Genomic DNA, 66,061 nt, shown 5'->3' on the forward strand with positions numbered 1-66,061 from the left:
ATGAAAGACAAGATGTGGAGAATTCTTGAATCATGAGTCACATGTTGGTGTTGCGTGTCCATGAAAGACAAGATGTGGAGAATTAGATAGAATAATACTGTCAAAATGGTACAAGCCATGATCTTCTTGTGGGTTTTGTGAACGAAATTGAATTTCGGCAGTTAACTGCCGAGGTTTTCCTCGGTAGTTAACTGCAGCCGGTTTTCTTTAGAATTCGGCAGTTAACTGCCGAGGGGTATTTGGGTAATTTACTGGTGTGTCTCAGCCAATACATATGTGTCAACAGCAATTTTCTTCTTTCTTTCCATTAAAATAACTACGTAGTTTCTAATTATTTTTATCTAAAGGTGTTCGTGGTGCGGTTTGGTTCGGTTTTGAGGTTAAAAGTTATCCAAACCACAACATAAATAAGTATGCGGTTTAGTTTGATTCGGTTGACTTTTAAAATAAAATCCGAACCAAACCAATGTTGTTTGGATTGGATCGGTTGATGCGATTTTTTTAGATAATAATTTTTTTTTGTTTTCAACATTAAAATCAAATTAAAAAGCTAAAATGCAACATATTTTCAGCAATGTTTTTAATTTCATCCAACATTACAATTTTATTTTCATCCAATAATGTTCCCAACTACGTAGACCAAATTTAAACACGGACAAAAAGTAATTCTTATTTTGTAAAAAATACAAAAGACTACAATTTTTATCATTCTCTAAGAGTTTAAGTAGTACATAAATACATTTTTGAAAGAAAAACAAAGAAGAAACCTAACAAGAGAAAAAATATGACATTTTATTAAAGTTTTCATTGAGTTTCTATGAGTATTGGTCCAAACGATATATGTTTAATTAGTGATTTTCTTATATTGCAGGATAAACCCAAAAAAGTAAGCATCATTGAACGCATTATGAAAAAATTAATTACTTCATCCGTCTCAAAATAATTATCATTTAATTTTTTTTTCTGTTACAAACTTTAAAAATCAACATAATTAATCACAACCATAATTAATCAACATAATTTAAATTGTTTCTAGTCACACCCATAATAACTCTCGTTACACCCATAAATGACAAAGAACACGTTTGTTATAGTTTTTTTTTTTTAAGAAAAATTACTTTTTTTAAAAAATAACAACTTTTAAGAGTATTTGCATTCGTTTCTTACAACTTTTTTTAAAAAAATTCAAATAAGAAACTGGTAAGAGCAGTTTCTAAAAAAAATACATTTTTTTTTAGTAGAGTGCAAAAATATCAATTAAAAGATTGAACTAATTTTTAAATTATTTCCTTAAAAAAAATGTTTTTATTAACGTAAACAACGCAAAATAGATTTTGATTTATCATTAGATTATTTTACAATAAAATCAATTTTATTCTAATTCGCAGCGGTCAAATCCAGAAATCAGCTTGAATAAAGTTTAATTCCCAATTCACCCAAAAAAATTTGCAGTTCTCTCCTCGTCCAAGTGAAAACCCTTCCTTCATTATTATCTCCTCTTCCAAAACAGTTCTTGACAACCAAGGTTAGAAAATTGTGTTCTTGATTTGTGTTTTTTCCCCTCATTTCAATTCATGCCATTGTTGTTTGTTTCTGCGTTTTCCAATTCAGCGTGATCATCAATTTAGATTACATTAGTTTTTTTGTGAAAGCAAGTTATCTGCATTGTTATTGTACAATGTAGGGGTTTTTGAGAAAGTTTCAAAATCTATGATTTTGACCCATTAGTTTGTTTGTGATTTTTAACAAGTTAATGTTAATTAGGATTTTGAACTTTTGATATGTGAGTAAGGAATGGTTTTTAAGTTTGGAGCGTTACAACCCATTTGGGGTTGGCCTAGTGGTTGGCCTGGGATCTTGGAGTGTGCTCCTCTCAAGGTCTCAAGTTCGATTCCCTCAGGTGCCAATTTCGGTGGGCAAGTTCATACAAAGCTTTGCTCTGGATTAGAACGGGACCCCGCAAGTGGGCGGTGGGATTGGTCCCCTCGGATTAGTCGGTCCTTAGATCGGATACCGAGTTTTCAAAAAAAAAAAAATTTTGGATCGTTATAAAATTAGTTTGTGAATGTTAATTAGGAAGGACTGTTGCTTCTGTGATCATAGTAGCTCTCTTATCTGCATCTTTTGCACAAGACCTCGATTGATATCTTATTTATTTGCATACCACTGGTTGCTGTAACTGTGTGCGTTGTTGACTTGTCGTTCAAACTAAATGTTGATTTTTTTGTCTGTCTGTCTCAGATCAAGTTTGCAACTGGTTGTGACTGACTGGTGCTGGAAGGAAACATGGAGTCTGGTTTAACTATCACTGCTGGCAGCACACAAAGCGGAAAGCGTCGTAAGAATAAAGCAACACGCGAAGAAGAAGAAGACGACTTATTCTACAACTTAACTGAATCGCTTATAACTCACATCCTATCTTTTCTCCCAACCAAAGATGCCGTTCGCACTTGTGTCTTATCTAAACCATGGAAACTCCGATGGACTTCCCTCACCAAACTCTGCTTATATGATGGTCATGATGATTCTTCCCCTTCTCCAAATTTTATAAGCTTTGTTACTAGAGCACTGCTTCTTACTCGCACTTTAACCATGGAAACCATTTCCCTTTCCCTCTCAGGTCAATACGACCCATCCCTTCTCGATGCATGGTTTTGTATCATGTTATTAGACCGAACACTAAAAAATCTCCGAATCCATTCACATTTTGAACTCCCCTTCTCTGCTTTTGCATCTAATTCACTTTTCAAAAACATTGTGCTACTAGAAGAATTGGAGTTGCAGGCTGAGTCGATTTCCCTCATTAAAGTTCCCTCAAATCCTGATATTCATTTTGGAAACCTAAAACATCTCAAGCTGTGTAGCATCAACTTTAACACCGACATCCCCACATCCCGCAACCATATTGACCTTAGATTCCCACACCTAATAAATTTTGAGGCTAAAAACTGCTCGTGGTTTCTTGATTCTAGAACGGTCTTTGTTCATGCGCCTCTACTGCAAAGCATTCTCATTAAAAATGGCATGCACATGTCGTATGAAGAGGACAACTCTGCTATCAATTTTGTAAGTTCTTTGCATCTGCAAGAATTCACTTATTGGGGTAATTGTATACCACAAGGCATTTTAACACCGTCCCCATGTTGTGCTTATGCTAAAGTCATTATAGAGAAGGGTCCAGCTTATGTGCCAGATCACTCAATTTTCGGCCTTCTCAGCTAACTCAGTCATGCAAAACGTATCAGATTTGACGTAGTCGGGGTAAGTGTATGTTTATCTTCATGTCGTGTAATACTTTCACTACCTAAGGGTTACACGTCGGTAATTTGATGTATTCGTAAAATACTTGTCCCAAATTTCTTTCATGTGTTTCATAAGTTTGTTATAATCAAAGTTTATTCCTCTATTGCAATATGAACTAGTTTCTGTGTTACCCAGGATTTGGCACCACCACCACAACTATGTGTATTTTCAATGTTGACGAAATTAGAGGTTGGCTTGGTTAGATTTGATGTTCTCTTAGCTTTACTTCAAAAATCACCGGCTCTCCGGACACTAGTTCTCAAGGTTGGTAATTAGTTTTTTATCCACTTTTCTTTATGCTCTTTTAGCGTCTTATTTATACTTTGTTTGATGGTTTATCATCAGGATATATATGGATATGCGGAAGAGCATTTGAATTCTGCTGTTGTGCCAAAGTGTTTTGCATCTCTCCATGCTGTGACTATTTTAGACGTTGATGGAGACGAGCATGAGCTGCTTTTAGCTAAATTTTTTTATATGATGTTACAGAGGATGCATATCTACAGTGATGGTCAAAGCCAAGACCCTGACAAAGCTAAGGTTTTTGAAGAATTTTCGAATAAACTGTACTCATTTGGTAGCCTCTATTTTGTTTTTGTTTATTTTCATGTGCGCTCAGGGAGGGATATAGCGTTATGGTTTTAATGTGGCTAAAATATTAATGTTACAAAAATTTGCTTATTAAATTTAAAAATTATGTAGTATTTCACCCAAAATATCAATTTTAATAGTTTTATTTGGATTAATTTTATTAAATCAAGTTTATCTATAACTCTAACAATTGATAATTGAAACAAAATGCGTTATCAATTTCCTCTGACATTTTATTTTTATAGACATCCTTCCTGTGTGTACAATTGTTCAAGGACAATTGTTTGTCAGAAGAGAAGTTCAAGGAAACATAGACCTCATGTAGGAAAATTTAACAGAAGTGGTACTGAAGTTGGTGTTCTACCTGGATTTTCTCCCAATCTTGTTGATACTCTTATTTTTGGAAATGTTTGTGATGATGGCTCAAAAGCTAAAACTAGGAAAGTTAATGAATTTTCTGTTGATGTTCCTTATGAAAATTTTGTTCATGATTGTTTGAGAGCTGATCAAAATATTGATGCTGATGGTTCTTCAAGTCTTCCTCCAAAACATAGCACTCTTGTTCCTTCCATATCTCTTGAGGATTGTCAGGATGAGTTGGAAGAGTACAATTGTATTAGAATAGTCGATAAATGTAAGCATCTAGAGAAAGATTTGAAAGACACAGATGGGAGAAAAGAATCAAGGATTGCTAGTGACAAAGTCTGTTTACTTGAGACCCAAGTTGATCAATAATGAAGACCATGTATTATTGAAGTGGCATTTGGTTAATGCTTTGAAAATTGACAATGTGAGGTTGACGTTAGATTCAACTGTTGATAATTTTATTTGGCGTCCTTATGTTAGATATGCTGATAAGTGTGGAGTGTTTTATCCAAAGGATGTTGGTGGATTAACAAATGTTGTCATATGTTATATGCTTGAGAGTTTCTGAGCTAATTGGATTTGAGTCTATAGAGCAATATCTACCACATAGAGTTGCTATGCAGTTTGGAATGGATCAAGATGTTCCTGGTTATGTGTCTAGATTCAATGAGACTACTGCCATTGCTTTGGAAAATTATTGCAGACCTTTTTCTGATACAAGTTTGTATTATTATCCATCTAGAATTTTTAAGGCTGGTTTTACCACTTGTTATGCAATGTGGTGGAAGAAATCAGTATTGGGTCCTCAAGGTTTCGTTAAGAATGATGTGCCCCAAAACAGAATTGCAAGTTCATCAAAATATAGACCTCATGCTGAGATTCCTAAACTTGTTGGCTGCACTATTACTATTGGAAAATCTAGTAATGGTGGTTCAAAATCTAGCAAGGGTGGTATTATTGTTGATAATATTGTTCCTTCTGTTCAAGTTGGTGTGAAAGTTGGGGGAAATATTGATGCTGATGGGGGAGATATTGTTGACGATGATGTTCCTTTTGTTCAAGATGGTATGAAAGTTGCGAAATATCGATCCTGATAGGAGAAATATTGTTGATGGTGCTGATGGGGGAAATATTGTTGATGATGCTAATCGGGGAAATATTATTCATGATGATGTTCCTTCTGGTTCAATTCCAAAACTATTGAAAACTATATCCTCTGAAAACTCTGATGAAGATGGTTTGATAACTGAGAAAGATGTTGATTCTGATGTTCAATCAATTTTACCTCCAAAAGATAACACTCTGACTCCTTTGATATCTGTTGAGGATTGTAAGCATATGTTGGAAACTATTGTAAGCTGTAGCTATGCTATCAGAAACGAAGTCTCTTTGTCTAGTTCTGAATTTGGTGATTTTATACCATCAAATGTGGATGGTGAAATAACTGGATGTGGTGATGAAGATGAGTCCAAGAGTTCATTTTATGATAGAAATGATGTAAATGACATCAATGGGGAAAATATTGAGCCTTTTACACTAGACATGGAATTTGATCTTGAAAACAGGATCGAGAAGCTTGAAAAAGTGGTTTCTAAACTTAAAGAAGCAAGATTTGGCCAAAAGGTTGAGAATGTTTGATCCAACAAAGTTTTTTTTTTTTTCTTTTTTTGGAATAGAACCAACTTCATATTCCCAATTATATGCAATGGTTTACAATTATTTGATTGTTAATAGTTCCCTTTTCTTGAGCAACCTATGATAGTAGCTTTCAATTGTAGTAAGCTTAGAGTTATATAGTAGATTAAGGAAATATCAAAGGGAATGAAGCAAATTTTGGATTTGTATTAGCTTATAGTTAAAGCTGGTTCTGAATAAGCATTTGGTATTTTGTTCATTCATCAGATGCTGTTTTTGTTTAAAAGCAATGAACCACTTGTCTGTATGATTACTCCTTACTTTATCTCAATGTTAGTGGCACCAAGGCATGGAGGATCTTGTGTCAGCCACCATAGGCTTCATTGGCTATTATATCCAGCATGTTTCTGCCATAGACCACAATTCCATGCTTGTATGCCAGATTTTTGGCTAGCTGCCGTAACCTGCCTTCCACTTATGATAAGGCTGCTCTATCTGAGGTTTACATGGAGTTGTCAATTGTAGATCGCGGAAAATTTCAGTTTGTTCAAATTCCGCTGCGCAACGATTGTATAGCGGCTATAGCCGCTGTTTCACAGCATTTTTTTACTAGATAGGGTATTATGGAACAAGAGCGGTTTGTTAAATTTTTGCTATTTAACAAGAGCGGTTCTGAATAATCAACTGTTCTATTATTAGAATTTTGCTCTCCACCCAGCAACTTTTACTCGCACCCTGCACTGCTTCCAAATATACCCTTGCGTTAGTTAAGTCACGCAGCGTGACTTAACTAACGCATGTTGTAAGCCATGCATGACTTAAGTCACGCAAGTTGTAAGCAATGCGTGACTTAAGTCATGCACCACTGGCCTATGCGCGAGTTAACTCACGCACGTTGGCCGGTGGTCAGAACTGAAGAACAAACGTTTTTTTGGTCTGTGGTCAATGTTTCAACATTCAATCCACACGTTTTCTACCAAATTTTACACGTTTTTTGACCACATTAATGGTATTTACCACCTATACTACCATTCCCACCTATAAATACCCCTCCATACTTCCCTAATTCCTCACACCATACTACTTTCTCCCCCTCATCACTCTCTCCCTCTATTTCTCTTCTTTCTTTTTTTTCTTTTCAATATTCTCTTTGGGGTAAAAGGTGATCAATTTTCGTCGGGCTAAAATAGTGAGTAGCCGACTTGGGGAAATGATCGACCCTTGGGATAATTTTAAACCTGTTTTTTTAACCGCAGAAACTTTTTACCGTGGGTAAAAAGAACTTCGTGTGGTAAAAAATAAACAGTTTTAAATTTAGCCCAAGGGTTGATGATGTATTTTCCCCAAGAAGGCTGCTCACTATTTTACCCCACGAAGATTGATTACTTTTTACCCCAAGGAGAAAATAAGTAGATTTAGTGAATAAGTAGATTACTTTTTATCATATGAATTATTAATAAAATGAGAGATTATTTATGCCTCAATTTTGTTCCTTTGTTTTATATTTGTTGTATTTACCTTTATTTATATTTGTATTAATTTAAAGAATAATATCGAATTAATAATTTAGAATAAAATTAAGAAAATAATTTAGATTAATGTAAACAAAATAATTTCAAAATAAAGTTAATAAAATAATTTTGAATCAATAGTATATATATATAAAGTAAGGTTTTTTATGCCACATGTCGCTTCCACATTTATTCTCAATATTTTTATATTTTTTCTATATTTTATTTGACATAAAAATCTCAACAAACTTTTGATCTTATCCACTAAATATTTTATTTAATTTTATATTTAATTCCTAATATTTTGTGTAGCCAAAATATCTCAACAAACTATATATAATACTTTCAATACTATCCATTAAATCTTGCTTTATTTTTTTCTTTCTTTTTTTTAGGAAAAGAAGTTTCAATTAGTTTTTTTCATTGAGAAAAAAAAGGCTTCGATTTGTTTTTTTTAACTATAAATAAAGGAGAATTTTTTAATCACGTAAACACATATTTTGAGCAGAAACTGAAACTCAAACCTTCTTTTGATCTATGCCTTTTCTTTCTTCAGGTTTGACGAACACCTATACTATTGTTTCTTTTACTTATGCTTAGATTTTTATTTTTATATATAATATGAGAGGGAACTAACACCTACGAGTGAGTTTACCGATTGTTTTTTTTTTCTTTCAGGTCCTTGAACTATTGTTGCTAGCATCCATTACAAACACTTACGAGTTTCCTTGAACTAACACCTATACTATTGTTTCTGTTTCAAGTCCTTGAACTAACACTTATACTATTTTTTTTCCTTTTCGTTTCAACAGTAATGTTTTAGTATTATTAATCACCTATACTATTTTTTCAGATCCTTTTCGTTTTAATATTATTAATCAGTAGCGTTTTGATTTTAATAATAATATTTTAGGACCTGAAATATTTTTATTTAATTTTATATTTAATTCCTAATATTATATGTAGCATGTCTCAACAAACTATATATAATACCTTCAATACTATCCATTAAATATTTCTTTTTTTTTTTTTAGGAAAAGAAGTTTCAATTATTTACTATCTCTTTTAGCACCATATTATTCAATTAGTTTTTTTCATTGAGAAAAAAAAAGCTTCGGTTTTTTTTTTAACTATAAATAAAGGAAATTTTTTTAATCACGTAATCACATATTTTGAGCAGAAACTGAAACTGAAACTCAAACCTTCTTTTGATCTAAGCTTTTTCTTTCTTCAGGTTTGACAAACACCTATACTATTGTTTCTTTTACTTTTACTTATGCTTAGATTTTTATTTTTATATATAATATAAGAGGGAACTAACACCTACGATTGAGTTTACTGATTGTTTTTTTTTCCAGGCCCTTGAACTACTGTTGTTGGCATCCATTACAAACACTTACGAGTTTCCTTGAACTAACACCTATACTATTGTTTCTGTTTCAAGTCCTTGAGCTAACACCTATACTATTTTTTTTCTCTTTTCGATTCAACAGTATCGTTTTAATATTATTAATCACCTATACTATTATCACATATACTATTTTTCCAGGTCCTAAAATATTATTATTTCACCAGTAGCGTTTTAATATTATTAATCACCTATACTATCATTTTATGATAACACCTATACTATTATTTCAGGTCCTTATTTCTAAATAATTATTATATACATATATCAACCACTTTTTAATCCTGCTTTTTAATATAACATGTTTTCATCTTTTTGTTATTTTTATTTTTTGATCTTTGTAGACGAATTTTTAAACAACATTTTAAAAATTTCTAATCATGTTTTCGCACACTTGCAATACCTTCATTCAAATTTGATTCCTATTTAACCAATAAATTTCATCAATTTGGTTTCTAATTTTCTATTTCAGAAATTATGGCTGCAAAATTTTGACCTTATTGAGTAGCAAAACAATCAATAATAAGTACAGAGTATGGAGATTCAAGATTAGGATCATTAGAATGTGGAGAATGCCAAACTTTAAAGATAGAGACCAAGTTGATTTAATCGATATGGTTTTCATGGATGAAAAAGTATGCATCGGTTCTTTTTCCTTATTAACTTTTACAAACTAACATGATTTTACATTATTTAAAGTTATTTTTTATATTATCATTAATCTTTCCTGGTTTTTATTTGTTTTGTTTTATTATTGTTTTATTATTCACATTTTTTGTTGACTTTTGTTCTTTCTAATATTATAGAGGAGCAAGATTCAATGTACTGTGTGGAGTGACAAAGTTACAAAATATCAATCTATCGGAGACATTGTTCTCATTCCTAGAATTACAGACAACCTTAATCTACCATTCAAGTTTAAAAGAAGACAATTTCCAACATCCATTTGTTCTGGTATGACCATTAACAAATCTCAAGGACAGGCACTTTCAGTTGTTGGGTTGTATCTTCCAAGACAAATCTTTAGTCATGGTCAACTGTATGTTGATCTTTCAAGGGTTAAAAGTAAGCAAGGGCTAATGATACTTATTGAAAATAGTGTTCATCTTCTTCCGAATACAACAATTAATGTTCTATACAAAAAAGTATTTGAAAACTTAATATAGCAAGATATGTAGCATTTGTCTTTCATGCATTAATTGGGATTTAATTTTATCGACAAAGTACTATTCCTTTCAATTATCACATTATTATATTTTATTTTTGCATACTACACTTATTAATTACTACTTTTGTATTCCAAGATTAGATAGCTTATTTTATGTTCGTTAATAATTTTTATTTCTAAATTTAAATCATTTCAATTTTTTTCATGTATGTGTCCATGAACATAACCTTATTTAATATTTTCTATGACTATTCCGGGCAACGCCGGGTCACTACACTAGTAAAGTTAAGAAAAAAACATAATTTGAATAAAGTTAATATAAACAAAATAATTTTGAATAAGTTAATAAAAATAATTTGAAAAAGTATCCTTGTGCCACTTAACTTGCCACGTGAGTTAACTTGCGCAGTAACTTACACTTGCGCAAGTTAACTAGCGCATGATCATTTTCGGCATGGCTGCAGGGTGCGAGCAAAAGTTGCTGGGTGGAGAGCAAAATTCCTATTATTATGTTCATCTTTTCCACCCTGTTTTTCATCTTGGTTTTTGCTGATGATTTGTAACTTTGATGTCTGACTCTATGGTCTATAATACCATGGTTTAAGGAAAACGCTATTTCATGAAGGTTGTGAGTAACAACCTAAGTAAATTATTTGTTATATTGCAGGTTGTTGCAGTGAAGCAGATTAACAGAAATGGATTTCAAGGGAAGGTGGAATTTCTTGTAGAGGTTTTGATTTTAAGCCTTTTTCACCACCATACCATTGTTAACTTAGTAGAATTATAGATAGCATGTTTGCTGATAGTTGAAAACATAATTGTCATCTGTAATCCCTAGTAATTGTGACTTTATTCAATCAATTAGAGAAATGAAGTGATGAGTAATCCTTAAAAGTGATTCATGAACCACTTTTTCGAGCATCCAAAAACTTGATTCTAAAAAATATCATAGCTCAAGTGTAGATGACTTGGAAAATTGTAGACAACTTTTTATTTGTTTGTTTCAACATTGCAGTGTTGTTTTCCGAAGAGACCACAAACCAGTTCTCAGTTTTTTACTAGTGATCCCTATACATTTGGCTCATAAATTGAACACTATCATATTTACAAAATTATAAAACTAGACGGCAACCATCACCTTGTGCGGAGGAATTTTATATATTAGAACGAGTTGAAACGGTGTTTAAATTTTACATCGACTTAGTTTGTGCTCCCCCGGATTTTCAGAGGAGCAGTGTCAGTCTTGGTTCCCCCAGATAAAATATCTCCCTTGTTTTTCTCGTAGCCGGTAGCCACAGCTTTTGGATCAATCGTCATCTTACTATTCTTCCTATATAATGTGTCCTTAGTTTGCACTCTGGATTGTAGGACAAGTTCAATGTAGATCGATTTCTCAAATTGAAGAGTGGACAATAACAATGTAACTTTATGACGACTTTGACGAATTTTTAAGGATAATAAAGGCTTATATAACTTTTTGATTTTTTTTAGAAGGCCATTCTAAATCAGAAAACCAGACCATGAGGAATGCCTCAACAATATCAGTCATTGTCACAATCTTTTGTGTGTCGAGCACTCTCAACGAATGTATGTGGAGCAAACTCTATAGTGACTTTTCTTTTTGTTGACAAAGAGAAGTATAATAACTTAAGAGGGATGCTATACATCGCGAAGGCGCTTCTCGCGAATATTTCACGACTTCTCTGTTTTCCTACTTTTCTTATTTCTTTCCTTAAAGTATTCCGAAAAATAGAACTGCTACTATCTATATATATCACAAAGAAATATCCTGTTGTCATAGCTTCATATTACAGAACCTTAGAGTTAGTTCATGAAATCTTTGATCTATTTTTACTTCCATCATTATTAGAATTATGGAAATTGGTTGTTGAACCCTTGTGGTGTTACTGTTACTTTTGGAGTAGTAGATGCTGTGATATTATATCACTGATATATCCATGTTCTACTTTGGTATCCACTTCCCAAATTGGGTCCAAATTTCTTCTCACAGATTTCAAATGTAAAGCTAGAGGTGTGAAAACCTATGAAGCCCCGATACGGATACGGATACGGGTACGATACGATACGGGTACGCGAATACGTCAAAAATTTGAAATTTAGGATACGATACGGCTTGGATACGTTTACAATTTTTTTAATATATATATATTAGACATAAACGCACAAAAAATAAATAGCGTGAAATCTTAAAACTAATTACACCAAGTCAAAATACAATGGACCATTCACCAACTAAGATAGCATCCTTTAAACCAAAACATACCATATAAACAACCTGCACCATGATGATACTAAGGTAGTATGAAGATAGTCACCCTTTTCAAGTAATGGTCAATATAATGATCCCAATTTACAAAAATTAATACTTGTGATCAAAATACAAATAAAAATTTCAAATAAAAATTAAATTAAATTAAATCATTCGTATACTTATGGGATACGTATCCGGGAGTATCCTTAACGTATCCTTAAGGTATCCAATATATTTTTAAATAAAAATTAAATTAAATCATTCGGATACTTCTGGGATACGTATCCGGGAGTATCCGCGGAGTATCGGTATCCGATACGTATCCGACACGGGTACGGCACCATTTTGGAGTATCCGGGCTTCATAGGTGAAAACTGATAGTGGTGATGAATCCTCTTTTGTCGGCAAACAATAGATGAAGCGGTTGTGGGAGGAGAAAAGGAGAGATAAATAATTGAAAGAAAGAATGAGAGAAACAAGTAAGAAAAAGCATGTGTATAAAAAACATAAGAAAAAAACGTAAGTTGTGGTGCCACGTAGATTCGCGATGCGCTCGGGATGGAATCTGTCGCGAGATATAGCATTTTTCATAACTTAATAAGTGTCACTTTTGTATTTCTTCTCTATTTCAAAATAATTGTCTCTTTATAATATAGATTAACACATCTTATTTATTGAATTTCACTTCATTTAAATATTCCAATAACTCTTGACTAAAAAAATAAAATTAAAAATATTCTAATAACTACAATTAATAAAAGTGTTTTAGTAAATAATAGTAATCTTATCATTAAAATCAACTCTACTAATCATTTTCTTAAAAACTACACACAATCCAAAAGCAACATGTTTGATATAAGCTAGTGAAAAGAGAAGATAACTATCTAGGAGAAAGTACTAACAATACTACTAAGGCTAGGAGGTTTTTTTTTTTTTTACCAGAACCTAGGAAGTTGTTACAATTTACTACTCATGTCTTGAATTTTAGTCCAACCAGATAACATCCACGCGCAACTGCAGAGACTAATCCATCGACAAGCTATTAATAGGGTCTTAAGATACCTAAAAAAAGAACCATGAACCTTGGGTTACATAATCAAAGGCTTTATGTTATCATGGAAAGATACACATATGTTGATTGGAACACCTTATTAGATGATTCCAAAATGACCAGTGGATATATATATTTATATACCACTGGAGGAGCTGTTTCTTAGAAATATAAGAAACATGCTATATTAACTCACTCTACTATGGAGTCTGAGAATATAGCACTAGCAACATCTAGTCAAGAAGCAAGTTGGTAAACGTGCTTGCTGGCAAAGATTCCCTTATAGGAAAACAATTACCAGTTGTGTTGATCCATAGCGATAGTACCGTGACTATTGCAAAAATTAAGAATCGTTACAATAACGGTAAGAGATGACAAATACGTCATAAGAACAGAACTGTTAGAGAGTTACTCTCCACATGGGTTGTAAGAGTGGGTAATGAATACACTTATGAAAATTTAGCCGATCCTTTGATGAAAGGATTAGCTAGAAAGAAAGTCCATAACACATCGATGAAGATGGGACTAGTGCCTATGGAATCACTCGTGATGGTAACCCGACCTAAATGACTAGAGATCCCAAGAAATAGGTTCAATGGGTAATAACAAGTTGTGAAGTGATATGAGGTGAACATGTTATAATAAATCATAAGAGGCATAATTCATGAAGCGATAAGAGGTTGAAATAATAGAAACTCCTAATAAGATTTATACTCTATGCAGAGTGGAGTACCAGGATACATTTGTACTCTTGATAGACTCACCTTTGTGAAATTGGAAGTGGGGGCTGCTTCCTATAGAATTCAAGGAAAAATTCCTAGAGCGTTCATTAAACTGGGATTGACATGCATGACCTTTAATGCACGGGCTTTTTGAGAATACACCTAAGAAAAGGTTGTGTGTGGTTTGATGTCAGAGATAGAGTACAATACTACGAGTCACTCTAGTAAAATCTGAATCTTATTCACTACGCAAAGGTGCAAGTCGCAAGACACCTTTGCTTATGCACAATCTTAGAAAAGCAAAGGTTCAAGTTGTAAGACACATTGGCTTATGCTATCTTAATAGAAACCTCCAAGTCATTTTTAAAATTCAAGTGGGGGGTTGTTGGAAGTTGGAACACTATAAGTATTAATATGTGAATTAAAAAAATTCTCATGTCAACTATCCCATTGAGTGCTCATTTATGAGGCGAGATCATGTCATTGATTTTGTCGCGGTCAACTAATCATAGTCATTGAATTTGTAACTTATCTTTGGCTCCTCACCTATAAATAGAGCTTTCATTTCTCACTTCTTCTCACACCAAAAGTTATCTTGAGTTGTCAAAGAACTTTTCTCTCTTCTTCACCATTTAGCTTGTAATGACGAGGTATTCTTTTCTTCTCCTTTTTTTTGTCCCTTCGGATTTAAAGAGTGTTCTTAAGGCCATAGTCCCTTTGGTTTATAATGTCCCTTCAAAATTAAGAATGGTCTTAAGAACATAGTCCCTTCGGTAAATTTTTCTCATTTGATAAACAAAGTATTATTAAGATCATAGTCCCTTTCGATATATAGAATCCCTTCGGAAATAAGAATGATCTTAATAATATAGTCATTTTTTTATGTTTTATTCCCTTGGAGAAGTTAGAGGTTAGAGTGGTGGAAACACCATATTAGAGTGGTCCTAGTACCGTATATAAGAGTGGTCTTAGTACCATAATGGTATCAATACCATATTGGAATGGCCTTAGCACCATATTTAAAGGTATATTTCTAGAACAGATCCTATAGTGCAATAAGACTTTGATACAGTTGTAGCTGGGCTGTTTGATTCTGAAGGCATCATGGTTGATAGTCTGCTTGCACAATTTTGGACAGTGCCACGAAACGTCTTAAAAGAACGACCTAGTCCGCGACTCAGCCTAGTAGTCTCTTCGGTGAGTGAAAAAATATTTTTTTAACTAATTTGGACTATTGTTCCAACACTTTCCATAATGCAAATAAGATGTGAAACGGCTACACTTTTGTCCTTAACAAGAAGATGAACTTCCAAAGAATGATATACATAAAAAATAGAAGAATATTATGGCATGGTCCTCTAATTTCCTAAGAATATTATTGCAAAAAATAGAAACGGCTATATTTTTTTATTGGTAAAGAGAAGCTTGTCAAAATAAGAAGAGAGTGTGAGAGACTTCATTAAAAAAGAAAGAGAGTGAGAGAAATGGGTTAACTGAGGCTCTTATGTGCAGCAAATTAAATAGGGTCTTGTTAACTAGTGTCCCCGGGCGACTAGTTAAAGAAACAAAAAAGAAAATATTTGCATTGAAATCATAATTCTTAACATTTTTTAACTTTGACTACACAAGTTCCAAGGTCCCTGTACTATTTTTGGTTTCCTTAACCAATGCTTCGGGGGCACTAGTTAACATTTTCCAATTAAATAAAATAAAAATCAACTTCTTTACTCCCAGAATAAAACATAAAAAATTAAACCTTACTCTCTTTTTTTAACGAGGCCTTACTCTATTTTATTGTCTCACAATTTTAAAGTGTAGGATCACATATAAATTTAGTATATTTTAAAGCCTTACTCGCTATATTTTTAAGACGAAAAACTAATTTAACAATTAACTCAACAAAAATTATCTATGTTTTTTTTAAGACGAAAAATTATCTATGTTGTCATTTATCACTTTGCATATTTTTATATTTTTTCTACAAATGTTTATAATAAATGACCATGCTTCCACTAGTTAAAATTTCTGGATCCATCACTGGTTATTGTATGTATATATTTAACTATGTTTCATTGTATAAATCAATATATAGCATGTAATACAAAAATATAATTTATTTAACACCATGTAGAAGAGTAATATATAAAAACTTATGATATAAAAAATAAAAATCTAGAATAAAAATATCTATAATACAAATATCATCACTTTTTTTAAAAATGTAGTAATTACAAAAATATAAATACATGTTTAGCGAATTAAAATGTTTTTTTAAGACAATTAAAATGTTAATTATACTTTGGACATTATTTTGAAACTGAATGTCATATTACTTGAATATGCTAAAAATACATATATTCATGGGAATTACTTTTCCCACCCTGTGGGTTTCCTCGCCCTATTTTTTTCAAAAAAAACCCTTGAGTTTTCGGATTTTATAATCCGGAATGGTGTTTTCTTTTGTTAAAGGGTGAAAAAAAGAGTAACGGATTTTTCCGGATTTTGTAATCCGAAAACTTAAAAAAATAAGGCGCGTTACATGATATTTCCGGATTACATGTTTGTTACATGATGTTTCCGGATTACATAATCCGGAAACACTCTTTTTCAAGGTAAAACAGTTCGGATTATATCATCCGAACTGTATCAGCATAAATTCTAAACATGTTTGTTACATGGATAATCATTTTAGGGACAATATTAATCTTCCTGTTTTTGGGTCATTGTTACCTGTTCTTAGTCAAAAATCGGGTTTTCAGGCTACTTGATCGGATTGCTCCGAAACTTCCCTAGAAAATCAGAAAAAATTCAAGTACCATGACTTTCTTAGAAGGGACTTCTTACGGGACTCCGCCACTCAAAATCCAAAATTTCATCGTTTAGACCCATTTTTCATTTTTTTAAATTTTTCATATTCTCAGAAAAATCCGAAAAAATTTGCATTAGTTTTATTTGATTTTTAAAATTTTTTGGTGCTATTTTTATATTTTTATGATTTTATTTGACAGTTTTTAACATTTTTTACTTAGTTTTTTGTTGTTTTTAAAAGCAAAACTTAAAACTGCTGAAATGTGAGAGTCTGATGGCTGATTATACATAAGAATTGTCCGGATTATAAAATCCGAAATAGTAAACATGAATCCGGATTTTAAAATCCGGAATGCACAAGGGCATTTTTGATATTTTACAGGACGCGGAAGAAGGCCATAGTGTAGGAAAAATAATACTCTATTCATATCATCACTCTAGGTATTTTCATCCACTTTGTGCTTCATTTTCATCTTCTTTTGCATCTCCGTATTTCGTTTTTATGTGTTTTCGCCCCTCCCGCTCATCCCCAGGCAGTGGCGGAGCCCTTCATGGGCTAAGGTGGGCCACACCCACCCCCAAAAATAAAAAATCAACGATTATAGGTCTATTTTGCGAGATTTTATACAATTTTGTGTCGTTTTTAGGTTTCGGTTGATCCAAATTCTTGTAAAGTGGTGTAGTGGCTCACCTAAAAAATTTAAATAATTCAATTATAGGTCTATTTTGCGAGATTTTATACAATTTTATGTCGGTTTTAGGTTTCGGTTGATCCAAATTTCCGTAAAGTGGTGTAGTTGCTCACCCAAAAAATTTAAATAATTCAATTATAGGTCTATTTTGCGAGATTTTATACAATTTTATATCGGTTTTAGGTTTCGGTTGATCCAACACTAAAACACCTTTACGCGGTAAATTTGCACATTAAATAATTGGTCACTTGATAAAAAATAATTTGGCCCACCCCCAAAATATTTTCTAGCTCCGCCACTGTCCCAGGGCCACCCTGGTTGATGCCAACACCAACAATAGAGTTTGTCGCTCCCCCATAAAAAGGAAATATAACATATTTATATGCAGTTATAGTAACACAACAATGTAATTGCATTGTGATTAAACCATAAGTTTGATTCCAAAAAGATCTTCCATTAGTAAGCATATATTCAATCAAATACAAAAGTGGTGTCACTTTGAATGTCTTCACAATGTCAAAAGCAAAAAGGATATGTAGGAACCATCAACACCTTCAATTGAAATAAAACAGATACAATTTAAAATCAAATAAAACAACACCAAGTTCACAAAAATAAAATCATAATATTTTTCACTCACTTACCGGCTTTCCCTCCTATCACACTAAAGCATTCCGCTCCTTTTTTATTTGCTCACAAACCCTAAAATTATTTCACCTCTCTCGTTAACATAATCTTTCCCTCAAACTCTCATACTCTCTTACCCTCACTCTCGTTCAATTTCACCTTCACCAAACCAAAATCATGAAATATACCTCAAAATCCATGAAATCCGTCACTCTCACTTGTGATTTTGATTCCATGAAATAGGATTTGGCTTCAATCTCGTCACTCTGACTCTCGTTCAATCTCACTTACAATCGGAATCATTGTTCTCAATAACTCACAATCTGAATCGCTAACTGTTGAATCACTTACCGGTAAATCTCTCTCTCTCTCTCACTCACTCGTTTAAGATAAATTAAGAAAATTATTATACTTAATTTCTATACTCTGTTGTGCTTTCAATTTTAGGATATTAATTTTGATACCTTCATATGACTTTTAAACAAGAAATTATATGATTGATTGATACAATTAAATTCAAATATTTGTCATTACTTGTTTATCTTTTTGGATTGAATAATTGTGAAAGACCGAGTTAAGCCATATATATTGAATTACTTAGTGTTGTACTTGTATACATATATATGTCACAAAAAAAGAGTTGAGTTTTATTTAGTTTTTTGTGAAACCAAGTTCTCTGGATTGTTATTGTACAATGTTGGGTTTTTTTAGAAAGTTTCAAAATCTATGATTAGTTTGTTTGTGATTTTTAACAAGTTAATGTTAATATGGATTTTGATATGTGAGTAAGGAATGGTTTTTAAGTTTGGATCGTTACAACCCATTTAGGGTTTGGCCTAGTGGTTGGCTTGGGATCTTGGAGTGTGCTCCTCTCAAGGTCTCAGGTTTGATTTCCTCTGGTGCCAATTTTGATGGGCAAGTTCACCCCTCGGATTTGTCGGTCCTTGGATCCGATACCGAGTTTTCAAAAAAAAAAAAAGTTTGGATCGTTATAAAATTAGTTTGTGAATGTTAATTAGGAAGAACTGTTGCTTCTGTGATCATAGTAGCTCTCTTATCTGCATCTTTTGCACAAGACCTCAATTGATATCTTATTTATTTGCATACCACTGATTGCTGTAACTGTGTGAGTTGTTGAGTTGTCATTCAAACTAAATGTTGATTTTTTTGTCTGTCTGTCTCAGATCAAGTTTGCAAGTGTGACTGACTTGTACTGGAAGGAAACATGGAGTTTGGTTTAACTATCACCGCTGGCAGCACACAAAGCGGAAAGCGTCGTAAGAATAAAGCAACATGTGAAGAAGAAGAAGAAGAAGAAGAAGAAGAAGACGACTTATTCTACAACTTAACTGAATCGCTTATAACTCACATCTTATCTTTTCTCCCAACCAAAGATGCTGTTCGCACTTGTGTCTTATCGAAACCATGGAAACTTCGATGGATTTCCCTCACCAAACTCTGCTTATATGATGGTCATGATGATTCTTCCTCTTCTCCGAATTTTATAAGCTTTGTTACTAGAGCACTGCTTCTCACTCGCACTTTAACCATGGAAACAATTTCCCTTTCCCTCTCTTATCAATACGACCCATCCCTTCTCGAGGCATGGTTCTGTATCATAAACCGAACACTAAAAAAACTCCGAATCCATTCACATTTTGAACTCCCCTCCTCTGCTTTTGCATCTAATTCTCTTTTCAAAAACATTGTGCTACTAGAAGAATTGGAGTTGCAGGCTGAGTCGATTTCCCTCATTAAAGTTCCCTCAAAACCTGATATTCATTTTGGAAACCTAAAACATCTCAAGTTGTGTAGCATCAACTTTAACACCGACATCCCCACATCCCGCAACCATATTGACCTTAGATTCCCACACCTAATAAATTTTGAGGCTAGAAACTACTCTTGGTTTCTTGATTCTAGAACGGTCTTTGTTCATGCGCCTCTACTTCAAAGAATTGTCATTCTAAATGGCATGCACATGTTGTATAGAGAGGACAACTCTGCTATCAATTTTGTAAGTTCTTTGCATCTGCAAGAATTCACTTATGGGGGTAATTATATACCACAAGGCATTTTAACACCGTCCCCGTGTTGCATGCTAAAATCATTATACATAAGGGTCCAACTTATGTGCCAGATGACTCAATTTTTGGCCTTCTCAACCAATTCAGTCATGCAAAACGTATCAGATTTGAGGTATTAGGGGTAAGTATATGATTTAGATTTTTTAAAAACGATATCATTGCTGATGCTAAATCTTGAATATATTTATTTGATAAACTCTATGTCAAATCATCTCTATAAACTTTTTAAGTAAATCTTAAGTTATTTGTATGTCGTTGGCATACAAAGATTTATGTTGTTCAATAAAGATGCTAATGTTTATCTCGATGTCGTGTAATACTTGCACTACCTAAGGGTTACACCTTGGTAATTTGATGTATTCATAAAATACTTGTCCCAAATTACTTTCATGCATTTCATGAGTTTGTTATAATCGATAATCTAAGTTTATTCCTGTATTGCAATATGAATTAGTTTCTTTGTGTTACCCAGGTCCTAAGGGTTCCATCACTGCAACTATGTGAATTTTCAATGTTGACGAAATTAGAGGTTGGCTTGGTTAGATTTGATGTTCTCTTAGCTTTACTTCAAAAATCACCGGCTCTTCAGACACTAGTTCTCATGGTTGGTAATTAGTTTTTTATCCACTTTTCTTTATGCTCTTTTAGCGTCTTATTTAAACTTTGTTTGATGGTTCATCATCAGGATATATATGGATGTAAGGAAAAGCGTTTTAATTCTGCTGTTGTGCCAAAGTGTTTCGCATCTCTCCATGACGTGACTTTTTCAGGCATTGATGGAGACGAGCATGAGCTGCGTTTAGCTAAATTTTTTATGCAAAATTGTATGATGCTACAGAGGATGCATTTCTTCAAAGATAGTCAAAGGCAAGGCCCTGACAAATCTGAGGATTTGGAAGAATTTTTGAATAAGTTGCACTCATTTGGTAGCCTCTATTTTGTTTTTGTTTATTTTTATGTGTACCGACGGGGAGATTTTGAGTTTAGGTTTTGATGTGGCCAAAATATTAATGTTGTAAGAATTTGTTTAATAACTTTAAAAATTACTAGACTTTCGACCCGTGCGACGCACGGATCATTTTGACTATAATATATAAGAATAAGTAATGGTAAAAAAAAAAATCCTAAAATAAATAAATTAAAAAATCCTTCAAGTGTTTTCTATGAAGCACAAACACTTCTTAGATTAGGTGTGTCCTGATGTCAGACATGTATTGTGTTCAATACCTACATGACACATAATTCTAGTGTTATCTATGAAACACATATACTTCTTAAATTATTATTGGTGTCGACGTGTTCGTGCCTAAACATCATAGAATGTCTTTGATAATTTATATATAAAATATGGAACCAAAATGTATAAGTCTTAATTCTCTTTATATCTTAATTAGCTTAAATGACAAATACTTGCATTTATAATTTCAATGTTTCTTTATTTCATAATTTTGCACCTGAATTTTAAATCTGTGAGGAAATAAATCAAATGTAACTAAATATGCCCTACATATCCAACAATTGATATACAGTCTTCAACATAATTATTGCAGTCATTACACTATTTAAGTTCAAATAATAAAGAAGTAGGCGATGACATGAAATCATTTAGTTGAAACAAACGAATATTAAAAAATAAAAATTAAACAATGACAGGGATCTAAAATTCTATTTCCAATCCTTCACATATCAAAATTACAATTGGTTCTCTTCCTTGTAATCATCTAAACTTAATCAAAAAATTGCAAGTGCAAATAGAATCAACATTATACAAATTGGTCACTACTTGATTCCAAAAACCTATGTTACATGAAAACCACTCATGCCTAAATAACAATAATAAACCTTCAAATCAAAAATTAATTATTCTCAAAGGACCCAAAAAAACATTTTTAGCCTTCAAAATCACAATTCCTCTTGTTGTATTGTTTTTGTGTCAAAAGCACCATAGGTTGAATAGCATGCAAAAACACCAGTTTTCTATAGGTTGAGAAAAAAATTCATATATCCTTAACTTTCAGTAAAGCTTAGAAACAACTGAAACTTTTGCATTATCTCAATCCACAAACAAAATAGAAGACCTTTATATTTGCTTTAGGCACCTTAAGGAATTCTATGTAAATTGTTTTCCTGCAATGAAATGCTAAACACACTGAGCAAAGAAGAAGAATTAACAACAATATTTGGATTGTTTTATTTAGCTTACAATTCTTTAAACTTATATCACACTTAACCCTGCCTTCCCCCTAAAAATATTCTCAAGATCTCTGAGGTGCCTACCATGAAGGAAAGTAATACAGAAGACATTATTTCTGTACATTTAACCAATGCCATCACTAATTCTACATATGTTCTCAACAAAGAGATATAATATATATCAGCACAAAACTATTGAAAAAGCATGGTGACAACAACGATGGTTAATTCTTCATCCCATCTCTTTTTCTTCTACTATTCCTCTTTAATCTGCACATAAAAAATGGCGCCATCTTCCTTCAGGAATATGAATAGCCACAGTGGAAAACACATAAGAAAAGTGAAGAAATATGATTTGTAAATGCAAAATAAAAAATATAGAAGCATAAAAAAAAAAAAAAAAAGAGTTTATACAATTCAACTAACCTTAGGTTGCTAGTATATGAGAGGGAAGAGTGTGAAAGAAGGATTGGAAAGGTTCTGCCATAAAGAAAAACGAACTGGCATTTCCAAGATGAGTATATGAACTTTTTGAGAGTATGAATGGCATTTATATACTGCAGTTTAGTGGGCTGCGTTGGAAAGATAATTGAGTGGGCTGTGTTGGTATCTGTTTAATTCTCCATTGAGTATACCAAGGGTCACTAATATTATCAGCCAAATGAATGCATTGAAAATGATAAAAGAAGCAGACCATTATTAATAAGTTTCGGCTGTGAGGGAAAATGTACCAAAACCCTCTTTCTTGAAAATTCGAAAATCAAACAATGAATGGAAAATGAGGGAAAAATATTAGGGTTAAAGTGATTAACAATTAATGCAATAGAATTAGAGGGAAAAAATTAGGTTAAGTGATGGCAAGACCTAATAAGCTTTAAGAGTAAGTGATGTACTGTTTCACCCAAAATAACATTTTTAATAGTTTTATTTGGATTAATTTTATTAAATCAAGTTCATTTATAATTGAAACAAAATAAGTCATCAGTTTCCTCAAACATTTTATTTTTATAGATATCCTTCACATGTAAATTTTGGTGTGGCTATAGCCGCACCATGACATATATTGGATCCGTCATGTGTCTACATTTCTTAAGAATTATTGTCTCCTATGTATTTAGCTTGAAGAGTGACATACGATTGATTGTGTTGGCTAGTCTCTTTTTATAGCATTTTAACGAAAATCTTTTTTTGTGTTGTGTAATATTGATTTTGATTAATTTACTTTTTGATTTTTTTTTTGGCGTAAACCGGATATCCGATGCCTGCGCAACTGCGGAGACTAATCCTTTGAGCCTTGTGCGACCTAAATGAGCGGCAAACTTAAATTCGGCACGCAAAGAGATATGAAACTAAAATAATTGATGCAAGACATGGTCATAGGGCGCATTAAGCATAGCAATACAGAGATTGAACAATTTAATACCATTAGATTAATTCAATTAAACAGTTGAAATTGGATGTAAGTCATTTGACTTGCATATGGTATCAACGGATCCTGTCTCTTGTTACAAAGTTATGAAATTAATTCCCCAGATATGAAACCTTTTCGGAATAATATGAGTTCCATTTTCTGTGCTTTCATTTTCAAGGAAATGGGTGGGAATAAAATATTTTCATTAAGTTGAGAATAAAATTTAAGTAACCACCTAGTAAACTATCCATATACCAATGTTTACATATAATACCAAGAAAGTGGTAAATATTAACCAAACGTTTTTGTTTTTTAAAGTATACGAGATTAAGATCCAAGTCACCTAGCATATACATGCATTAATATTACATTTGTCTTGACTCCAAGATTCCAGCGACCTCTTCATCAAACTCTGCATATCACAATTGAAGTGTGTAAAAATTAAGTTTACAATTGTGAAGAAAATCATTGAAAACTATTGGAAACATGCTACTATAAAGGTCTTTTTGAATGGACCCCGTTTTGATTCAGCTTATTTTGAGCTTATGAAAAAGAACTTATTCAAATAAATAAGTTTCTATCTTAATTCATAAGTTCTCACTAACGAAAATTGTACCTTCATAAACTGTTTTTTCATAAACTACATTAACAAGTTTATAAATAATACATAGACATTTATTTGAATAAGCTGTTTTGCAAAAGCTCTAAAATAAACTAATCCAAACAGGGCCTAATTCTTAAGCTTATGCAAAACAACTTATGCGAATAAATAAGCTTTTGTTGTGTATTATCCATAAGCTTGTGTCAAGGTTGAAAACAATTTATGCAAATAAATAAGCTTTTACGTATTATTCATAAGCTTTTACGTATTTATTTGCTAAATACAACAAATTTGGTGTCTAATAGTTTGATAAAAGGTCCGAGATACTCATTATTCTTCTTATAGACACATATTCTTATAGTTTGACTCACACCATCACATAAGCTAAACTAATACATAAAAGCATACAATGGTGTGATAGTAAGGTGTAGTAACAAAGGATTATCATGAAACATAAAATTATCCTAACAGAAACAAAAATATTTAAAACTTAAAACGACTATATTAAATCATGTCATTTAGGTTATCAACTTTACCTCGACTCTCCAACCCTTTTGGTAATGTTTGATTAACAACTTCTAAACCATGTTGGTGAGCATTTTTGGCCAATTGTTCAGGAAAGACTTGATTAACTGCGGCCATAATCTCCCTTACATCCAAACCATTTGAATCAACATGGTTTGTTGCTTCCTTAATAAGTGCTTTCATGAAGTAGTTTACCATAGCGTCCATCATCTTCACGCTACCTGAGTCCATTTTCAAGTCAGGGCACACCTGCTTCCTAATACTAACCATTTCCGATCCCCATAAAAAGGGTGTTTTGAGTAGCCTATGTTTCGGCTCCGTCGGTTGGGTCTCATTTGTCTCCGCAGGTGGGCTCTCATTCATCTCCATCAATGCTTACTGGGTAATAATTAATGTTAAGCATGAGAAAAATCAAAGTTGTGTTATTGAATGAAAAACAAATGGCCTTTTAAATAGCCTTACACCATAATTACCACACGAGAAAAGACCAAGGGTGTGTTTGTTATATTTATGTAAGAAATTACATGTGTTTGATAAAAATTTAGAATGTTTTAGAATCGTTTAAAAAAATAAAAATGGATGGTGAATGGTATTGGGAAGTTATAGCAAGTTGAGTTCTATTCCCATGAGAATGTTAGATTAATAGAAGAAATCATATGTAAATAACATTCTTGGGAGAACAATTTTTTAAAACTTGAAACAAACATGCATATATAAAAGGTTACTCAATTATTATTTTAACTTTACTATTCCCTTGAAACAAAACTTGAAGGGAGATTATATTCCCTGAACTATTATTGTTTTTTTCTAAAATAAAAGGTAGATTACTCAGGATCCCTTATTTATTACTCCCTCCTTCCTTTTTAAATGTCTTTTTAAGGTGAATTTTTCGTTCTTATTTAACTGTCTTTTTGGTATTTTAATGGTACAATTTGTCAATTATACCCTTTGTCAATTACTTTTATCTTTTTCAATAAAATTAATTAGCGCTATCTATTTGGAAAACTAATATTTTTTTTTTAACAAAGTTTGTTTTTTAAAACAAAAGTTTGTTTCTTATCCATGAAGAGTTAAAATTCTATAAATAAAATGAGTAGCAATTGTTAAAAATTTCAAAGATGACTCTAGTTGAAGCCATAGTTGAAGCCTTAACTTTAATTAAAGAAGTTGGAAGAAAGTTAGTTTTTTTCTTAACTTTTGATTAATGTGAAGTTGGAATAATTTTTATATTGACTTAAAATAATTAAAAAGATGTGCACAAAATTTAGGAATTTGTTGAAGAAAAAGATAATAACCGACATATTATAAATTTATTGAAAAGATAAAATGTATGCAAAAAAATAAGAATTTATTGGTGGATTAAAATGAGGGTATAATATAAAGAAAATGTACAAAACTACACATTGTTATTTTGGTGTTAATTTTCTAAAAAGATACTTAAAAAGCAACGGAGGGAAAGGAACGGAGGGAGTATTCTGAAGGGAGGATCCCGTTAGTGTAACTATGTTACTTTTTTTTTTCTTTTTCTTTTGAGTAGCCGTAATTATGTTACTTATAAACTAAAAGGTAGTTGATGTAGAATGTATTTCGATCTGTCTTTTAGTTTTTTTTTTTTTTTTTGCATTGAGCCTCAAGGGCCATTCTCCTTTAACCTAATTTGACCCGGTTCTATCCTGAGGTGTTGCATCACCGTGAGCAAGCAGCCGCAGGAGACACATCAACACATGTTGTTGCCAGAAAAGATATATCGGGCGACGAAACCTCCTGGTGCGCACCGATTCCATCTGGAACTTAATTTCCAACGAATTAGACCGCGAATCAGTGCGAACCAATTCGCGTTTCTCTAACCACCCCAGCCAATTATGTTACTATGCTTCATGTTATGTTATATCATGAAGATAAGATTCCTTGCATACTTACAAAACTTTTGTAACATTTTACAATTACATCACAGTTTCAAATTGTTTGTTGCATTGAATAACCATCACCACCAGCAATCACAACAAAATCCGAAATAATTTTGAACACAAATATATCGATTTGCATAAATAATCAATCAACCAATTCATCACAATTGAAGTTATATATGAAAAAAGAATTAATCATCCCAAATCATACAAAATACTTAAACAATAGACTAATTACCTTAGAAGTTGTCACAAGAGAGCTGCCGCTGCTGGTGAAGTTTGTTGAGAGTTTAGGATTACAGAGAAGACCTCTTATATATCTTCTTTGCTATATGGGCTTTGCTAACATGATTTTGGGCCTTTTTGTTTAAAAACTAGGAAAATTGTTTTTCCCACTTCGAAAATTGTTCTCACACACCTGTAAATTGCCTAAATAACCGCAGCGACAGTTAATTATGGTTCCGTAGCGAACTGCAATTGGCTCAGCTGCACTTAAATGCAGCTCAGTCCAATGTTTAAATAATACACCCTCTGGTCACTATTATACGCAAAAAAATCAACATTTTAGATTCATTCAATTAATGATGTATATGGTCTTTATTATAGACCACATACATCATTTAATGAATGAATCTAAAATATCGATTTTTGCTTATAACAGTGATCAGGAGGGTGTACTATTGTTTTTCCCATTAAATTCGAGACAACTATGTGCGCATTGATACTAAAAAAACTGAAAACATAGTAGTTTTCAAAACACAAACAGATTTATGTTAAAGAAGTATTTTTGTTTTATGTTTACAGTACCAAAGTGTAAGATTGTTCCTTATTTCAATAGAATATAATGAATCTGCCTGTTTTGCCTTAAGTTATATGTCCACCTTTATTTCTTTTCAATACAATATATACTGTATAAGCAAATTATCCTATCTGATATGGAGTCAGAAGCAAGCCTATAAGTCATAAAAAAGATTATATGCTGACATAAAAAAAATGCGCTGATTTAGTGTAAAATTTGAGTAAGATTTTTTTTTTTTTTTTGAGGAAAAAAATTTGAGTAAAATGTTTCCATACCTCAAATAATTCAATTAAATCAGCTTATTTCTCTACGAGTTAACAAATTATGCAGCATGATATATAGTTAGACGATCTTAAATCCTCAAATTTGATTTATTTCAACTCAGTTTGGGTAGATTATTAATACTCAAATTTGAATAAGTTCAACTTATATTATTTTATAAGATTATATAATGTTTATACCTTTAAAAATTCACTACGATAATAACAAACATCCATATTATGTCCGGTATGACGCACGGGTTGGTGATCTAGTTTTTTGACAAATAAAAAAAAAATTCAATTAACACTCACAAAATCCTAATTTTTGAACATAATTTTACAACATATCGCAAATGTTTGATCAATCAATTAGAGTCAAATGAAAAAAATCCCAAATCAAAAACCCTAAAAATGATTAGAGAGAGAGAGATAGAGAGATGATACCTGTTGTTGCTTTGTTGGAGAAGAAATGGCGTACGACGGTGAGCGAACCAAGGAATGGTGTGCGATGGAATTTCCGACTGAACGATGAAGAACAGTGTGATGCGCGGGTTCACGGTGAGAAAACGGATGAATGGAATCTGAATGTGTTATGTTGGTTTACTTTTGTCTATCCTAATTTTATATTCTTAATTTTATTTTATAATTAAGGATTATTAATAGAGTAATTAGCCAAATACCCCCCCAAGGCGCGTCAATTACCCCCCTGCAGTTAACGAAATATCAATTACCCCCCCGAAATTGATAAACATTAGTCAATTACCCCCCTCCGTTAATTTCCTCCATCCAACATGCTGATGTGGCAGTTAACTGCCCACGTGGCACTGCCACATGGTCAGAAAAGGCATGCCACGTCAGAGGGGGGTAATTGACTATATTTTTGAAATTTTTTTTGAATTTTTTTTTTTTTGAAAAAAAAAAAAAAAATTTGAACAAAAATATGATTTTTCCTTGCAAATTTATGATAATTGATCACCACTATGAATCTTATTCCTTCTATATGCTAATTTATATGACTAATATATGTCACTGTCATTATTATCACTACTATATAATGTGCTTATACAGAGATAATTCTGTCATATAGTTCTGTCATATAGATGTTCTATGCTTATACTGTCATTATAGGTAGCATACTTAAATGATGATTTCACAGAGATAATTCTGTCATATAGTAGCATACCTTAGTCATAGATTATAAACTTAGACACTCATGCACCTAGACACTGCAGGCACCCAGACACTGCAGGCCGCAGAAACACGCCACCAACCACAAACAGAACTAGCATAACAGGTTCTGTCAAAACATAAGCCCAAATAATTCAAATACAGGGGGGTTTTTGACCATTATTGATAAACTACAGGGGGGTTTTTGACCATTATTGATAAACTACAGGGGGGTTTTTGACACGAACTTGTTGGAACAATAACAACACAAACAACTTAGAACAATAGCAGCACAAACAGCTTAGCATAATTGCCTCCTACATTTGTTTCCAATACACATAAGAAAATACTTAGAACAACAATACATATTTCATATAACTATTGTGAACCAAGAATTTTAATCAAAATCATATAACTATTGTGAACCAAGAATTTTAATCAAAACTACCAACATACACAACAATACTATCATGTACTTCAATAAAAATCAACATGCAAAGCTTCCATTATCATTTTCATCATTATTAAGCCCTAAAGCAAGCTTCAATTCCCCCTCTTCTGTCCAAATCGAAACACACCATCAACTTCACATTATATAGTAGTGATAATAATGACAGTGACATATATTAGTCATATAAATTAGCATATAGAAGGAATAAGATTCATAGTGGTGATCAATTATCATAAATTTGCAAGGAAAAATCATATTTTGTTCAAAAAAAAAAAAAATTCAAAAAAAAAAAAATTTCAAAAAAAATTTAAAAAATATAGTCAATTACCCCCCTCTGACGTGGCATGCCTTTTCTGACCATGTGGCAGTGCCACGTGGGCAGTTAACTGCCACATCAGCATGTTGGATGGAGGAAATTAACGGAGGGGGGTAATTGACTAACGTTTATCAATTTCGGGGGGGTAATTGATATTTCGTTAACTGCAGGGGGGTAATTGACGCGCCTTGCAATTTCGGGGGGGTATTTGGCTAATTACTCATTATTAATATTTCAAAATAATTCTTATTTTTGTCAAAAATTTCTCATTTAGATTCCTCATGTGACAAAAATATAAAAACAATGACTAAATTAAAAATGACTTACAAAGACAACAATCAATTTGATTGTTTACTCATTAAATATGTTTTTATCTCTATAAGTATATAGTTTCTTTTAAACAAACATTGCTATAGCAGTCTCCTCAGCACAAGGCGTATCGAAAAAGCTACTAAAAAAAGAAGCAGTTCACAAGGGATACAATAAGTGGTTTGCCAATGCCTAAACACGACAATGGACTTGACCACCACAAATATTCACCAAATACAAAGATAGTCTTTTTGACTTTCGACCACCACAAAGAATAGTATTTTACTTTGTCTAATAGTTGATCTATAGAACATTCTTTCTGTTTAAATAATCTATTATTTCGTTCATTCCATAAAATCCAAGCAGTAAGGAGTCAAACAAGCTTTAGAAAAGACCTCCGCGATTCCACTAATTTTTCATTTTAATCCCTCTAAGATTTTTCTTCAACTTTTAGTCCTTATAAAATTTTCAATCACTAAATTTGGTCTCTATATTTTTAAGTTAATTTTTGTATTTTTTTTAATGAAATTGTGTATAAATGTGTAGAATATCGTAAAAATATCTCCAAAAAAAAATAGATTTTTTTTAACAAAATATAAATTAAATATGAATTTTGAACTGCCAAAAATATAAAGAATAATATTTAATTCATGTTTTGTTAACAAATTTTAATTTATTTTTTTTAAGAGATTCTTTTAATATTATAAATTTTTCTGCAAAATTTTTATTCAAAAATATGAATTCTGCATAGGAGTTTACTCTAAAGGAGACCAAAATTGAAGATGAAAAACTTTCGGGAACTAAAAGTTGAAGAAATTTTTAAAGAGACTAAAACGAAAAGTTGACATATTTATAAAGACCAAAAATATATTTAACTCTATAATTAATATGAAAAAAGAGTGGGTCCGTAAAAAATTTAAAATTACATAAAAAAAAGGCTAAACTGCACTTTTCACCCCCTAAGTTTCAAAATGTTGCGATTTTGGCCCCCTATTAAAAAAATTAAAATTTGGCCCCTTGCGTTTCAAAATTGCTGAGAAGACGCCACATGTCCCAAAAAAGGGGCCATAATCGCACCTATTTGTAAAGATAAGGGGTCAAAAAGCATATTTCCCTTATGTTAGGGGGTTAAAAGAGTATATTTCCCTAAACATGGAGGGTCACTTTTTAATTTTTTTTAATAGGGGGCCAAAATCGCAACATTGTCAAAGTTAGGGGGTCAAAACTGCAGTTTAGCAAAAAAAAAAAACAGTAGAATTCTCGGGCTATGAATTATTTTGGCCCACAAATTTCAATTGTAAACAGTATCGGTTATACATTGGGAAAAGAATCCTGCTCTTTACCCAACAGAAATTGCTCACTCCCAACACCGAAATGCCCCTGATTGAGTTATCTCACGTTGATTGCTGTTTTTGTACAAAACCCAGCAGTCCATATTCACAACACCATTTTTCTTTCCCTCTACCTCTAAAAACCTAAAAAGTACAGTTTTTTTGGGTCAAAATCTTCATTCCAAATCATTGCAAATTGCCTGGAAGCAAGTTTCTACGTTCATCAAGCATCAAATATCAGGTAATGTATCATCAAAACTCAATCGTTTTTGCTAGTTTTTCTGCTTTGTTCGTCATTTTTTTGAGGTAGACGATAGTGCTTTGCGTGAGTTAACTCACGCAGTTGTCTAGGCTGCGTGGCTTAACTCACGTAGGCAATTAACACTGCGTGGCTTAAGTCACGCAGAAGTGATGCCCAATTTTTGAATTTTTGCGCTATTTTTTTTTCCTTTCTTAGCCTGCTGCACAAGTTAATTATTTATTTTTTCCTTGTTATTTTTTTTATTCAATAGACATAGAGTGATATGGTTGAAAATGTGGCGGATGATGGCGTTGATATTTGAGCTCTCATGAGCCTGAAATGGTTGATATTTGATAGCATTTCGTTTTTTTTCCTTGTGTTTATTGGTTTAATCTAATTTCGGAAACCGTTACTTTGTGAATCAAGCAGTTGCAGTAATCAGCAGAGTGGAGACTTGACAAAATCTGACAGAGCAGTTGATGGTATTTTTGGATTTGGGTAACATCAAATGTCTGTGATCTCCCAGCTCTCATCGATCACAAGGGATTGCTTATGGAGTATTCTCTCATTGTCTTAGAGGAGATAGCTCTGGTGAAGGAATTCTGGTTCTTGGTGAGATTGTGGAGCCTAACATACTGATACTCCACTTCTTCCAACACAGTAAGTCCTTTCTTGGAAATAAAATTGCTACCTCATTTTAATATCTTTCTGTCATCTTAAGTATTCGTGATGAGGGAAATCTCAATTCTTTATAAAACGTAGCAAACATTGATGGTAAAATGATTTTTCAACTACTGCAGATTACAGCCACAATACCACAATCTGTACGCACTGTTGTTTCCAGGGGAAATCAATGTTTCTTAATTACTAACAGGTTAGGATGAGCACTTCATACATCTTTTATTTCTGGACTAAAAAAAAGAAGTTATAATATTCATTATTCAAGTCCTTAAACTATTACTCTTGTAAAAAAAGTCCTTAAACAACTTTATTTTTTTTCAATTTAGTCATTTCGTTAAACAAACCGTTAACCGTCTTCAAAATATATATAATTACTATTTATGGATTTCTTAACATGCATGCACTGACACAAGTTAGCATCATCCTACAATTATCAACCGATATTGTTAGTTTATTTTTGTTAGTTTTCTTTTAGTAATATCATTACCCAAAATTAATTTTAATACAATAACTATTACGATATATCCATCCATAAACATGTATTTGGGAAGAATAAAAAAGCATAGATGATCAGTTTGATTATGCTTAATAAAATAATAGAATGAACTGATCTATATCCAAATTACAAATCAAATCAAATCATATAACTACAACAAGAAATGAGAAAATCATAGAAGTAAATAAAAACTATACAATAGATATTGAAATGCAAAGTTTACCAATACTTTCCTCCTATGTTGGAATAACAAAACTTGTTTGTTCCCCATATTCAAAGCAACCAGAAAGATTCACCATAATAAACCCCATCAAAATCATGCCAATGCAAACTCCACTAACCAATGCACAACAATTCTTCCCAAATCCACTTTTTCCTCTTCCTTCTCTTTTCAATTTCTTATACTTGTTTTCCTTTTCTTTTAAACAAGATTCAATTTCCATACCTTCCTTTTCCATACCAAAATCTTCAAAAGAATCCTCAGCATCATGAAAGAAAAATTTTCCAATTTTCCCACCACCAACTTTCTCCACCCCATTTCCTCTAAATTTCACAATAGCCTTCTCACCAACAAATTCGGGGAAAAGTTTATCCGGTTTATCGAAAAAAATCATACCATTCTCATCAAGTGTCTCATCATTTAAACAAGACTCATTGAAAGAAGATGTAGAATTAGAATTGGATAAAGAATCCTTGTCGAATTCAGGATTCGTAAATGTTGTGAAATGTGAAATAGAATCCTTGTCCCTATCATTAAAAGAATTCTTCAATGATTTGAACCTTTGGTAACATTGGTTCAAATGTGGATTTGATGATGGATCAGATGATTCAAATTCAGCATGTATAAGGTTTGACATGAATGCAAATTTTTGTTCTATTTCTTTGTGTGCATGTGGATCACGTAGTATTCCTTCAGTGAGAATTGATTCGAGTTCTTTGAGTTTTGCTTTCAAAACCAATTCAGACATTTTTTTTTTGAGTGACACAAAGGTTTTTGTTTTATGAGGTTTCGGTTACTTGTGTATGTGTTTTTGATTTCAAAAGCGGGTCTTGTGTTTGTGAAAACGGTTCCAATGTTGTCTCTTTATAAGTGGTAACCGTAACCTTTATTTACATGAATTTTATTTTGACAAATATGCCCTTTATTTCCCCTTTAAAGTTTAAACTACCAATTCAAACAACTACCAAATTTGCTGGTTTAGAAAAGAAACCGTTACATAATATAAAAAATAACCGCAACAAGTACACAAATCATCCATCTGCACTAAATCAACATATAATTTTTCTTACGAATACAAAGTGAACGGCTTTTTCTTTTTACTTGTGATGGCTAACTGGATTCCAATTTTGGCAGTATAAATCTAGAACAAGGTAACCTGATTATGTATGTCAGTATAAGACTCTTGAACAATCTGTATATTTCATCTATTAACTTTGTTGTTATTAATCTAATTATCTAACCATTCAATACCAGGTTTTCCCACAATATAATTCACCTGAATCTTACTCTAAAATAAACCTCACATACTAATTCAAATATGCCGGGAATATTCCAATAAACCTCACAGTATACTTGAGTAATTGGCAATTACAACTATGATGTAACGATCTGTCATTTGATTGCAACTCCACTCTTACACTAAGTTGCTTATGTCACAAGCTTTAGATATTATTCTTCTACACTTTTTTCTTTGGAGGGATACTACTCTTTTTATATGGTGTTAACTAAATTATATTTGTGTACTATATATTAATCTATACAAAGAAACATAATCAATTATATATATATATATATATATATATATATATATATATATATATATATATATATATATATATATATATATATATAGACACACACGTTAGCGTAATAAAAATTCATATTTAATTCATTTTTTGTTAAAATATCTAATTTATTTTGGAAGATATTTTTATAATATTTTAAACATGTGGATTCAGCATAATATATGCAAGATCCGGGGTTCAAACCTCGGCCACCACAAAAAAAAAACACGTGGATTCCAAACTTTGGAAACCGATATATATATATATATATATATATATATATATATATATATATATATATATATATATATATATTAAGAAGTGTTCAAGGTTGGCCTAAGGGCCAAGCCACTTAAGCAAGGGTTTTAGGCCTCAAGATTTTAGGTTAAAAAATGCATCAAAATAAGTCAATTTAACTATAAATATATAATATGACATGTCAATAATCAATATCTATCAATATTTATCTTTCTTTCAAAAAAAAAAAGGTGAAACCTAGATTACCCTCTCTTGTTTAGGGGGTATTTACCCTTTCAAGATATCAACCAATCAAAAAGTAATATACAAATGTAACATTAAATGTCAAGTAAATGAGTCAATTTTTCTATAAAAAAAATCAATTTTAAAAAGGTAACTTTTAATTTTTATTTAATTATATTTAGGTATACAATCTTAATTAATTTACACTATAGGGCTTGTAACAATTAAAATTTCACATCAAATTCAACCCATAAATATTTATTTTTTAGGGTTAATTATGTTTTTGGTCCCTACAAAATTGCGACTTTGTAAGTTTAGTCCTTAATTAATTTTAATAGCATTTTTAATCCCTTCAAAAAATTTCTACACTCAATATTAGTCCTTACTCAATCCAAATTTGTTTAATTTATGCTTAAACTCTTAAATTTTTCAACAATTTTTTACAGGCGTGTTAAGAACGTTATTAAAAGGTCCTCCGAAAAAAATATCGCAAAAATTTGATTTCTACGTCCATATTTTTATTACTTATATCTTAAACTTTTGTCGTTTTAAAAAATTCATATTTAATTTATTTCATGTTAAAAAATTATAGATTTTAGTAAATGAACCTTTCATAGTGTTCTAAACTTGTATAAAAAGAATCGTTAAAAAATTTAAGAGTTTAAGGATAATTAAACAAAATCTATTTTAGCAGGGACTAAAATTATAAGTAAATTTTTTTTTGTAGGGATTAAAAAAGCTATTAAAATTAAGTAAGGACTAAACTTAGAAGGTGGCCATTTTATAGGGACCAAAAACATATTTAACCCTATTTTTTAGGATGCAAAATTAATAAGTTTTTGGAATACTTTTAAAACATTATTTGTTTTTTAATTAAAAACAAAAAGGTGTAGCCAAATTTTTCTCTACAAAAAAAAAAAATTGTTCCTAATTTGTACTTCCACGGATAAGTTGATATAACAAATTTCCACCAATATTTGTATTTTTGTTGCAAAATTAATAAGTCTTTAGAATACTCTAAAATTTTAAATATTATTTGTTTTTTTAATCTACTAACAATATATAAAAAAATTATTAAAAAAACAATATATTTATTAAAAAAAATATCAAAATCAAAATCCAACAAAATTTCATAATTGTCCTTCTTAAAAGCCAATATATTATCATGATAATTACGGACAACTATTTTTTCAATTCCACACCACAAATTTAAATGTCTACTTTTACTACTAATCTACTACTACTAATACTATAATAAGAAAATTAGAAAATTTTACTCGAGTAAAATTTCATAATTATCCTCACAATCTTCTTAATTTTATGGGTTTAATCGTCATTTTACAAAATAAAATTCAAATTTATTCATTTTGAAATTTTTTTATATATATTTTTGTTTATCTTTCTAGCCTAACTAATTCTCTATGTATCTTCATTTTTCAGATTTATCACTTCCAAGCCTAACTAATTCTCTATATCGTCATTTTGTTTTCATCTATTTTAATCTCTTAATCTTAATAATTTGCATATTTAAAAAATTAATAGAAACGATACAATAATGTTAAATTTTTTAAAGTAATCATTAGTTTTCAAAATTTAAGCATATCAACTTTCTCATATCGGTATACATGAAATTTGATTTTGGAGATATAAGCACATAAAGTCTACAATTAGTGCGGTGTAAATATTTAATGGTATTTTGGAGAAACAATACAGTGACGTTGATATTTTAAAAATAGTCACGAGTTTTCTAAATTTTATCATATTGACTATTACATATTGTTAAAAAAAAAAATCTTCTGCATAAAGTATATAAAATCTTCAACGAGTGCGGTGCAAATATTTATCGGTATTTTAAATATAAAATAAAAAGTTATTTAATAGAAACATTACATCGATGTTGATATTTTGAAAATAGTCACGAGTTTTCAAAATTTTATCATATCGATTTTCTCATATATGTACATAAAAATTTATTTATGCATATATAAACACATAAAATCTGCAACGAGAGCGGTGCAAATATTGAACGGTGTTTTGCATATAAAATAAAAAGTTATTCAATAGAAACACTATATTAATGTTTATATTTTGACAATATTAATGAGTTTCTACGATTTTATCATATCAACTTTCTCATATATTAACATAAAAAATTATTTCTGCAGAAAAATCACATAAAATCTACAACGGGTACGGTGAAAACATTGAACGGTGTTTTGCATATAAAATAAAAAGTTATTTAATAGAAACACTACATTGATGTTGATATTTTGAAAATAATCATGAGTTTTAAAAAATTTATTTTATTGGCTTTCTTATATGTGTATATAAAAATTTGTTTTCGTGTACATAGAAAATAAATTCCACAACATACACGATTCAAATATTTAACATTTTTTACATATAATATATGAAAAAAAACATTTGATAGTACTAACAAAGCAATTATTTTTTATATGATTACCACAATGTTACGTGACCCGTGCGTAACCGCACGGGGGTCTATTACTAGTTAAAAAATAAAATAAAGCATGACAGTTTTTTTTCAAAGGAGAAAACGTGATAGTTGTTTTATTAAAAAATAAGCTATGAACTTGGCCATTATTTTTTAACCCATGAACATGTTGTTTTATTAAAAAATAATTAAATTAAATTAATAGGGTTAAAATTGAAAGAAAATATAAAAAACGACCAGCTATAAGCTCAAAAGCTATTTGAAATAGTTTCTCAAAAAACGCTATAAGTTAGTGGAAAAAGTTTTTTACCCAACACATCTTATTATATCAAAACAAACTTATAAGCTAGTCCAACATGCTATAAGCTAGCTTATTCGTGTTACCAAACACAGCCATGATGGGTTGAATTTGATGTGAAATTTTAATTGTTACAAGCCCTATAGTGTAAATTAATTAAGATTGTATACCTAAATATAATTAAATAAAAATTAAAAGTTACCTTATTAAAATTCATTTTTTTATAGAAAAAATTGACTCATTTATTTGACAATTAATGTTACATTTGGATATTACATTTTGATTGGTTGATAACTTGAAGGGGTAAATACCCCCTAAACAAGAGAGGGTAATGTAGAAAAAACCAAAAAAAAATCAATATTTATCTAGATTAGTTGGTCAATTTTAAGGCCTCAAATCTTTTTCGTCCTACGTTTAAATCTTGGATTCAACAAAACTTGATTTATTATGCTTTTAATAAGCATCTTGTACTACATTTGTTCCTTTTTAATTGTCACTTTTTCACATCTTACACAAACCAAGACAATCAATAAATGTTACTACTTTTGATACAATTGTTTTTGTTTTTACTATAATGACCTTATTTATTTAATATTTCATTTCATATGTTTCTCTCCTCGCAATAAATATATAATGGTAATATTGGTAAAACAACATTTAATGTTGTATTGAACTTTGAAAGTGAGAGTTAAATAGGAACAAAAATTTTCTGACAGTTAAAAAGGAACAGAGAGAGTATCATGCAAGGATTAATTACTCATTGCTCCTTAACAGTCATCACGCCTCTTCTCTACTTTCTCTCTTTCACGGCACCCATGGAAAACAACAACACGCTCTAGATGGATAAATTTCAACTCCTGTCGGAATCTATAAAGGAAATTCTTCTCTGTTTGATTCAATCTCTTTTTCCAATTCCGTGTTAGTGCAGTTATCATGATAAAATAGGGGTTTTTTTTTTGGTAGAAAAAATAGGGTTCCTTTCTAAACCTGCACACATACCTGAATAATAACATAGACAATTATGCGGAGAAAGCTTTCATAGTAACAATTCATTGCTACAAAATTATGCGGGAGCATTCCAAATATGGTTTAATTGCCACAACAAGTCAAGAGTACGAAGCAAAGGTGTTACATGGTTGCATAAGAGGTGTAGTAGTGAACTTAAAAAAGCACAAGAGTTTTAGTAGTGAACTTAAAAAAGGATGAGAAAGAGGGTTCACGTTATTAGAATGGTAATTAGTTTTAAACCATCAGATTAAAAGAAAATTAATGGTTGGGATTAGGAGTAACGGTAAAGATTTACTCTTAGAGTCAATATACCCCCGATATATATATATATATATATATATATATATATATATATATATATATATATATATATATATAGGTTATGATAGAAGACACCTTTTATGAAGGTGTCTTTTATCAAGTTACTCTATGAGCATTTGCGAAAAGACACCAACTTACTTTTAGGAAGGTGTCTTTTATCAAAGTTATAACTAAAAAGTGAAAATCACACCTTAAGGTGTGACTTGATAAAAGGCACCACCAAAGGGTGGCTTGTAACATAACCCTATATATATATATATATATATATATATATATATATATATATATATATATATATATATATATATATATATATATATATATGGGTCATGTTATCTTGTGCCCTAAGGGCACAAGTTAAAGAATCCAAAATTAGAAGTTTTTCATAGAAAAGATCAAAATTTTGACTCTAAAAAATCGAATAAGGTTGAATGCACAACTTTTGAGACCATTATTTCCATTTAAATTCCTTAAAATGTGCCCTTGGGGCACATGTTATCATTAGCCTCTATATATATATATATATATATATATATATATATATATATATATATATATATATATATATATATTGTGAATTTTAAAATAGTGTTTATAACACGTACAACAAAATAAAAATAAATCATTTTTGCGTTTGAATTATAAAAAAAGAGACATGATCCGTTAACACCAAATCCTATCCATCCAATTTTTTAATCCAACGGCTGACAATCAATCACACCATAACTAGAACGGGGGTGGTCTCCTACACTCTCCTCGTGTTTGAGGTTTTGATTCTTGGTTGATAGTATCAATTCTCTCTATTTTCTAGCGGCCATTCAAAACATCAGTCTTATAACTTCCATTGCAACGAAATTTTAAAACTTTGTAGGAATGATAATCCATACTTTTCCTCCATTATAATATTCATTTGTCGTAATATGCTTGATTTTAAACATTAAAATTAGAAGGGGGAAGTTGATCATATAAAATAAAATTAGGGAAGCCAATCAATCAATAGAGATTATTGATAATAACAATGAAATTTGATAATCATGTTAACTAAAAAGTGAAGTTTGGTAAAGCTTTAAAATTGTGAGAAACATAATTACAAATATTATTCCCTTTTCCTGGACAAATCGATAAAAACAAAGCATGCCTATCATATCACAAATTGGATCATATCAATATTTTAAGATAAAAACAATGAGAAATGTAATTACGACTTTTATTGTATTCTTTTACGGCAATGAAATCAAAATTAAGAAAAGTTATGATCAAACTATTTCTGAAAAAAATAAATAAATACACAGACGTGAGTTCAGGAAGAAGAAGAGGGGTGTGGTTTCATTTATCTCCTAAAGAGTGTGCACGTGAACAACTAAAGCAAATAAATATGAGCCATTAAGATGAAAAAAAGGACGGATAGGATTTGGTGTCAACGAATCCATTGACACCTGTGTCAACTGATCCTGACTCATAAAAAAAAATATTTAGATATTAAAAATGACCTTCGTATCAGTTCTTGTAACATGAGAATTTCTTAAATGATATGAAGACTCTACAACTGTGACACCCAGATACAAGATACGATACGGATACGATACTGCATTGATACATCGATACAGGAAAATTTCAAAAATCAAGATACGATACGGCTGAGATACGTTAATAAAAAAACTATATATTTAAATGTACAATATAATTATAACCATTTTTTTAATATGCAAATATATTAACAAACAAAAAAACCTTTAAAAAATTCTAGGGTATGTTTTATTTCTTTTGTAATATGTCTTTAGTTACCATGGGTAACTAAATATTTTTGGGCTTGAATTCTAAGATGAACCTCTATTTTGTTTGTTGGATAATTATTTAATTTAAAGTCTTTTATTCAGTTATTTTCTCTTCGCTATTTAGTTTTATTGTAATGCGTAAGATTTGTCTCCTCTGAAGCATAACCCTGATTTAGGCACTTAGGTAGTGACATGGTCTAATACTGATATTCATATATGTCTAACCAGGAAGTTATTAATTAGTAACTAGCGAAACAAACCGAAAGCGAGCGTACCCTGATAGTAAGTACTTAGGGAGGTGACATACCTAATATTGATGAACATCTGCTAAAATCAGGTAGTAACTTGTTAGTAACTAAGGAAACAAGTGACTTCACGACTTAAATCAGCCCAATAACTCCATTCTCCTCGCACCTTGGTAAGGTAGACGGTGATAGGTGCCTGTTTGTAGAACTACCGATAGGGAGAGTGTGATATGTACTTCTATAAGATTCGTAGATGAGAGAACCTTTAGGAACACTGGAAATCATACATTTGGATATTTATAACTTTAATTTAAGTTTATGTTTCAATTACCCCTAAGGGAGTAAGACGCCACACGTAAGGATTGCCGTGTGACCAGCAGGTGCAACTCAATAGGCGGAGGGATAGACCAAAATCTATGAGAGAGTAGGACCCCGCATGTAAGGATCACCGTGCGACCATCAGGTGCAAAAATGATAGCTGATTAGGTTATCACGTCCCGACGAACTCATAACTTAGATAGTCTACTTAGAATAATTGAACGTGACTTGACTGTTAATTAATTCCAACAAATGAATAGAGGGGATTCAAAGTATCATAAACGCCGCTAACATACTGCAATCTTTGCTCTGTTGCAAACATGTTCAATTTCAAATCTCTAAACCATTATCTCTTTATTTATTATTTTGTTCCCAAATAAGTAATGCGGATTGTTTAGACGAAAGGACAATCTATGTGGATACGATACTCTACTTATCACTTTATTATTTGGTAAATGATTTGGTGCACTTGCCTAATCCGACCATCACACATATTTTTTTATAGATTTAGTTTAAAAGAAAGACTCAATAGGTTGTGTAAGATAGCTGCTATAGAAAAATGAGGGTTGATGTTATGAGTCCCATATTGGATATATAAAATGTTATTTGAAATTGTGTTTATAAATGTGGAAAGGCCTCCTCGATTAATGTTGTGTATGTGTTCTTAATCACTATACAATTAGAAATATCTCTTAAGCTTTGAGCCCTCTAAGAGATGTTTCTGGTAACTGTGATTAAAACTTAATTAATAATATTTTTTTGATATATTTTTTTTTTTATTGTTGGGTCTAGTGAATTTGAAATCAGACATCATTTGTTCTTCTTATTCTTGCACAAGTTCTTACTCACCACGATTTTTAAAATATAAATTTGGAATGATGCAATGGTTAAAATAAAGTAATGAGATTCAATTAACAATGTGGTTTGCGAAGGTCATGATGAGTTTGATCACTTATGTTTTTATTTTGTTAATTAATCAACGGAATAAAAATAAAATAAAATATGAAACACTACACCTGCTAGGATTTAAACTTAGGACAAACCAACGAAAGGGAGCCTCTTGTGACAACTTGACCATTTTAATCTTGGGTGTTTAATTTTGAACAAATTGTTATACACCTTTTCAGATATAACATTGTTACAAACTCATAAAAAGATGTTTCCCTTTTCAAGTATGGTATAAAAGTCTATCTATAAATAGAGTAACACTATAGGAAGAGAAACCATGTGAACGGAAATTCATGATTCATAACCCAAAACTTTTGTTGAAAATAAATTAAAGCATTTCTTCTTTTATTCTAGAAAATATTATTGTTTGATATGTTTGATTTGATTGTCCAATTCATCTCAAGGTCTCCAAATTATCTTGAAAGATATTCGACACAATACTCTTTTGCTTTCGGTTGGCATAAACTCGTGGGGGGTGGGGGAATTGAACCTAAAGTTTAGTGTATCCACACATGCTTTTGAAATTATGTGTAAACACCATCATCTTCTCCTTTTTGTTCGAGTTTTGCAGCAGATTCCCCGACGCAAGATCAAACATTGACAAATGATTGATTAAGAGTTAGTTAAATAATAATATTGCTTGTAAATAGTTTTTAGTGAAGTGGTTGTGGTGAATTTGAAACAACAAATCACTTGTTCTTCAATGTATAATTGATTGCGGCTATTTACCGTGTTGACATATGATGAAATATCTCATTTTTTGCAGTTTGAATACCTAGCTGAATTTCAGGAGGAGATTATCAATGTGTCTGATGATGACAGTTTGGTCCGCTAGTGTTTTGGTGTACATAAAAATTAGAAATGAAATCATTTTCAAAGGATATCGTCTTGACACCATCAAGGTTGGTAACGGGTAAAAATTGAAATTTTAAATTATGGAATTTTTGAGTGGGACGTTTGTCAAAAAGGAATGAAGCATGTAGGAGAAATAGCTTATTGGGACTTGCAGTATTTTGAGTGTGATGACTTTTGGCTTGGAAGGTTTGCTACTCAGACTCTTCAAAAGAACTAGAAAACTGAACCGCCAATCCAAACCGCGTTTAAATAACGTTGTTAATCCTGTTGGTTGAACGAGACACTGTTATGTATGTTTATGTCCGAGAGTAATGGTTTCAGTCCTCAAAAATTAAAATTTGCATTTGCGATAATATTAATGTTGTTTTTCCTTTTGATAGAAATCTAAGCATTATTTTGTTTTCCTTGCCAGAGAGTGTATGCATCATCTGAAAAATCTAAATTGGCTAGTAACAGACAGAGTCAATATTGAACAATTCAAAAAGGAATATGTAATTCCTTATGATCATTAAAATTGATAGATTATGCTATCTCAATCATAACATGTTTGCTTGAGTTCAGTTTTGTAGTATATCTGGGAAATATAAACATGTGATTGTTAATTGTTTATCCAATTGGATACAATCTCTTTTTTCAAGCATACAATTGAGTCCTAAAATCTCTTTCAAGTGTGTACATGCATCCAATTCCAAACTCATGTTGACGATGGAAAAAGTTTCTCAAACTTGAAGACTGATATAGTTCAAATGTACAGTTGAAATCCAAGAATTCAAACTTAAGATATAATTTTTTTTTTTATTTTATTAATTTGCATTACATAATTAGACATTTGATCTTCCAATGTATGGTGATAGTCAAGGAGCCTAATCAGTGCAATGAAAACCAATAGAAAATTTAACCATGGAGAAGAGCAAGGAACTTCAGAGTTCAGACTAGTCATTAACCATTGTCTTATTATTTTATATCTCAAAGCAAATTTGTCCCAATTCAACCGTCACTCACAGGTCACAAGACCCCATAACACATAGATTATACACAGTTTTAATGTGAGTAGTGAAAAAGGAAGTGTTGGTAATAGAGATTATGCAGGTTTTATACTTCAACAAAAAGTGAAAATGATGAACAATATCACTAATATAGATTCATAACATCACAAGTTCAATTCAGCTCATAGTGACAACAAGGGAAGATGCATCTACGGCATCACCTGCGACGCATTTAAATAGTAGGTGTAATTATACACAATTGTTGAAATCACAGAGTTCATAAATTTCAAAAATAAAAACAATTACCTCCATAAGTATATGAACTTATATACCCCATGCTTATATATATATAGCAGTTATTTTAGACTCATTATCTACAACATTTTTCTTCAGGCTGTGCATAATATTTAAAAGCACAGTGACAATAACGGTATATATAATCACTATTCAACATCAAGGTTTCAAGTGTAACGAATTATTAATTAGTGCTAGTCAAATAAGTAATCTCTAATAAGTATTAATGAGGAAAAAATGGATGGTATTACCAGAAGTCATGTCTGATAAGTGAGGGTGGTCCTTAATTGTTACTGTCCTGCATCATTTTTAGTTAGAAAATAACATATTCACACAAACTGTAGCAAACTATGTAAGTGTGTGTCTAAGTGTGTCTATAATCAACTGATACGCCATATTTCACATTGGAAGTGGTGATGGTGGAAGAGAGATGAAGAAAGGTTTTGGAGGGGGGAGTGGCAGATCGAAGGGAAACAAATTTTGTTGGAAGATCCTTGGGTGGAAGATTTAGTTCAAAAGAAAGATTCGATTGGTTGTAATAGAAAAAAGTGTTAATATTAAGAGTCTCACATTGAACAAAATATAGTTTAAAAATGTCTTTATAAATGGAGGAAGTCTTTACCTATCAAGTAAAAGTCTTATAATCATAGTTTTTCTTCTGTGATGTCTTCTTTTCTTATTCTTATTTATTAAAATTAAAATTAAATTAAAATTAATTAAATTTATTAAAATTAATTAAAATTAAATTATTAAAATTAATTAAAATTAAATCAAGAAAGCTCCATAGTTTTTTTTTTAGATCAAGTGCCCACTTTATTTCAAAGGAAAGGATTGACAGTAAGAAAAACAAGTTAGAGCTACAGAGCATATTTATTAAAGTTTGAAATAACCAACTTCCACATTAAGATAATATGCAATACATTGAAGCTGGATCCTTCACGTGATTCCTTTAAGAAAGACTTGAGACCACTGTGACCTGAACCTTCTTTGGAAAATATCCTTCGGCCATCCAACCAGATTCTTTCTTTTCCTTGACTAGATTTCCAATATTCAAACTTGGGATCTTTTTGACCTCTTCTTCTACTAAATATCCTCCACTCTTCCAAACGGATTCTTTCATTTCCTCTTGTGCTAATTTTTTAGCCTCACTAACACGCCCTTCCAAAAGCAAAACTTCCTCAAATGGTGCACGATACAATGGTAGGTTCTTGCCTATATGTTTCTCTATCATTTTGAATCGCCGCTCTTCATCTAGGATCACAAAGGAAATGGCAACATTAACAGGAGCAGTCCATCCCACGCGGTACATATAATCGTTTGGATCATAAAGAATGTTGCAGTTAATCACCATATCTACCGTTGGAATATCTAGTCCCTTACTAGCTATCTCACTACAAAGGAGAATATTGAACTCCCCAGACTTGAACGCATTCAAGGCTCCAAGTTTCTTTGCCTGACTCATATAACTAATAATTGGGATGGCTTTGAAACCAAGATTCTTAAGAATCAAAGCCAGAAGAAGCGTTGTACCACAATGCTGAGTGTATACCATTGATGTTCTTCCAATCATTTCAGTGAGAGTGTATACGAGGTAGCAATCCTTATGTTCTTCTTGCATAAAGCAACCTTGCTGCTGCAGTGTGTCCGGAATAGAATATTTGGACGATAGGTCAATCTTCACAGGATTCCTTAAACACATACTTTGGATGGTATAGACCTTATCTGTCATTTTAGATGAAAAAAGAAATGTTCTCCGTTCACTAGGAATCATTCGTAAAATATCATTTAGTTGTTCCTGAACGCGATCCTTCAAAAGCAGATGTGCGTCATGTATGACCAGGTATTTTAAACTGGCAAGAGCAAGAGAAAATCCTTGGGTGTGTTGTAGGTGTTTAAAGACTTGTACAGGGGTCCCGACAATAATATGAGGTTGCTGTGAAATCAGACTGGATTGATATACCAAGTCCCTCGATTCAAATAGCCGAGCAACCTTGAGACCAAATTGAGAACCTAGAGCTTGAAAGTTGTTAGCAATTGGTAAACCAAGGTCCTTTGTGGGAGAGAGCACAAAAGCAAAGAAAGGGTTAGGGCTGGGTCCAGCTTCTAAGAGGGCCTGCAATATATAAAGAACAAAAGCTCCAGCCTTGCCAGAACGTGGTTGGGAAATTCCAAACACGTCATCTTTTCCTTGTAGCGCAAGGGGAATCAGTTCTCTCTGAATCTTAAGCGGAAAATACCAACACAGTTGTTTTTCACAAGCTTCCGCCAATTCAGAAGATAAGCCCAGATCTGTGAATGATTTCATTTCTTCTAACCTATTCCTCCTGAACGAACGAGATTGCCTGCAACTTCTCTTGTAACCCCAATCGCAGCGGCCGACGTCGTGTTTTTTATTTTATTTTGAAGAAAGCTCCATAGTTAGTGTTCGATGAATAAAAGTTAATTAATAATATTACTTTTGTGAAGGTGCGAAAGAGCGCGCAATTATATTGGTTCCTCTCACAAATCGGGATCAGTCCCCTTGCATTTCCAAGGGATTTCACTATGATCACAAAATATTACAATCGCTCAATCACAATGCTCAAGCAAGAGACTTTCAATGCTCAAACACACAAGTGATTGTGATTTTAGTGAAATTGATAAGTGCACCAAATTGTACAATGTAATAAAGTAGTAAGATAATTGTCTCCATAGAGATTGTCGCTCAACTCGGTAATTAGCCGAACCTATTTAGAAAAGCAAGCAAATGAAAAGATTTAAAAGTGGTTGCAAGGTTTTAATTGTCCTGTCGAGATTAGGTTTGGTTGATTCAAATGTTTAGTGACGCTTAGGGAATCCTTGAATCCCTCATTCGTCTTTGTTGGAAATTAAATAAAGAAATCATTCATCTACTAGACTTTTGACCCGTGCGTTGCACGGGTTTTCTCGACTATAATAGAGACCAATAAATAATCTTTAACCCGTAAGATCATTGATATGGTAAAAAATATATTTTTTTCAAAAAAAAAATGTAAGCGGATAGGAATGAAATTGGTGTGCAATGCATTTTTTTAGATGGAATTTGTTAGGTTAAATAATTGCAAACCTAATAAAGCAAATGAGCGGGAAAAAATTATGTTAAGTTGCTGCAGACGTAACAAAATTAATAAATAAGGATGTCAAATAAAAAAGGCATGAAATAAAAAAAAAGTGTAAAATTCTTGACCAAAAAAAAAAGTATAAAATAGAAGGATCATATGTGATCATTGATATGGTAGAAAATATTTTCTTCAAAAAAAAAGGCAAGCGGATAGGAATGAAATTGGTGTGCAATGCATTTTTTTAGATGAAATTTGTTAGGTTAAATAATTGCAAACCTAATAAAGCAAATGAGCGGGAAAAAATTAAGTTAAGATGTTGCAGACGTAACAAAATTAATAAATAAGGATGTCAAAAAAAATGCATGAAATTAAAAAAAAAAATCCAAAAAAAAAGTGTAAAATTCTTGACAAAAAAAAGTATAAAATAGAAGGATCATACGTGATCATTGATATGGTAGAAAATATTTTCTTCAAAAAAAAAGGCAAGCGGATAGGAATGAAATTGGTGTGCAATGCATTTTTTTAGATGGAATGTGTTAGGTTAAATAATTGCAAACCTACTAAAGCAAATGAGCGGGAAAAAATTAAGTTAAGATGCTACAGACGTAACAAAATTAATAAATAAGGATGTCAAAAAAAAGGCATGAAATTAAAAAAAAAATCCAAAAAAAAAGTGTAAAATTCTTGACAAAAAAAAGTATAAAATAGAAGGATCATACGTGATCATTGATATGGTAGAAAATATTTTCTTCAAAAAAAAAAGGCAAGCGGATAAGAATGAAATTGGTGTGCAATGCATTTTTTTAGATGAAATTTGTTAGGTTAAATAATTGCAAACCTAATAAAGCAAATGAGCGGGAAAAATTAGGTTAAGATGCTGCAGACGTAACAAAATTAATAAATAAGTATGTAAAAAAAAAAGCATGAAATTAAAAAAAATCCAAAAAAAAAAGTGTAAAATTTTTGACAAAAAAAAGTATAAAATAGAAGGATCATACGTGATCATTGATATAAAAGTATAAAATAGAAGGATCATACGTGATCATTGATATGATAGAAAATATTTTCTTCAAAAAAAAAGGCAAGCGGATAGGAATGAAATTGGTCTGCAATACATTTTTTTAGATGGAATTTGTTAAGTTAAATAATTGCAAACCTAATAAAGAAAATGAGCGGGAAAAAATTAGGTTAAGTTGCTGCAGACTTAACAAAATTAATAAATAAGGATAACTTGCCTTATATTAGATTTAAGAAAGTAGGACATAACCCAATGATGAATCAGTGGAAATTTATTTTAGTCACCGTAATTCAACCGTTCAAATTACAGGGTTTCCCTTCAGATGAGTTATAACCCTAAATTTATACTTAGATTCAGTTATATTAGAAGCTAAGCAATTAACTACTGTCTTGTTCGAATGGAGGGGAAGGTTGTTAATCCAAATATTGCTCCATCTAAGATATGGTATAGAAACAGACATATACGAATTAAATCATACTTTAGATTATAAACTGAATAAAAATTTTATTATAATAATCCAACAAATAAGAAGAGGTTCATCATGGAACCCTAGTCAAATAGGTTTAGTTATTCATGACAACCAACATCATTACAAAACATTAGAAAAACATACCCTAGAGAGAACAAGAGGAGGATAAAGATCCTCTGCCTTGAAACTCCTTGATGATTGACTCGTACCTTGTACCTCAAGCTTTCTGAATGAATAAAAGAGTTTGCAGAAGTCTCTATTTATAGTCCATGATTACTTAGGGGTTAAGAGAGTTAAAATAGGGTTTTTCTACCAAAAACAGCTTGGAAAACAAGAAAACATCACCTCTTGCCCATGTTCATGCATAGGGATCTTGGTTTGCTGCACAGGGGCGCATGAGCCAGTAGCAAATACTGTCCCATTTGCAGGATACATGGCTTCATGCGCAGGGGCACATGAGGAAGCCCCTCTTGCACGACTTCAACAATTTTCGACCCCTTTTTGCCTATTCTTCCGTCTTATGATGCATTGGAACTAAACATGAATTTCTTTCACTTTGTATTGTCTTCAAATACCTTTTAAGGTCCATTGAACTTTAATCTTCTTATCCTTTATCATTCACGTGATGTCTTGATTTGTCGATTTACATGATTTCTCACTAAAAATAGTCAAAACACTTATAGAGTCGCATGATTTCGGATAAAAGTGAATTATAACGAATCAAATAAAAACAATGCAAAAAGTTCCTCAAACCATTAACAACTCCTCTTGTTGACTTCTAATTTGCCTGCGAATGCAAAGAAAAAAACTAAAAACATAGCTAAAAACATCATATGTTATTTCATCATCAACAAGCAAGAGATTTCTAATGCTCAATTATAACTAAAAGAGATTTCTCACAATCTAACTTAATCAAATAAAATATTGTTTGTTTTTACACTTATCCATCCTCATCGAACATATCAAATTTAATATTTTTTTCTTACAATTTTACCCTGAGTTAAAATTTTATTTTACCATGGTATTTGTTCTGGACCAGACAAAAGGATTCTGGGCCCATTTACTTAGGCCCAATATAATTCAAAGCCCAAACTCCACGTTTGGCATTATTGCTCACAACATACCCCCTCGCCTGAAGGGGGTGCACGAAGCAAAGAGACCGGTTCAAACGAACCCCAACATCTCTCTTGCACGTTGTGCACGTTCCCGCAATAAAATCTCTGGCGGTTACACTTCCCACGATTTCGTAACTGCCAGAGCCAGGTGTGCCTCCTCAACGGCTCTGCAGCTTTCCACCTCTATAAATAGGGGACTCACCGCAGTCCCCAAGGTAGAACTCTTTCTTCCTCTAAAACCCTCACTCTCTGATCTCTACTGACTTGAGCGTCGGAGTGCCTGCAGGCACACACCCCCCATCCGCTCCAAGAAGCATTCTGACGCATTCCACCACCTTCACAACCACCACATTCAAAGCACCGGCAGTCACCTTCTGATCAGGTACGATCAGTGGCGCCGTCTGTGGGAAAAAATACAAGCTTCCCCGTTTTTATCCCTAAAAACCAAAGCTTTTCACAAAAAACTACAATGGCTGCCAACGGTGCCAAATCCCAGCTACGAAGTGAGGTGCGCATTCCTCAACAGGATGGCGTAACATCCTCACCTTCACCTGTGGATACACCCAGGGAGGACCCAACCCAGGTACTTCCTATCCAACAAAGGCCTCTGCTAGGTCTCATCCGCCCTACAGAGACGCCAGAAGACGCAGCATCAACCGGCGTACTCATCAGCAACCTGATACGCACGGTTCAACGACAAACGTCGTTAATCGAGGAACAGAACCGCCGGCTGATGGATCTGGAGCAAGCACGTCCAACCGTCCAAGCCCGGCGATCTCTCTCCCCAATACGTAACAGATGAGGAGGGAGCCCCAGCCGATCACGTTCCAGATCCCCTCGACATTCGGCGAGCATCGGATCTCCATCCTACTCCCGGAGGTCAACAAGAAGGTCCCCCCGACGGTCTCCACCAAGGAGATCCCTTCCCAGAAGGGCCCCGTCGCAAAGATCCCCTCTACGTCGAACTCCACCCAAGAGGTCTCCGCCCAGACGCAACGGGCGCTCACGATCACCTTCCAGTTCTTTGGACACTCGTGATACCCGAACAGATCGTAATGCTTACGGTCCATTCACACGGCGTATCCGGGAAGCTCCTATCCCTCGCGGACTGGAAAAGCCGCCGCAAATGGACTCATACGACGGGACTACCGATCCGGATGAGCACATTGAGAACATCAAAGCAGTTCTCACTTACCGATCGGTGCGGGGCGCCGTTAAATGCAAGCTCTTCGTCACTACTCTGAGGCGAGGAGCCGTTACGTGGTTCAAGAACTTGAGGAGAAACTCCATCGACTCTTGGAGCGACCTCTGCAACGAGTTCACCACCCATTTCACCGCGTCAAGGACGCAACCAAAAATGGTGGCTTCCCTCGAAGCCATCGTCCAAGGAAGAAGCGAACCTCTCCGAGACTACATCGAGAGGTTCAACAAAGAAGCTGTCCAGGTCCGGGGCGCAAATGAGACAATGAAGCTGTACCTCATTTCCAAAGGCCTACGCGATGAGACGGACGTCAAGAAAGCTGTCCTCCTGGATCGCCAAAGGACTCTCAACGAGTTCCTAGCGATCGCCAAGATCTACATCGCCTACGAAGAGGCTTTGTACGCGGACAGCCTCAACAAGGTCAGGAAGGAGGAACCTGCTGCTGAATCCTCCAAAAAGCTCTTCCATGAGAAAAAGAGGGAAGGCAAAGTTGCTCGCGAAAGCAAGAGACCAAACGGTCACTTCACCGAGTACACTCCACTGTGAAGGTGAGAAAAACACAAGAAGGGGGGATGAATTGTGTTTTGAAAAATTCTTCAATTCTCCTAAAAACTGAACACACTGATCAGAAGCTAAGTAAGACAGCTTCTGAAGTGATGATCAGAATCTAAATGCAGCGGAATAAAACAGAGAGAGAGATGAAGAACGACACAAAGCAATTATACTGGTTCCTTCCACAATACGGAAGTAGTCCAGTCCCCCTTGCACTTCCAAGGAGATTTCACTAAGAGTAATATCTGATTACAATTGCTCAAGCACACAAGCAAGAGACTTCCTTTGCTCAAGCACACAAGCTAGAGACTTCCTGCTCAAGCACAACTGCAAGAGACTTCCTAACTAAACAAAATTACACAGAAAATTGTTTAAGGTTGAACACTTGATATACAATCAGAGGTGCTCACAATATAAATCAGATACAGACTCAATGGACTTAAGAATTTCTAAGATATGACTTTGAGACACAGAAATTCTAAGTGAATGCAGAACAATTTTAGCAGAGGTTTGGCACTTGTAAAAATGTTGTGAGTCTTTCGTTCAGCGTTCTTGCATTACCAAAACTCTAAGTCTTCACTCCTTTATATAGAGGTGTGAAAGAGACGTTGTGAAATTGCCAGCACACCAAAGAGTCGTTGTTGAAGCTTGATCTTTCACCAATGATATTTTGCCTGATTTGGTTGTTGTCCTATGAAGAACAAATTTGAAATCCATTCCTTATCCAAAGGAACATCTTTGCAGGCGAAGCCGTATTCTGAAGCTGTTTTCTTGTCTTGTAGCGTGGACACAAAACAGAGTAGTGGAGAAGGTGGCTGTACAGTTCGTACAGAAGTACAATGTCAACGCGTTCGTCCAAAATTGCAAGCACATACCTTCAAACACCTTTGAAGTGACCGTTGCAATGTTCCACTAGTTTTCTGCTATGTTTTCGAATCCAATAAACAGCTTTTGCAATGTAGATTCTTCAATCTTTGAATCTTTTGCAAATCCAGTTGATCTTCAGCTTCTGGTGAAATGACTTCTGATGAGGCAGCTTCTGATGATGCAGCTTCTGCAGGTGCAGCTTCTGATGATACAGCTTCTGATGATGCAGCTTCTGATAATGTGGCTTCTGGACCTCTTGTCTTCAGGAGCACTATTCTTCAGGAGCACTATTTCTTCAGGAGCAGCTTGACTTCAGGAGCGCTTTTACTTTCAGGAGCGTATTGCCTTCAGAATCATCTAAGCTTCATTTTCTTTTGCTCTTTATTTGCTCATTCAGAACCAATTAATGAAGTAACTTTTTAACTGTGGTCCTGTACACTTGAACAAATATTAGCTAGTCCAATTTACAATTTTTAATACCTTGTTATCATCAAAACTCTTTGAGGTTCATTGTTAAACACATTTTGTTCCAACAATCTCCCCCTTTTTGATGATGACAATAGTATTTAAAATTGGTCAATTGTTGTTAATCTAATTAACGAGTTGACTTTGGGGTTTCTGAGGTTTGTAAGCTCTAACTCCCCCTGAGTCTGATAGTTTTTTAAGGTGAGGTTTGTAAGCTCCCCCTAAGTTCTATCCAGGTTAATTAAATTCATTTTTGGCACAATAATATCAGAGCTAAAAAAAATTGAAAGAATTGACTTATAGATAAGAAGAATGGTTCAATTAATTTTATTTGAAATTTGATACTTCACCCTTTTTGATACACCCTTTTAAAGGTACAACAAAAAGATAGAGATTTTTCAAAATTTTCAAATATTATTAATGGGGCTCAGAGCCTTTAAATACTATCACATATACTCCCCCTTTTGTCATTAGCAAAAAGACATAAACAAAAAGAAGAGATGAGAAAAACATAAGATTAAAGGTTCAGAGCATAATTCAAATTATTTTAAAGCATATTAACCATCTTCAAAGATTAAATAAACAAGCATCGCAAGCATTATTATCAAAGCAGATAATAACACACAAGATATAAACAGTAAATGATATTCAGAAGCAAGAAGAATTCAGAAGCTTATAATATCAGAAGCGAAAAGAACTAAATCAGAAGCAGAGATGATCAAAGAATATTAAAAGCCTAAAGAGACAAAAAAAAAAGCTAAAAGTGTGCAACTATGGGTTTGGCTTATTTCTCTAAAATCTTCTTCAGAAGCTCTTGAACATCAGCATACTTCTTGTCCATATCTTTTCTGTAGTTGTCTTCTCTGATCTTGGCTTCTTGCATATCAGCTTCCAATTTTGATATCTTCAGCTTCTGCTCTAGTAGCTCTGTTTCAAGCCTGTCATTTTCTTCTTTGAGCACCTTGTTCTCCTGAGCTAGAGCCAGGTTAGGTGCATCAATCTTCTCCAGGATCTCAGAAGGAATAATCAGATGCAGCTCCTTAGGCAGGAATTCATCAAGTTCTTTGCCTCTGATACTGAGTGGATTCTTCACCCAAGTACCAAGAACTTCAACATCTCCAGTATTCTCTTCTATTCTATTCAACCAATCTTCCAGCTTCTTCTTGGCTTGCTCTTGAGCCTCAATGCAGGAATTATGCAAAGCTGAAATCAGGTTGACGACCCTTTCTTTTATCCTTCTCCATTGCTTCTGATAGCTAACTTGATGACCCAAGTCATTTCTTCCTGCTATCAGTCTGAGAACTTCAGAAGCAATATCTTCCCACACATCTTGTAGTACTTGAGAGTCCAGGTAAATGGTGGGAGGTGAAGGTTGTTTAGAGGGTTTTGGAGGGGCTAAGTGTACAATGGGTAGGTTTGATGATGATTGGTCATTTGTAGTTAAGGATTGGCTAGTTGATGGTTGGTCAGGAGTGGGGTCAACTACCATATCAGAGGCATGATCATTTTGATCATCCTCAGAGTATGTGTTCATATCACATACACCAGTATGATGGGTGATCTTGATAACTTGTACTGGTGAAGGAGTTATGGAAGCAGAGGTTAGCTCAGGAACAATGTGTTCAGGAGCGGCAGTTTCAGGTGCAGGTTCAGGAATGGGTTTAGTAACTGGTTGTTCAGGAACAATATGTTCAGGAACGGTCTTTTGAGGAATTTATTGTTCAGGAGCAGATGATTCAGGAACAATTGGTTGTTGTTGTGGGGGTGATGAAGTTGTAGGTTCAGATTGAGGGGGTGAAAAGGCTTTTTCTGGTGAAGGTTTTTGTTGAGGGGGGTCTTCCGAAACAACGTTATCAGAAGCAGATGCTTCTGGAGTTGTCTCAGAGGCTTTCTCTGAGGTTGACTCAACATTTTCTGGTACAATCATGTTGAGGGGTTTAATGTTAAGAGGTTGAGGGTGATGGCGGAGGATAGTATCAATGACTCTGTCTCTGTGCTCAGCCATTTTTTCTATCTTCTGATTGATTATATGACCAACTGGCTTAAAAGTGCTTGACTGAGAGGACTTTTTGTTGGTCTTGGTTGATGTTGAGTGGCTTTTTACTGGCTTACGAAACAAAAGACTTATAGGTTTATCATCATCAGAATCAGAAGATGATGATGAGGATTTTGAAGAGGGTGAAGGAGAGTCACTGGATATCTCATGTACTATTGGTTCTGAGTGCGTGAAGATATTACCTGTTGTAGAGGGTTCTGAACAATCAACTGACTTTAATTGATCATCTTCAGCAGTGTCAGGAATTTTAAGAAGTTGTGATGCTTCTATTATTACCCTCTCTTGAAGTTCAGAAGCAATCTCCATAGCTTTTCCAATAGCTTCTGACACATTAGTAGCAGCTTCAGCCTTCTTGGTAATAAGAGGAAAATCCTTGGTCCTCCTTACTGCTTGCTTCCTTTTCTTCTTTGGTATTGCAGGTTGATCAAGAGCAATACCAATACTCAGGACCACGCTAGAGTTGATGTCTTCAGCCACTTCTTCAATTGATGGCATTGCAGAACCACCAATGTTAAGCTTATCAGAAGTGACTTTAAACTTCTTCGCAGATTTTTCAACCTCTAGGTATTGCTCTGCAGTCATCTTCCTTTTTGACTTTCTGCCTCTGGCTCGTGGCAGAGCACCACCATACATTTCCTCTGGTACATCTTCCAATCTGATTCTCTCATTGGTTGCCTCAAAGTGTTCCTTGATATAGTACATCTGCACTTCAAGGGGATCCTTCTTGCAGATGGGTGGAAAGTCCTTCATAAGGTCAGACTTAGCAAGTGATTCACTCAAATCAGTTTGAAGCTTGGTGACAACAGTGATCAACTTCATATTCTTGAGGGTTTGTGCATTTATGAACTTTCCAGTTTTAGTATCAAGCAGCTCATCAGTGAAGGCTTCAGCACTGCTTAGCTTGTCCAAGACTCCTCCTTGATAGAATATTTCTGACAAGAGTCTTCCATAAGGTACCCAGGTTCTATTCTGCAGCTGACTCTGTTTCAGACACTCTATCAACTACTTGAACATATATTTTGGCACGTTCACTTTCTCCTTCTTAATGAAGTGCTGGAGAAAGACCTTCTGTGCCAAATTGGGTTTCTCACTTCCACCACATGGAAGTAAGTCCTCATTCTGAATCTTCAGAAGCAGCTTCTTATCCATGCTCAGATCAGCATACTTTCCTGCTTGCATGGAGTTGTACAGAGCCAAGTTTACTTTCTCTTTCCAGAAGCGTTCTTCAGCTGTACTTGAGAGATCAATTCCAGAGTATTTTCCAGAGGCCTCTCTACGGAGTACAGCTTCTATCTGCCATTCTGCAGTTCTCACTGGAATACCACAAATACTTGACCTGATTTCAACACCTGTAAATGGCTCAAGTCCCATTACTTCCCTGGTCTTCCCTTCCAGTTCTGGATAAATCAACACCATTTGACTTTCTTCAGCTATAGACGCAGCTTTGTCATAAACCTTAGCTCTCACCCAGAAGTGTCTGACCAATGCTTCGTATGTTGGTCCATTCAACATCTTGAAGTAATGCATAAGTTCCTGCTTTTCATAGTAGCTTCTGATCCAACACTCATGGAAGGCGAGTGATTCAAAATCCACCAGATTTTCTATTTGAACCTGTAGTTCCCATTCTTCCAGTTTCATACTTCTTCCTTTGTAGTCATATTCATGAACCATTCGTGCAGAAGAGTCTAAAACTTCCTGTTGCGAGCTTGATGATGCCATTTGATGATGATTGAAGAAGATTTAGAGAATTTAGGGTTCTAAGGTTTTTGCGCTTACTTCGCAAGAGGTTTGAGAGCAAAATGTGTTTGTTGTGAGTGAGTAGTGTGTGAATTGAAAAAATGTTTAAGAGTAAAAACGTTTGCAATTCAAAAGAGACAAACAAACATAACATTAATGACAAATTGGGGGCGCGTGAAAAGTACTTTCAAAGCTATTAAATCATCATTGCCCTTTTAGTTATACACCAACACATACAGGCCACGTAAGAAGTTCACAGAGTAACGACCAAGTTAGTGGGCCAGAAGTTACTTTTAAAAAGTAACTCTCAACGTTTCCACTAATTCAACTATTCAGAAGCAATAAATCCAGCTTCTGGACTTTAGATGCTTATGTCATCATCAGAAGCGAGTTTTCCTCAGAACCTCAATACAGAGCTTCTGATGGACTACTGCTTCTGAACTAACTTCAGAACCTAAAATCCTATTCAGGAGCAAGCAAACTTTAATCAGACACGTAGTGCATGTTCAAATTTTTCTTTATAAAATCAAATCTTTCAACAGTTAAAGGCTTAGTAAATATATCAGCCCATTGATTTTCAGTATCAATGAATTGTATATCTAAAATTCCTTTTTGAACATAATCTCTGATAAAATGGTGTTTGATTTCAATTTGCTTGGCTCTTGAATGCAAAATTGGATTTTTAGACAAACAAATAGCAGCAGTATTATCACAATAAATGGGAATACTGTTAGCAATTATCTGATAGTCTTCCAACTGATGTTTCATCCAAAGTAGTTGTGTACAACAACTTGCAGCTGAAATGTATTCTGCTTCTGCTGTAGACATAGCAATAGTTGTTTGTCTTTTGCTAGCCCAGGATATAAGATTATCACCCAGAAATTGACAATTGCCACTGGTTGACTTTCTTTCAATCCTATCACCAGCATAATCAACATCACAGAATCCAATTAGCTTATAATCTAAGGATTTCTTATAAAGGAGTCCAAGATTAGTTGTTCCTTTCAAATACCTGAAGATTCTCTTGACAGCAGTCATATGAGATTCTCTAGGATCTGATTGGAATCTTGCACACAAGCATACACTGAATAAAATATCTGGCCTAGATGCAGTGAGGTATAACAAAGAACCAATCATACCTCTATACAGCTTCTGGTCAACTTTAGCTCCTTCAACTTCTTTGCTTAAGGTGCACGTAGGGTGCATTGGAGTGTTCATCACTTTACAATCTTCAAGCTTGAACTTCTTCAGAAGCTCCTTTGTATACTTAGACTGATGAACATAGACTCCATCTTTGCATTGATTAATTTGAATGCCCAGGAAGAACTTCAGCTCTCCCATCATGCTCATTTCAAATTCATCCTGCATTAACTCAGAAAATTCCTTGCAAAGAGATGCATTAGTAGAACCAAATATTATATCATCAACATATATTTGCACAACAAGAATATCTTTCCCAAGGGTCCTTCTGAAGAGTGTTGTATCAACCTGTCCTCTTTTAAAATCATTCTTGATTAAGAAATTACTTAGTCTATCATACCAAGCTCTGGGAGCTTGTTTCAAGCCATATAGTGATTTCTTCAGTTTAAAAACATGGTCAGGATATTTAATATCCTCAAATCCAGGAGGTTGCTTGACATACACTTCTTCTTCTATGAGACCATTTAGAAATGCACTCTTGACATCCATTTGATATAATATTATGCCATGATTAACTGCATAGGAAAGAAGTAACCTGATTGCTTCCAATCTTGCAACTGAAGCAAACGTTTCAGTGTAATCAATGCCTTCTTGTTGACTATACCCTTGTGCAACAAGCCTGGCTTTGTTTCTTGTTACTTCACCTTGCTCATTCAGCTTGTTTCTGAATACCCATTTTGTTCCAATAATGTTCTTGTGCTGAGGTTTGGGTACCAGATCCCACACATCATTTCTTTGGAATTGATTCAACTCTTCTTGCATAGCTAGGATCCATCCATCATCTGAAAGTGCTTCATCAACTGTTGTAGGTTCAATCATTGAGATTAGTCCAATCATTGACTCTATTTGTCTGAAATGTGATCTTGTTCTTCTTGGACTATCTTTGTTTCCAATGATTAGCTCCTCAGGATGTGAAGACTTGTGTTTGAATGTGTTTCTGGGAGGATCTGCTTGATGTGAGCCATCTTGTGCTTCATCAGAAGCAGCTTCATCTTGCGCTTCTTATATGGGTTCAGCTTCTGGACTATTTTCAGATTCAACTATCTGATCAGGTTCTGGAGTAACTTCAGGAACCTGCATCTCTGCAAAACTTTCACCTTGCTTTGAAGTTTTATCTTCAAGCTCTTTGTCATCAAATCTAACGTGCATAGATTCTTCAACACAGAGTGTCTCTGAATTATACACTCTGTATGCCTTTGACCTTTCAGAGTAACCTAAGAAGATTCCTCTTTGGGCCTTGGCATCAAATTTCTTTAGGTAGAGCTTGTTGTTCAGAATGTAACATGTACATCCAAATTGATGAAAGTAAGAGATATTGGGTTTTCATCCTTTAAAGAGTTCATTTGCTGTTTTCTCCAAAATAGGTCTAATATAAATCCTGTTTTGAACATAACATGCTGTATTCACTGCTTCTGCCCAAAAATGTTTAGCCAAATTGTTTTCATGGATCATGGTTCTGGCCATTTCTTGTAAAGTTCTATTCTTTCTCTCTACAACCCCATTTTGTTGTGGAGTTCTAGGAGAAGAGAATTCATGAATGATTCCATGTTTTTCACAAAAAGCTTCAAATGGCTCATTTTCAAATTCTCCACCATGATCACTTCTGATTTTCAAAATTTTTGACTCTTTTTCAGTTTGAATTTGTGTGCAGAAGTTACTGAATACCTCATATGCATAATCCTTACTTTTCAGGAATTTCACCCAAGTCCATCTGCTGTAATCATCAACAATGACTAATCCATATTTACTTCCATATAAGGATGCAGTACTCACTGGTCCAAATAAATCAATATGGAGTAATTCTAAAGGTCTTGAGGTTGAAACAATGTCTTTGGTTTTAAAAGATGATTTCACAATTTTCCCTCTCTGACATGCACCACAGAGTGCATCTGAATGATAGTCAATGTCTGGTAGCCCTTTCACAAGTTGTAACTTACTAAGCTTAGAGATTAACCTCCAGTTAGCATGTCCCAACCTTCTGTGCCACATCCATTTCTTATCATTCACTGATAGTAGGCAAATCACCTTCTGATCAGCCAGTTCAGAAAAATTGATTTTATAGACATTGTCAACTCTCTTTCCCTTGAACACAATGGATTTGTCTTCCTTGTTGATTACTGTACAGTTGGGTTTTTCAAAAAGCACATCATAACCATTATCACAAAATTGACTAATGCTCAAAAGGTTATGTTCAAGACCATCTACCAACCATACATTATTAATTGAGGTAGAGGAATTACCAATAGTTCCTGTACCTATGATCTTGCATGTCTGGTTGCCCCCAAACTTCACATTTCCTCCCTCTTTCATTGTTAGGCTGAGGAACATGGACTTGTCTCCTGTCATGTGTCTTGAGCAACCGCTGTCTAGGTACCATGATCTTTGCTTTGGCACTGCTCTTAGACATACCTGCATCATTGACATTTTTAGATTTAGGTACCCATTATCCTATGGGTCCTGGAAGGTTAGTACTTAAGGCTTTACTCTTCACTTCTTGTACCTTGTGCTGTGAGTTGGGTTGCTTCTGATTAACCATCACCTTAGGTTTTGGTACTTCAGAAGCAGTAACTGTCTTCTTCTGAAACTTAGATTTCAAAGCCTCAGATTTTGGTTTCACCAGACTCTGAGGAATAGGTTCTGATCTTTTCAGGATCCTAACCTTTGAAGTCTTGGAATCAGATTTGATCATAGCCTTTGACTTAGAGTTCTTTGGATTTGAAGTAATCTTAGCCTTAGAACTAGAAGCTCCAGGTTCTGATTGAACAACAGTTTCCAACTCAGCCCCTTCTGGTACAAAGAAGGTTTTCAGACCTTCCTTGATGCATTCACAACAAGATTTTAGATTGGTTTTCTCAAGTTTCACTTCTGGAAAACCAATTCCTCTGCCATTGTTCTTGTAAATGCTACAAATCATAGAAGCTATTCTGCTTCTGTCAATGCCAGATATAATAAAATCTTCAAGAGCAATTTCATGGTTACTTAAAGGTTTTTCATTACACTTTTCTTGTAGCTTCTGACATAAGAACCTGAGCTGATCTTCATATGTTTTACACATGAAGTCAAAGCCCCTAAGTCCTTGTTCAGAAGCTTTCAGATCCAATAGAGTTGATTTTTGCTGTTGTACCAAATCAACATATTTTTCTTTTAAATCCTTCAACTCATTGGTTCTTACTTCAAAGTGTGTAAGAAGTTCTTTAAGTGACTCAACAAGTTCATCTTTGGGAATTTTGGAATATACCTCGTTTTCATCTTCTGAGTCTGAATCTGATCCAGCTTCTGAAGTTGCTGTTGCTACCAACCCAACAACTACCTTTGCATCTTCATCAGCTTCCTCTTTATCAGATCCAGATTCACTACCCAAATCATCCCAGGTTGCCATTAAACTCTGCTTAATCTGCTTCTTGAATTTGCTTGGTTTAAATGTAGACCTCTTTGACTTATCCTTTGACTTTTCTCTTTGAAGATCAGGGCATTCAGCAATGAAGTGTCCAGGCTTCTTACAGTTGAAGCATCCCTTCTGATCTTCTTTCCTTGAGCTTCTGGAGTTACCCCTTCTGGCGAGAAACTTTCTGTTCTTCTTGGCCAGATACTGAAGTCTGTTTGAGATCATGGCCATTTCAGCAGCATCTGGTTCAGAATCTGAACTTGACTGTTCTTCCTCTTCAGATTCAACCACTTTGAGAGCTTTTTATGACTTGCCTTTGGATGGAAGAGCTATTGATTTACTCTTCTTAGTAGACTCATGTTCATTAAGACTTAACTCATGAACTTTGAGAGAACTAACAAGATCTTCGACACTTAAAGTGTTTAAATCTTTAGCTTCCTCAATGGCAGTCACCTTTGGTCTCCATCTGGCAGGTAAGCTTCTGAGTATCTTGCTTACATGATCAGAAGCAACATAGCTCTTCTTTAGAATCTGTAGCCCAGAAACTAAGGTTTGAAACCTTGAGTACATCTCCTCAATAGTTTCATCATCCTTCATCTTGAATAACTCATACTGATGTACAAGCAGGAGAGCCTTTGCTTCTTTGACCTTCTTGCTCCCTTCATAGTTTGAACAGAGAGAAGCAAACATAGCTTTAGCAGTGGATTTGTCACTCATCTTCATGTATTCTGCTTTGGGTATGGCAGTGACAAGGGCTCCTCTGATAATATGATGCTTCTTGTAGAGTTTCCTCAGTTCTGGAGTATGTTTCTTTCTATCCACAGCAGCTCCTTCTTGATCAAGGACTAAATCACCAACACCATCTTCCAGAATATCCCATAATTCTTCATCTAGGCTCATGATGTAACTGTAAAAGTTGGTCTTCCACCAAGAGAATTCTTCAGCATCTCCATTGAATTTTGGAATCTTTCCAACAATGGATTTCTTACTATCACTATAATCATGTGAGACATTTTTATAGCCAGTATCACTAGAACCAGTAGGAGGAGGAGTAACATTTTTTCCTCAGATCTTTGACTGTTGCACGATTAAGTGTTACACAACAGACCAAGGCTCTAGATACCAATTGAAGGTGAGAAAAACACAAGAAAGGGGGTTGAATTGTGTTTTGAAAAATTCTTCAATTCTCCTAAAAACTGAACACACTGATCAGAAGCTAAGTAAGACAGCTTCTGAAGTGATTATCAGAATCTAAATGTAGCGGAATAAAACAGAGAGAGAGAGAAGAAGAACGACACAAAGCAATTATACTGGTTCCTTCCACAATCCGAAAGTAGTCCAGTCCCCCTTGCACTTCCAAGGAGATTTCACTAAGAGTAATATCTGATTACAATTGCTCAAGCACACAAGCAAGAGACTTCCTTTGCTCAAGCACACAAGCTAGAGACTTCATGCTCAAGCACAACTGCAAGAGACTTCCTAACTAAACAAAATTACACAGAAAATTGTTTAAGGTTGAACACTTGATATACAATCAGAGGTGCTCACAATATAAATCAGATACAGACTCAATGGACTTAAGAATTTCTAAGATATGACTTTGAGACACAGAAATTCTAAGTGAATGCAGAACAATTTCAGCAGAGGTTTGGCACTTGTAAAAATGTTGTGAGTCTTTCGTTCAGCGTTCTTGCATTACCAAAACTCTAAGTCTTCACTCCTTTATATAGAGGTGTGAAAGAGACGTTGTGAAATTGCCAGCACACCAAAGAGTCGTTGTTGAAGCTTGATCTTTCACCAATGATATTTTGCCTGATTTGGTTGTTGTCCTATGAAGAACAAATTTGAAATCCATTCCTTATCCAAAGGAACATCTTTGCAGGCGAAGCCGTATTCTGAAGCTGTTTTCTTGTCTTGTAGCGTGGACACAAAACAGAGTAGTGGAGAAGGTGGCTGTACAGTTCGTACAGAAGTACAATGTCAACGCTTTCGTCCAAAATTGCAAGCACATACCTTCAAACACCTTTGAAGTGACCGTTGCAATGTTCCACTAGTTTTCTGCTATGTTTTCGAATCCAATAGACAGCTTTTGCAATGTAGATTCTTCAATCTTTGAATCTTTTGCAAATCCAGTTGATCTTCAGCTTCTGGTGAAATGACTTCTGATGAGGCAGCTTCTGATGATGCAGCTTCTGCAGGTGCAGCTTCTGATGATACAGCTTCTGATGATGCAGCTTCTGATAATGTGGCTTCTGGACCTCTTGTCTTCAGGAGCACTATTCTTCAGGAGCACTATTTCTTCAGGAGCAGCTTGACTTCAGGAGCGCTTTTACTTTCAGGAGCGTATTGCCTTCAGAATCATCTAAGCTTCATTTTCTTTTGCTCTTTATTTGCTCATTCAGAACCAATTAATGAAGTAACTTTTTAACTGTGGTCCTGTACACTTGAACAAATATTAGCTAGTCCAATTTACAATTTTTAATACCTTGTTATCATCAAAACTCTTTGAGGTTCATTGTTAAACACATTTTGTTCCAACACACTGGCTATGTCACGGGAGAAAATCCTCGCTGAGATCGCTGTAACCGATCTAGCAGAAGTCGGCATCAAGCTGCCAAAGACTCCATCTCAGGAGAGGAAGGGAGTCGACAAAACAAAATACTGTCGATTCCACAAGTGCCACACACACACCACCGACGACTGCATCCATCTGAAGGACGCCATCGAACTCCTCATCCAAAGGGGTCGACTCAAGCAGTACGTCAAATATCCGGAAGCAGAACGGAAAGTCATCGAACTTATAGGCGACGGATCTGAGCCCGGAAGGACCATCGCCATGTCCGTGGAACATCTTGGTGATTTCCCTGATAACGTGGAAATCACCCCTACTCATGCACCTGGGAGCAGTTCCCTACCGCTAACATCATCATCGGAGGAACACTGAACAATTCCATGGGCAGCATGAAGAGAAAATTCCAGGAACTCATGGAAGTCAATGCCATGGCCCCCTCCACTTGAGGAGGAAGGCCACCTTTGGCATTCTACGACTCCGAACTACCTGGTGGAGCTTCAAATTCAGCCATTCCTTTGCTCGTGCGAGCATCGATGGCCAATGCAGATGTCCGACGAGTCCTGATAGACACAGGGGCCTCATGCGACATCATGTACACCAGCCTGTTCAGAACTCTCCAACTGACAGAGAAAAACCTTTCTCCCTACGTTGGGGATGAACTCTATGGCTTCAACGGCTCATCCACTCAACCATGGGGGTATGTAGAGCTACTGGTCACCTTCGGCGAGGAGGAGGCAAAAAAGACAATAAAGATCCCGTTCTTGGTGATCGACTACCCTTCTCTCTATAACTGCATTATAGGGAGGACCGGGTTAGCCCAGCTGGGGGCCGCATGTTCAACCGCTCATCTGAAGTTGAAGTACCATGCAAAAGACGGCATCATCGCCTCTCTCAGCGGAGACATCGAAGCTTCTAGAAGATGTTTCCTCCAAGCTAATAAGACCTAGAACTCGGTTTCCCAACCCAGCAAATCTGTCGGGGACAAAGGGAAAGCTGCTGCGAGTACCCTGGACGCCAACTTGGTCGAACTTGACCCCAGGTTCACCAAGGAAGACCTGAAGGAGCAAAAACGGGAGAAGAAGGATCCGCTCAACGCAAAACTTCTTCGACCTGTTCCCGATGGTGAATTCGAGCTGGTCCCGTTCGGCAACGACCCCTCGAAGAACTTCAAGATTGGCAAGGATCTCCGCGAACTTGTCAAGAACCAGCTGGTCGCCTGCCTCAGAGAAAACGCTGACCTGTTTGCCTGGAGCGCAGCCGACATGCCCGGAATCGACCCTAGCGTCGCCTGTCACCAACTGACGGTGCATCCCGGAGTTATCGTTGTAGCCCAGCGTCGTAGGAAGCAGTCTCCTGAAAAGTCAGAGGCTGCAGAAAAAGCTGTAAAAGACCTCCTAGAGGCAAAGTTTATTTCCGAGGCCAAATACACTACCTGACTCTCCAATGTTGTAATTGTCAAAAAATCTAATGGAAAATGGCGTATGTATGTTGACTATATCGATCTTAATAGGGCCTGCCCTAAAGACGCATATCCTCTTCCTAACATCGACAAACTCGCTGATAATTCGTATGGCTATAAACTTTTATCCTTCATGGACGCCTATTCTGGGTACAATCAGATACCCATGGCTGAAGAAGATAAAATGA

At 33.9% G+C, this 66,061-nt stretch overlaps 3 protein-coding genes, 1 long non-coding RNA gene and 1 pseudogene across 8 annotated transcripts; 2 read left to right on the top strand and 3 right to left on the bottom strand.

Annotated features, from left to right (window-relative positions):
• Window positions 1–1,405: 1,405 nt before the first annotated feature.
• On the top strand, window positions 1,406–6,092 carry LOC146928873 (uncharacterized). 2 transcript variants are annotated; one of them, XR_015005894.1, is made up of 4 exons: window positions 1,406–1,525; window positions 2,242–3,261; window positions 3,439–3,567; window positions 3,649–4,019. XR_015005894.1 is itself a non-coding variant. In XM_085701047.1 (4 exons), exon 4 carries the CDS (start codon window positions 4,794–4,796, stop codon window positions 5,352–5,354), a length of 561 nt encoding a protein of 186 aa, XP_085557173.1. In that variant the 5' UTR covers window positions 1,406–1,525; window positions 2,242–3,261; window positions 3,439–3,567; window positions 3,649–4,793; the 3' UTR covers window positions 5,355–6,092. The 2 variants fall into 2 exon arrangements, 1 of the variants encoding a protein (XP_085557173.1); XM_085701047.1 differs by having other exon boundaries at window positions 3,649–6,092.
• A 12,085-nt stretch (window positions 6,093–18,177) lies between these two features.
• Window positions 18,178–21,284, top strand: LOC146928874 (F-box/FBD/LRR-repeat protein At3g14710-like). Its single transcript, XM_085701046.1, has 4 exons — window positions 18,178–18,507; window positions 19,339–20,362; window positions 20,714–20,845; window positions 20,927–21,284. The coding sequence occupies exon 2, from the start codon at window positions 19,380–19,382 to the stop codon at window positions 20,358–20,360; it is 981 nt and encodes a 326-aa protein (XP_085557172.1). The 5' UTR covers window positions 18,178–18,507; window positions 19,339–19,379; the 3' UTR covers window positions 20,361–20,362; window positions 20,714–20,845; window positions 20,927–21,284.
• Window positions 21,285–21,888: 604 nt separating this feature from the next.
• LOC146928875 (uncharacterized) lies at window positions 21,889–23,317 on the bottom strand. The gene is made up of 2 exons (XR_015005895.1): window positions 22,861–23,317; window positions 21,889–22,731 (listed from the first exon to the last, which is right to left on the bottom strand). It is a non-coding gene; the product is annotated as an uncharacterized LOC146928875 (long non-coding RNA).
• A 698-nt stretch (window positions 23,318–24,015) lies between these two features.
• LOC146928876 (uncharacterized) lies at window positions 24,016–28,539 on the bottom strand. 4 transcript variants are annotated; one of them, XM_085701050.1, is made up of 4 exons: window positions 28,382–28,539; window positions 27,117–27,307; window positions 24,983–25,345; window positions 24,016–24,257 (listed from the first exon to the last, which is right to left on the bottom strand). In XM_085701050.1, exons 3-4 carry the CDS (start codon window positions 25,338–25,340, stop codon window positions 24,211–24,213), a joined length of 405 nt encoding a protein of 134 aa, XP_085557176.1. In that variant the 5' UTR covers window positions 25,341–25,345; window positions 27,117–27,307; window positions 28,382–28,539; the 3' UTR covers window positions 24,016–24,210. The 4 variants fall into 4 exon arrangements, with proteins under 4 accessions (XP_085557176.1, XP_085557175.1, XP_085557177.1 ...); XM_085701049.1 differs by having other exon boundaries at window positions 24,983–25,349; XM_085701051.1 differs by lacking the exon at window positions 27,117–27,307 and having other exon boundaries at window positions 24,983–25,349.
• Window positions 28,540–45,560: 17,021 nt separating this feature from the next.
• LOC146928877 (DEAD-box ATP-dependent RNA helicase 10 pseudogene) lies at window positions 45,561–47,009 on the bottom strand (annotated as a pseudogene).
• Window positions 47,010–66,061: the final 19,052 nt, after the last annotated feature.

Source organism: Medicago sativa, chromosome 4 (assembly GCF_051527215.1).
Source record: "Medicago sativa cultivar Bolivia chromosome 4, Bolivia_mono, whole genome shotgun sequence".
NCBI classification, from domain to species: Eukaryota; Viridiplantae; Streptophyta; class Magnoliopsida; order Fabales; family Fabaceae; genus Medicago; species Medicago sativa.

What these genes read in the sequence shown, in the direction of transcription:
- LOC146928873 (XM_085701047.1), top strand. Translation starts at nt 4,794, where the DNA reads ATGTTGTCATATGTTATATGCTTGAGAGTTTCTGAGCTAATTGGATTT.
- LOC146928874 (XM_085701046.1), top strand. Translation starts at nt 19,380, where the DNA reads ATGGAGTTTGGTTTAACTATCACCGCTGGCAGCACACAAAGCGGAAAG.
- LOC146928876 (XM_085701051.1), bottom strand. Translation starts at nt 25,340, where the DNA reads ATGGAGATGAATGAGAGCCCACCTGCGGAGACAAATGAGACCCAACCG. An exon ending in AAAAGGGTTGGAGAGTCGAG is followed by an intron (nt 24,258 to 24,982) that starts GTAAAGTTGATA and finishes TGTGATATGCAG; the next exon opens with AGTTTGATGAAGAGGTCGCT.